The following is a 72,089-nucleotide window of genomic DNA, read 5'->3' on the forward strand; positions in this document are numbered from 1 at the left end:
TTTTTTGTTAAATTGCTTTGGACTTGATTCTGGATAAGGTTACTGATGTTAAATGACTGAATTTGTGCTCTTTGATGAATTGCAGTTCTGGAAACATTGTCAGTGCGAACAGTGAGGGAAATGGGAATGCAGGTTCTCCTGGATCAAGTGAAGTAATTGCAAAGTAAGTTTAGTTGCAGGCATGACTAAGTTAGTCATTATATCAGAATATGACAAACCATTAGGAAATAACTGGTGAGCTGGTAGTTTGTGCAATGTTATACAACGATCAATGGTAACAGATCGGACACAATGATTTAATCAGCTCTCAAAGAGGAACTTGCCTATGTTCACTCCCAAGTCCGTTTACTATGTGATACTGCAAAACCTCTCCTTATGGAAATTGTAGATTCCTTTTGAAGACCTCAGTTGAAGCTGCCTCCTCCACTATACCATTAGGCAGAACATTCCAGTTTCCGATCTATGCTGTTTTTTGTTTAAAGGTTTCCTTGTCACCATTGATTTATTTTGTTGATCATCTTAAATCAGTATCCTTTTCTTCTCAAGCCTTTTTTAAATAGAATTCCCACAGTATGGAAACAGGCCACATGACCCAATAAGTCCACACCAACCCTCCACAGAGTAACAAATCCAGATGCATTCTCCTACCCTTTTACTCTACTCTATGCAAATCCCTCTTGATTTTGAACACTTGTAAAATGTCTTATTTATCTTCAGTTCTCCAAAAAGAGCAGCCCGAGCTTCTTCAAACTATTCAAATAGTTGCCCAGTTGCTCATCTCTGGTACCAATTTTGTGTACCTTTTGTGCACCATCGCAAATCCCTTCCTGAAGCGTGCTGCATAAATACTAGACATGAGGGAAAAGCAGGACTGTTTATAACCATTTGGCATTATTTCGTTATTTTGCATGCCACGGTCCTATTTATAATGTTCATAATCCTAATGATATCTTCAATCTGCACTGCCAACTTCATAATTTGTGTGCATACACACAATATGTATAAAATGCATTAAATATTAGACTGCGATCATTTAAGGAAGCATTGATACTTGTATAGAAAGAATTTAGCTTGTGTATAAAATGAACAAGGAACAATCCAGAATAATTCTGAGCTGGAGGAGAGCTGAATTCAATGGGCCAAGAGGGCATTTGAGCACAAATCTGGGCAATGTTCAGCTTCAGCTGTACAGTACAGCTTAACATTTCCACAAGCAGGAAATGGTGGCAAAAACAATACTCTAATTCCCTGCATGATGTTGCAAAGAATATGGATTATTGTTAACCCCAGTGAGAATCATACTAAATATAGACACTTCAGAGGAGAAATAAAGAGTAAGGGAGACTGGCAGCTAACTTTAAAACGGAATCTAAAAGTCATCATTAGTCACAAACAGTGAAAGGGTGGCAAAAGAATGAGTGGGGCCAATGATCATGAATCCCCTGTTTAAAATTCACAGGTGCAGGGGCCTGGCTGTGGTATTATGAAGAGGAAGTTCATGCCCAGTTCATGGCGAAAAAAAGTAGTTGAGACTTGGATGAGATGAAGTTTGACAGAATTTTAGTAAGGCTAAAATAAAGCAAAATTGCAGATGCTGGAAATCTGAAACAAAAATGAAACTGCTGGAGTATCTCAGCAGGTTTGGCAGCATCTGTGGCGGGAAAGCAGCGTTAATGTTTTTGAGTCCTGTGACACTTGAGCATCTCCAGCTGTTTCTGCTTCATTTAGAAAGGCTGATTGTCATTGAGTGTTGGTAACTGACAACAACTGAATTGGAGCCACCTGAGGGTACAGAGAAGAGGAGCATTTAAGCTGCAGCGGTAATATCCACAACAACCTAATCCTGTCCAAATAGAGGCATGGAATCAGAGACTGGAGAATCACAACATTTAAAATATTTTTGTTCAAAATTGTCTGGATAAATCCAGCAACCAGATTCATCTTAGTGGTGGGAAAGCTTCTAATGAACTGTAATCTCAGCCTCAAGCAACAATACTGGGAGATCATATGGACTAACTTTATATGCTGACTAGAAAATCTAATGTGTAACCTGTTTACCTAAATCATCTGATGACGGCTTATAATTCTGAATCTTCAGTTTTCTTGGATATTTAAGCCGGTTTAGAAACGTAGAAAATAGGAGCAGGAGGAGACCATGCAATCTTTCGAGCTTGCTCTGCCGTTCATCATGATCATGGCTGATTGTCCAACTCAATAGCCTAATCATGCTTTCTCCCCATGACATTCGATCCCATTTGCCCCAAGTGCTATATCAAGCTGCCGCTTTAATTGTAGTTGAAAGTGCTTGCTTGAAGTGTCTTAATTTGTCCTTACGTTCAATTGAAGCTGAGAAACAAACATGGAGTCCAAACTCTGTCCAAAGTCTGAGGAAGTTGACAATTTAAGTTCACGAGAAAAGACAGTGACAGTCAAAAAGTAAGTTTGATCCAATGTACGACCATGTTATGCTTCAGCATGTGTTCAGTCTCTTTCTGAACCTGTGCCAATCTTCAAAGTTTAAGTCCGTAGGATGTTGCTTGATTGGAACAGCATTTCCTCAATCAATATTATGTGTAGTGAGATTAGCAATTCCCAGGTTATTCCCACATATCTCCCCATGTGATTATACCAACTCTGTCAGGTCATTTCGATTTTCATCTGGAAGTAACTCAGCAGTTTATCCCAGTTTTCCAGAACTTCCTCATTGTTCAATTTAATTTGAGGAATGTCTAATTCACAATCATCTTGATTAGCTTTTGAAACAAAATCCATCTCTTCAAGCCACAGAATGGTCACAGAAATAGGTGGAGCAGTAAGCCATTCAGCCCCTTAAGCATGCGCTGCTGTTCAAAATGATGATGGCTGATTATCCAACTCAGTACTCTGTTCTATCATTCTTTGATCTCTTTAGTCCGAAAAAAAATCTATTATGTTTTGGACTCAATCAATTTCTATGACACTGAATTCTAAAGTGTCACCACTGTCAGGGTGAAGAAATATTTCCTCATCTCAGTCCAAAATGCCCGAGCCAGTCTCCTTAGACCGTGAGCCCTGGTTCGGGACTCCCCAGCCATGGAGAACATCCTTCCTGGTTATCTAATTCTGGACAGAAACACTGGCTTGTGCTGCATTTTGTGATCTTCGCCTGGGTCATGTATGGGGAGGGTTGTTCTCTGTATTGCCACACTTTGACAGTGCAAGTTAACCTCTTGCTGATAGCAGGCTGGAAGCAGGGTAGCCATTTGTTGCTAAAAAAGAGATAGGACTGAGTGCTCACTGCCCATATTCAAAAAGGAAGAATGACCTACTGAGGAGAGATATTACAGAACTTTTTGTAGCTTTAACGGGTGGACACTGATAGAAATTACTGACTCCAGTAGAACACACAGGGAATCAGCAAAGGTGACCCAAAGTACTGATTCCTAATTACACATGTTGCACTTTCCAAATGACAACAGCCCATTTTCCTTTTTTAAAAATTAAAATGTTCAGCGATGTATGACACACCTCTGGAGTAGGTGGGACAGGAATCCAAATCTACTAAATCTAATTTAGGAACTTAAGCCTACTGACCAAGGGTAGGGAGACTATCATTCTATCATCAGAGGTCTGTTTTGCATCTCATACAGAATTGATGCAATTGCCCTTAATTGCTTCATTAATCCCTGGGGATGTAAATAATAAGCCACTTGTCAGAGCATTGTCTGTTGCTCAGGTGCCACTGAGTATAATGCTGATCTTTGAGTCGGAGGGTTCAAGATCTACCCTCGGGGTTAGAATACACCAACTGATACTGCCACTGAAGTGCAATCCTGAGATAATCCTGCACATCAAACATGTATGAGGCATTAAACCAAAGCAACTCTGCCCTCTAATGGGACCCTTGTTATTTTGAATTAAAGTGAGATTATATCTGGTGTCCCGGCCAATATTTATCGCTCAATCCCGATGAGCAGACCATCTGGTCATCATCTCCTTTCTTCTTTTCTCACGGTACACAAATTAGATATCACATTTCTGACATGTGACTACATGATCAAAAGTACTTCGGTTGTTGTATAGAACATCTCTGATTGAGAATTGGCTTTGTCAGAACCTGCATGTATTATTACTGAACTTGTCCGTTCATTTTTCACTCTCTTGACCCTCTGTTGTAAGAAAGCACTCCTTTCCAACTTCCACCAAAGGAGAATGAGACAAAGCTCAGTGCTGTAATATTCCACTTTATACTAACATCTGGATCAAACTGAAATACCATTCAATGCAAATATAAAACGAACTGAACCAGTTTTAAAGGATTAAAACAAATCATATTTGTCACCAAAGGAGTGTATTGAAATATTTCAATAGTTCTCATTGTGTCAAGTACAAGCAAACAGTGGAGTCTGTTGCAATCTATTTTATCTTGTCTAAAGAATAGGCTGAGGAAAAGCATTGCAAGCTCTTTAAATTCGAGAATGAGGAAAGGAATACAGTGTGGAACAGTGACTAACAACAGGAAAATTATTCTTCAGATTAGAATAGATATGTAGTAGAATATACTAAAATGATAGAATGAGAGAAGCTAAAGTGGGATATTGTCAGCGGAATGTTTTATAAGCTTGTTAATATCGGGTCAGTGAGGATCTTATTGAATGGTGGAACAGGCTCGAAGCGCCAAGTGACATATTCTCATTTACTGTTCATACCTCGAAAAAATTTTGTTAGTTACTCGAACGGATGTGTTAAACACATTTTAAACTGTTACATGGGCACATGCTGATATTTCCGTCTATGATTCCTTGGGTTTGATAGTATGTAGTTGACAGTGTCCCCAGGGGTTCTGCACTTGTTTCAGAGATCTGGAAAGAGATGTTTAGGATACTCTGAGGTGGCATTAAGATGTTATATAAATGCGCAACTTTTCTACTCTGCTAGGGTAGAGAGGATTTTGCTCTCTATCAAACCTGTGCATCATTTGACTTCAATCTGCTTTTCTTTGTTGCATTATTGTATGGAGTTTATTCTCTTAAGTCAATAGCCTGGGATTTGCCAAAGTTTAAGAGATTTTTACTCACATTGGTGAGTTTATGTATCCCATGAGGTAGATTCATTGCAATCAGTAATGGGAAATATAGCAGATCAAATATAATGTTGTTAATTATTATTACATCTTTTAACATGGATAACTATGTGCTGTTCCATGAACCTCAAGATTTAAAAGCCTTTTCAGTGGAGCCACTGCTGATTTAACCAATGCGCTATACTGGTGAACTCACTGATGCTGAAACATCTCTCATCTGGGACAATGATGAAATAGAAACTGACTGGAACTGCAACTTATCAAGAAAACTAGGGATCAGCGAGAGGTTGGGGCCGAAGCTCAGAATACAGAGGCACTGCAAACCCAAACACCCACTGACACAGTTTCTCAAGGTGAATTATGATGTGGTTCTGCACTATTCGGTTCTGATCTCTGTGGTTTGTGGAAAAAAATGATATCTGCTAGAAGACAACTACAAAGCTCTCTTGCGATAATGTGACACAGAATCAAGTCAAATTTGGAGTTCCCCTTATGGGGCTTCTTTCATTCTTTCAAGTGGCAGCTGAATTTGGTGATCAGGTATCAGTTACTATCAAATTGTATGAAATCTTGATAGTGATTCCTTTATTTACATTTCCCTATCTCTGAGGTTTGCCCCATTTCTTTATTAAAGAGACAATGGGGGTGAAATCTCTTTAGTGCTGTCCATAGGATAGCCGTGCTCCTGCCACTGTGCAACTTCATATTGATATCTGCCTTTAAAAACAATCTGAATCTATGGTCAAATACTGGTGTCGGAACTAACCAGGGTTCATAATAGAATGACTAATTATTCAACTGCTGCAAACCAATATGGGCTAGATTTTCAAACTGTCATTATCACAAAGGTGATTTTGGTGCTACATTCAGTATTCAGAATGACAATTAGGTTTTCTGTCAGTGCAGAATTTCTCGCTATTACTTTAAATAATAGTGTGCTGTGTGTATGTGCATTTATTTATTCTGTTTCTATTTATTTCTGTTCCTCAATGGCTTTGAAATTGTTGTTGTATAGTATCAAAGGCAAAGTAATGTCTCCACAAGGACATTGTTGCTGGTTTTCCTCTGAGACCAGTGCAGAACTTTACCAGTTTATTGTAGGCCTGTTACATTATAGTTAAGTTTCACCTCTGCCAGCTGGTACAACATGGAAATGTGAGTATTGATGAAAATAAAGTTTTTTTAATTTTAGTCTTTAATATTGTACTTAGCAGGACACTCTCACGAGTTCCAATGGAAAGGGAGAAAGCATTTAATCTGTCTGGGTAATGAGTGCTGATTGATAAAGGCATGGAGAGTGGACCAGGTGATGGTTGGCAGTTAACTGCCAATGCTTGTTGTGATTCGACTAAATTGGTGATGGCCATTCTCTGCCTCATTTGGCATGACATTACCGTGACCACTCAGGCAACCTGCCAATTGAAAACATAACAGAGTTCAGTTGTCAACGTCCATCACCATCTGACCAGGCCATTTTTCCATTGGGAACATCTCGATCAATTATTGTGCACTTTCCAAAGCATCAGAACTCTTTTCTTGTTCAGTTTAAAATGTTGTTTCCCTTTATGTCAAAATATTTCTGTATTTGCAAACAATTGTTTGAATTTGGGAAACTTTTGTTAATGGATATCCAACATCCAGCTGATATGATTAAAATAGAATCTAGTTTTTGAATTTGAAATGATTTAACCCCCTGACAAGCCCACTTTGTTCATGAAGATCCTCTTTGTATATTGTATCAGTCTGGTTGTTGAAAGACAGCTTTTGAAAGTTGTTTACTTCGGTCAATTTCTATTTAATGAATTGCTGAAATGGTGCAAAATGCATTCTATTGCATTTACAAAACTAAGATATCTTGTGAAAGCAGGAGATGTGCACAGTGCAAATAAAAATCCCATTTACTGCTGGCCTGGACAAGACTGATAAACTTAAACTTGTGATCATAGAGAAAGGACTGAGATCTTCACAGGCTCATTATTATCTAATGTATTGAGTTTAAACTTATGTCGATCTCTAAATTCTTCAAAGCCTTGATCCACGCTGTCTCTTGTACCCCTTATATACACAATCTGTTCTTTGGTTCTCTGATTGCTTCATATCTTTTTGTCCATGAGTATGGCCAAGCCCCCTTAATTAGCTGTACTTTACTGATAAACTTCCTCAGATGCCATCTGGTACTGATTCCCTCTTTGAAAGCTTGCTTAAAAGCCGAATTCATGTTTTTGGTCTTGGTCCTAACTCTTCTGATACATGCCAATAAACTTCTCCTGTTTGTCATTTGGTGCATCCTTTTCTAGTTTGGAAGGTCGAACTCGAATAAATATAAGGCTAAAGACAGGATTCTTGTGGAGTGACAGAGGGATTTGGGTGTGCAGTACATATATCCCTCAAAGTTACCACCAAATGGATGGGTTGTTAAGAAAGCATTTGGTGTTTTGGCTTTCATTAACAGGGGGATCGAGTTTGAGAGCCGTGAGGGTTTGCGACAGCTCTACAAGTCCCTGGTGAGACCACACTTGGAATATTGTGTCCAGTTCTGGTCGCCCCACTATAAGAAAGATGTAGAGGCTTTGGAGAGCATGCATAGAAGGTTTACCAGGATTCTGCCTGGACTGGAGGGCTTGCCTTATGAAGGAAGGCTGAATAAGCTCAGAAGTTTCTCTCTGGAGAGAAGGAGGAAAAGAGGAGACCTGATTGAGGTATACAAGATAATGAGAGGAGTAGATAAAGTCAATAGCTAGACACTTTTCCCCAGGGCAGGATTGACTGGTACAAGGGGTCATATTTTTAAGATATTAGTAGAAAGGTATAGAGGAGACGTCAGAGGTAGGTTCTTTCCGTAGAGAGTTGTGAATGCATGGAACGCATTGCCAGTGGTGGTGGTGGAAGCAGAGTCATTAGGGACTTTTAAGCGACTGCTGGACATGCACATGTTTAGCAGTGAATTGAGGGGTGTGTAGGTTGTTATTATATTTTACATTAGGATTAAACCTTGGCCAAAGGGCCTGTTCTGTGCTGTACTTTTCTATGTTCTATGTTAAAGCATCTCATAAATGTGAGTATTTAATGTCCACTTTGGCAGATTTAATTGATTCTAATTGGAATGTATCTGCCAAAGCTTTAGCAAAACTGAATCAGCAAACAGCTTCAAACTGTGCACACATCCATCATATAACATTGCTGCTCCACATTAACGTTTCAAATGCACTGCTCCATTCCAAATAGCGGACCACCCGTTCCCTTCATAGAAATGTGTTTCTGATGGATGGAAGTGGTTGTTTCGGTACTTCTGCCATTTTTATGGAACTCATCTCAATTTACACTTTAGAATTTAACACTCAGGACAAGACTGTTTGTGTTAAGCTTTATCAATTTTGACCAGTCTGCCAGCTCGTCATGTTTTTGAATATTGGAATGGGATTGGGTTCTATGAGCCCTCTAGGGACAGGCTGCAAGGTCATTAGGTGGATAATAATAAGGGAAGGAAGGAGTTTCAGTGGCTCTCATATTTCCACCTCCGTAGTATTTTATTGATCCCAAATTAGGGAAAGGATGGCCACTCAGGTGGTCAATGTAGAGTCTGTTCCCGCCAATGCCGGCAGTTTGTTAGCAGTAGGTGGGTCCTCCATTGTGTGGGAGACCTCCTCCTGCATCCTAGAGACACGCCTGCAGGATGTCCCTCCTAATGAAGTACCTTATGGCTCATAACAGGGTATCCCATCTGCATACTGGAACAGTCTCCTGTCCATGGTGGCGATCATTACGGGAACTGGAAATCAGAGTAAGTGAGTGAAAGAAGCTGTGAGGGCTAGAGTGTTCACAACATTCCCAGGACCAGGTTGGCAGGTCCTACTGAGACCATTAATAAGTCATTAAGATCCCCCAATTGGTGCATGGACACTGGGTTACTCCTACTCCTAGTAAGAGTACTGTGATTACTGCTGTTTCAGTGCTAGCAAGCAAATAGTGAAGTGTGGCCATGTGATAAAATCATTTATATTCAATGCTGAATATTTGAGACTTTTTTGTGAGAAACTTTATAATTCTTCTCGATGTTCTTAATACACTTTTTGTTTCATATAATGGTGATTTTCTACATAGGATTACAGAGGAAATATAGACCATTTGGCACAATCAGTTCATGCCAGCGCTTATGTTCCACTCAAGGTGTTTCACATCTTTTCTCATCTAAATCGCCCATTGTAATTCTCGATTCCCATCCCTTCCAAGTGCTTGCCTAGTTTCCTTGAAATACATCTCAACTATTGATTTCAACTATTCCGTCTGGTCACATATTCCCCATTCTCATCATTCTTTCAGTGAAGAGGTCTCTTCTGAATTCCCACTTGGATTTCTTGAGGTACCGTCTTATATTGACAACCTCTTGTTATGTTCTACACCATACTGAAATGTTTTCTCTGTACCTTCTCTTTTCAAAATCTTTCATAATTTTAGAACTGTCATCCTTCTTTTCAAGAGAGAAGTGAACAGCACAACAATTCTTCCTTGATATACACAGCCAGAAACTTGTGTAGCATTCTTATAAATCTTCTCTTCACTCTCTCTCATACATTCTATAATATGTCAACTCGAACTGCAGGCAATACTCTTAATTATAGTCAACCAAATTTCTATAGTGACCCTACTTTCAAATCTATCCCTTTAGAGATAAAGCTTAGAGCCTTGTTTGCAGTTTTATGGCCTTTGGAACCTGTGGTGAAATTGTTAGTGACTGATGTAATTGGCTGAAATCCCTTTGTTTGTCTCCCTCACTTAGACGTGCATCTTTGAATAAATGACCTGCATATTATTCCTACCAAGATCTAACACATTTCGTTTATCTGTATGGTTCTTCATTTGCTAATTATTTGAACATACCGTAAATTAATTAATGATCTCTTGCAACTTCTTGTAGTCCTCAGAATTGGCTACATTTCAGCATTCCTTTCCAATTTGGTGTCATTGAATTGCTAATTTTTTTTTCGTAATTAGATGCAATATTAGTTTGCAGTTTTACTTTATTTTGTTTTGAATTTTTAGAGAGGTGCAGTAATCCACACGGTAACTATAACAACTAAATGTAGAATGACAGATAGATGAAAATTATTACACACACAGGACTAATTCATAGACTCTATTAACTTCAAGGTCAAAGCAGGGAATTATTTTTTACACGAATGATATGGTGAGATTATCCGTCGTGCAATCATTTTTGTCCATTTCTTTTTTGTTGCAGTTTATTTCCCCAGGTCGTTCTGTGCTACTGATATGAAATTGAAAAGGCACCCATCCTCCATTTTAAACTAAACGATAATAAAAAAAAAACAGCGTTTATATAAAATGTAACATGATTTATGAAACCATCCCTCCAGGCTTATACATATTCACAGCCATGTAGAGTTATATAGCGAGAGGCTGAATGAGCTGGGGCTGATTTCCCTGGAGCGTTGGAGGCTGAGGGTGACTTTATAAGGGTTTATAAAATCATCAGAGGCATGGATACAGTGAATAGACAAGGTATTTTTCCCTGGGGTGGGTGGAGTCTCGTCTAAACCTATACTCGTGAGTATAGGTTTAGAGTGAGAGGGGAAAAAGTTGAAAGTACCTAAGGAGTAACTTTTTCATGCAGAGGATAGTGTGTATGGAATGAACTGTCACAGGAAGCAGTGGAGGCTGGTGCAATTTCAACATTTAAAAGGAATCTGAGTGTGTAGACGAATAGGAGGGTTCAGAGGGATATGGGCCCAGTACCAGCAAATGGGACTAGATTAGTTTAGGATATCTGGTCAGCATGGGCGAGTGAGACTGAAAGATCTGTTTCCAAGTTGTACATCTCTATGACTGTAAGATCTTCCCCTTTGCTCTTAATGTACGAGTCGAATCTCTTTGGATTATCTTTAACATTATCTCATTTTCCTTTCTTGCCCTCCTCATTTCCCTCTTTACAATGTCCCTGCACCTCTTGTACTCTTCGGGATTCACTTGATCCCATTTCTCTATATCGAATATACGATTCATTCTTAATCTGAACCAGAGCCTCAATACCTTTATTCCTCCAGTGTTCCCTCGTCTTACCAGCCTTATCTTCACACTAACGGAACATCATGCCTCCGAACTCTCGTTATCTCACTTCTGAAAGCTTCACTCTTGCCGGCCGTCCCTTGAGCTGCAAACAGTCTACTCCAATCAACCCTTGAAAATTTTTGTCTCATACTATCAAAATTTGCCCTCGTCCAATTAAGAACTTTAACTTATATATAATGCCAATCCTTTCCATAAATATTTTACAACTAATCGAATTATGACCCCGGCCCCAAAAAGCTCCCCTACTAACCATTCAGTCACTTGCCCTGCCTTATATCAGAAGAGTAGGTCAGGTTTGCTCCTTCTGTGATAGTTACATCTGCATATTAATGAAGAAAATTGACTTTAGCACTTTCCAAATTCCTCACCATCCAAGCTCTTAAGACCATGGCTGTCCCACTTTATGTTTGGAAGGTTAAAATTTGCTATTACTACAATCCTATTATTCTTACATATAAATAAGATCTTTCGACATATTTGCTACTCAATTTCACTCTGAGGGGGGACTATTACAATCGCATCAAAGTAATCATGCTTTTCTTATTCCTGAGTTCCATCCACATAGCTTCACTAGACCATCCCTCAGAAATGCCTTGTGTTAGAACAGTAGTAATGTTTCACCACAAGAAAAATTGATTCCAATCTCCTTCTAGCTCCTCCTACTTCTGCCGTACCTTTGATGATGGAAGGGGCTTTGAACATAAATTATTCAACTTACTGGTGATGGTTAGTAGCTGAAAATAAAGATACAATGGGTGACTTGGGTGATGGGAAATAAAAGGTTACATTGTGTGGAAGGAAAATTCTGGATAGAAACAAGAATTTTAAAAGAACGAACTCCATTCTGTCTGCCCAGGTTTGCCTACACCGCTATACCTCCAGAGTACTTTCCTTTTATTTTGATGAGTTCAAGTTAATCTCGGCCGCTGTTTTGTACTTGTTAACCATTTGTTAACGGGTGTTTGCCGTTTCAGAATGTAGATTGCCTTATTATGTACGTTCTCAGAGTTCAGTGTTTGGAGTCCTTGTTGGTTCAACCTGTGCTTTGGTCTATAATGCTAAATTACAGAAAAATATTAATAGCAATTTAAAATAAAATGTTAGGATATTGGAAGAACAGCTAAGAGCTTCAAAGCGTGACAGAGGGGTTGTGGGAAAGGACATGGACAGCAGCAGGGTTTCCAGAACTTCTAATCTCTGCCTTCCCTGATCGAAATCAACCTGTGATTTATAATTGTTGAGGATTGTTATTCATTAATATCGGTGTGTCAGATAGATCTCAGTCTCAGGGAGGTGTCACGTGCTTCTTTGTTTTGTGATGAACTCAGGGGAACATACAATAGTAAGGGTGTAAACCCAAAGGGGTGAAGGAGCAGAGGTTCATCCGCGTGTATGTGCACAAATCAGGAAATGTACCATGAAACATGGACAGAAGAGCAAATAAACCCAGCTTCATCACCCTACGCTGTAGAGAACAAACACAAAGCAATTATGTTAAACTGAAATAAAACAGTCTCTTGTCTCACCTGGAATGTTGCATCTAGCTTCAGGTGCCAAGTTTTTGAAAAGAAATGCAAATTTATGAGATTGGGTGCGTGACTGATTCACAACACTATTCCCGGGATGATACACCTCACCAACTCTGAGAAATTGAGAATGTTCTCCTCTGCTGATAGTTTCCAGACTCTGTGAACAGTTGCTATGATTGGTTCTCAATTCCGTCTTGCGTTATATGGATCTCAATGGCCTAATATTTCAAGTACTCATGAGCTGTGCCTTGCCTGATCACAGCCACCTCTGATTTATTATTTTTGAGGTTTGCTGTTCAGTAATATGTCTGTATCAGACGGATCTCAGTCTCATTCCCTGGGATCTGACAGGTGTGGTGTGTCAAGTAGATCCCAGGAATTGTTGTCCATGAGATTTATGTGTGAGAAAAACTCCAGTTCTGAGAATCCGCCCTTGGATTGTGCAAGTGTTGTTGTCTGAATACCTAACAGAACGTTGACATTTTTGGCTGATGAATGTTTCGTCGGGCGCTTTAGGTGGCGATTTCTGCATTACTAACCCAGGCTGCCCTGACATTGGGAGTACTTTTAGGTTAGACAGTGCAGAGTAAACTTTCAAACTCCGTTGTCTGCCTTTTTTCGGCTTCTGGTGGAGCCTATAAAATTATCATGAGTTGACCCGAGGCCGTGACCCTTGGTGCATAAGCGGAAATGTTCTCTAATCATTCTGCCTCTGGAGTGTTCCATCAGGCATATCGTGTGAAAGATGTATTTACATTAGTGGGCTGCATGGTAGCGCAGCATTAAACTAAATGACTGGATGAAACACAACCAAACAGAACAAGTGAAAGTATTTGGCTGGGAAAGGAGTAGAATGTGGGAAAATGTATTATTACTGACTGGCCTTGAAGAAAGAATTAAGCAAACTCAAGGTTAGTGCATATTCATTCGAGGTTTATTAACTATTTCATAAAACATCTTTCTCCAAAAGATTGATGTAAAAGCTAACAGAAGTGAATATAATGGCTGGATGCCACATTGAGACGAGAACACATGCGCTGTGAGCTGGAAATTTTCTGTACATCAGTAACAGTCACAAGAAAGGGAATACAAAGGCTCATCAGAAAGGGTAGGCAACCATTCTGAGTAAGGAACAAATAAAAACAAAACAAATGGGCTTCAAACAACTGGGAAGCTACAAATTCTTCCAACCACAACCATCTCAAAGATATCAAAGTAAAAAGGAAAATCCATCAATAATTGTCTCAGTTACAGGCTGATAAACTGAAGTCATCTCACTGTTAGAGTCAGCAACAGGACAGATTGGAGATTGGGAATTCAGAGACCTTGATAAGCAGATCAGGAAAATCAAAGGGGTCCACAACTCATTCACTTAATCTGGAAAAAGAGAGAGAAAGCAATGACGCAGATATTTATGCTCAGGGACTTTCAGATTTAATGTTTATTCAATGGCACACTTAGAGATTTCACAAAACATATTGGGCTGCTTGGCATGAGAAAGATGTGATTATTCTCACATTCTCCAGACTGACGGCAGCGCTGTAGAAAATACTCAGGAAGAACAAGGTGATGAACGTGGAAGCAGTTGTCCAGATGTTGCTGTTATCATCCTCATAGTCTTCAATCCAAGTGTGATCTATTGAATCTATGAATATAAAGCCGAGAGAGCGCATTTAGATTGTGTATTGATCCAGATCAATCTATCTGCATCCAAGTCATGTAATTGGAGACCATCACATCTTCATAAAGCAGTCAGGTATTTCTCAAGTGTGACTCTTATCTGTATCTATTAGTGCATTATTGACTCAGCAAGAAATTACAAATACCAACTACACATGTTCTTTCTTCATTGTCCATGTCAGAACGTTTTAAATTATTTTTCTTTTCATCTATTATTTAAGGATATTATTATTTAAGGAATGCTTATTACGAATGATGATTTTAATTATATCATTGTATTATAAATATAGGCTGTGACAGCACTTTAGTTGAAAATTGTAGCCATCACTGAATAAAAGTTCAAATGTGATTCTCATCTTTTATATTGGTGACCAATTGCTTGGCAAATCATGAATATAAGTGACTTCACAGTCAGGACATTGCTTCACATTTTAGTTTGTAGGATCTGTATATTTAGGAATAAGTTTTAGTACGTGTGTCCCTTAATTTATTTGATCTACTGCTTGGTGTGTTTGTTTTCCCTTTAATGTTTGTGTATGTGGTTATAAGAGTCTCTTACTTCACTCTAGCCCATGTTGGAGTCTGTGCATGAATAAACATATTTCTGTTCCTTTACTACTGGTGTGCTCATGTGTTTGTGCACCTAAATTTTGGTCTTTTCCCAGTGTGTAAGCATCATCATGCTAATATGCAATTTCGTTGCTGCCTATGCTTATCTTGTAATGTCTTTGTGAGTGTTCACTTTTCATTAGTGCTATCTAAAATGTGTGCTTATGTGTCTGTTTCAGATCCTACCTACACTGGGTTATTTTCATGTTTATGCTTAATAAATGTTAGCATGCAATGTTATGTTTTGATGGATGTTTGTATTTATATGATGATGATTGCTTGTGTGGCAATCTTTCCCAAACTATCTCCTGATAAGCTTGTTTGTGCTATTGTTTGTGGATACTTGCTGATCCTTGTGCCCATTACCCTTATTGAATAAACACTCCTCTATTTGTTCATCTATGCACTTGTGTGTCTGCATGTGAGACTCTGAATTTGTGTCTGCGTGTGATATTGTATACATGCTGATCAATGTGGTTTAAAAATAACTAATTAAGCTGCCTCTGACATCGTATGTTTGTGATTCTGAAAATGGGAAAATAATGATATTAATGTTTATCTCTGTGCACTTACGTGCCTGTGTGAGTTGACATGTGGGAGGACATTTTTCGGAATTTGTATCTGTGTGTTCATGTGTGTATGTCTGTACGCATTGTGCTGTATGAATGTATATGTATTCATGCCCATTTGTGTGTTACCGTGTATCGATGTTTCTCATGGTTATGTGTGAGTACTCCTGTTCATTTGTGCAAATGATTTTCTTTCGGTGTATGTGAGTTTTTGTATGAGCTTAGGTGGGTGTTCAAGTACCACTTGCATGTGTGGCTCTGTGTGAGTATGTGTGTGTGACATCTTATCTATATGCACATTTGAGTGTGCACATAAATATGTGTCTTTAGGTGAGAGCCCGTATATGTGACATTACGTGTGTATTTGCGATCATCTCTCTGTATCTGTTCTTATACCAGACTGCAATCTTTATTATTCTAATTTATTGTTCTAATTTTAATGCATTGCCCATAATTGGATTTGACCTTGGTGTTGCAGGAAACATTTCCCATCGTCGTGCAGAGATAAGCGTTTTATGAGCAACTCTTCTGTTGCAGTGAGAGAACTTCTGTCTCTGAGAGAAAAGGCGTGAGTTCAAATCCCCACTGCCCCAGAGATAACATTTCTGAATATGTTTATTAGAAAATGTCTACTTGTGTTCTGTATGTGAAACAAAATGATATCAGGTATTCGAATACCAGAATTGATCCCATGTGCTCCAGAAAACTGAGACAAAACTATGGAATTCAAACTGGGACGATGCAAACATCAGTTTTGGATTATGGGAATCAATGTTAATCATTTGTTAACAGAGCCAAGCGTGTCTAACATGCTTCAAAGGTATTGTTTTGCATGGAAATGTTAAACCTTTGGACAGTAAGCAAGAAGCTGACTGTTCCTGTTCGTAACTGGGTTACATTACAGAGGACATCCACCATGAAAACTCTGCACAGGGAGCAAGAGGACAGACCATTCATCGTTCCCCTCCCCTCTGCTCCACAACAACTTATCTGTTGATTCTTGTTGGTGTGAAAGTGAAGATACATTCTGTCAACTCATGCGCTGGCGCAAGATCCCTGGCAGTTCCCCAGAAACAAAGGTTGCATTCAAACTGTTCGGCACTATTTACGATTGGTATGTTCCAATCAAATTTAATTTTAAAGTGTCTTAAATTTACATTTCCAATTGGTGTAATTTGGCAGTTTAAAACTGGCATGAATTTTGTTAGAATGTCCAATTGGGGGAATCAAAAACACCAAGTTCAAAACTCGTGCCCTACCCTTGACATAAAATGGACATTGTCAGATTTTGTCACAGAGGGATTTAGGATGAATAAGGTACTTGGTGGAATCCTGCAATGAGTGAGCTTTACTCTGTCACTGACCCAGGGTGTATCTGAGCAGAGAACATTAACTGCACAAGACACTCATCCTAGACCTGCTAATAATCCACTTTAACTACACAGATGGAATGTAAGTCAGAGTGAGAAACAACTAATTCAGTATTTAACTCACAACTGGAGGAAAAAAAAACTTCATTACTTCTGTTAAATTAATAAATGCAACTTTGAGATTTTTATTGACATGAATTAACAGTGTCCATCAGTGCAAGTGAAATGTTTACAAAACTCGGTTTACCGCTGGATTTATCGACTGTTCTGTTGATGATCTTCAATGGAATCGCTTCATGTCCCACCACACAGGAGTAAGAAGCACCGCTGGTCCACTCCTCCACTGTAATGGATAACAGGCTGCAGATGAAGAAGGAGGTGTTGTCGCTCTCCGCCATCACCTCAGTGTTCTTGTAGTTACTGGGATTCACCGGCTTGTCATTGCTTGTCCATTTGACGAAGATCTCTCGGGGGGAGAAACCTCTCACTAAACAGGTGAGGGAGAGAAACCTCTGAGCGGAGATTTCTTCTGTTGGTGGCAGGAGGACCGACACTGACGGCTCCAGCGGATTAATCACTGCAGAATATTTGAGACAAATATAAATCAACCAAAAAAATCCTGAACCAATATCAAAATTTCACTAAATATTAAAATACGCCATGTTTAATTTGAGATTTATTCACTTTTTTTTTGTAAAGGAGCAGTATGTTACACATTCTGTTCAGTAAAAAAAGGAAAGTTTAATGTGAAAGTTGCCTCCATGTTTCCATCCCACAACGAGGACATTCTGGCAATTTGTCATTGCTGATGGTGACGTCACAACCCAGGTTTCTTCCCACTATATCTGACTTAATCAGAATACAATATCCTTTGGTCCATCTTTTCCTTAATCAACTACTTAGCTATCCTGCCTTCAGATGCATCATTAATGCTCCCAACGGTGTTGGTTCATTTCCAATCAAAGCCTGCCATTGATGTAACTGGATCTGGATTACACATGGGATCCTTTGTGCTTTAATCTCACCGCTCACCTTTCTCCTTGTGGATGGAGTCTCTCAGCGGAGTCGGTAGATTCTGATGGTACACCACACATTCAAAAGTAACGCCACTCAGCCAGGCTTCAGTAGAAATGTCTAATTTGCTGATCACACTGTCGGGATTCTGTCCAGCCTGCTCAGCAAACTCTGATTTCAGAGGCTTCTTTTCTTGTCTCCAGGTCACATTGACTCCAGAAGGAAGATTGGACACAACGCAGGTTACCGTCACCGTCGCCTCCAGTAAGACTTGTTCTACTGGCGGTGGGAGGATTTTCACGGTGTTAGGGTGGCACTCGGTATCTTCTATGAAACAAAAATCAAAGTCAATGAAAAATGCCCCTTTCTGATACAAACAGCCAATCTTCAGATTACTCCTTCACAGGGTGAAGACACCACCTTCAAAATGGCAACTCCAACTATTGCTGAAACGATGCTTACTATTGTTGATGTATTTGATCTGTGAAACATTTGTGATTACCTATAACATACCCTGTGTAATTATTCCTAAAGAACACTGGCTTTGTAACAAGTGAAACCTGTGAAAAAAGTAAAATCATCGAAGATACCATCATGTAACCCATGGAATTATCTTTCTTTCGGAGTTTGTCTCTCACTTAAGACCATCCATTGATACTTGTGACAAGAGTAATCTGAATATAATGAGTTCATTTCCATGTTCATAACCTTTAGGTGTAAGTGCTGCTGGTCACACTGACTGCCAAATCACATCCCAAATTTTGGACAGATTATAATAAATAATAATTATTCTCTTTGCAGAGTTCTAAAGTGTTACAGGAGCAGTGAACAGCCATGGGTATTCTGTTCATTATATTTAACATGATTAAAAATACTTTGCGTTATTGGTGTGATGTCATTCTCTAAGTTATGTCATTGTTCCTCGTGGGCTGTGTTTGGAATAGATCTGAAAACAAGACATTGAGTACAGCATTGGATATCGAGAAGGACACCCATCTCCTTAAGTCTTTCCCTCCATTCAGTTAGTTCATAACTGGTCTGTCCTTTCACTTTATTTACCAAGCTGCACTTTTTAATTTCTTCATAGAGCAGGGGAGGAAAAAAACAAACAAAAGAGTCTTAAATTAATCTACAAACGCGATGGAAATGTCACTAATTTTATAGACATCCACTACTCACTGTGTAAACATCGCCACCCCAAACAGGCTAAATCAGCCTGTCTCGAGTTCCGAGTTCATTCATCCCTATTGGAGCATTCCCACCAGAATTTATTCTCCTGCCTCATCCACTAATTACAGAGAGCATCTTAAAGAAGCTCAGTGAGGTCACATTTATCCCAGTTCATCAAATGTGACAGCCACTTGGTCTGTGGTCTGATCCCATAAATGAAGTTAAAGATCTCAGTACCAGATAAAAATCGATGTCATACAATGTCCAACCAACAGGTCATTCCTGAGCAGGGAATGAAGCATTGAACGCATTTTGATTTATTTTCAAGTAAGGGTCACTGCATATGTTAACCATGTCAGTTTGATAGAGCATCAGAATAAGGCTGTTCAGCCAATCCAGAGTTTAGATCAGAATGATGCTGGAAAAGCACAGCAGGTCAGGCAGAATCCGACGAGCAGGAAAATCGACATTTCAGGCTAAAGCCATTCTCCTGCCTTCTCCCCGTACTAAACAAGAGCCGATCTATCTCTGGCTTGAGTACACACAATGGCCTGGCCCCCACAGCCCCCTGCAGCAACATGTTCCACAGACTCATCACCCTCTGGCTGAAGAAACCCTCCCATCTCAGTTCTAAACGGTGCCCCTTTGACCCTGAGACTGTGCCCTTGGGTCCTAGTCTCGCCTACCAGTCAAAGCATCTATTCCACATTCACTCGACCTCAGTCTCTCAGTATTTTCTATGTTTCAATCAGATATCTCTCCAATATCCCCCTCCAACCCAAACTTATCCTTGAAGCAGCTACCAGGCAAGCATTCAGCACTCTGAATGCCTCTCCCAGCATGGTCAGGCAACAAACTATTTAACAAAGCTCACTGTCGAGATATCTATCTTCAATAGAGAGGAAACATGCTTTTCTGACTTGCCTAAAGGTTGAATTATGAGCAATGCTAATGTATCACTCAAACTGAAATGAGATACGTGGCATGTTGGGAAACGAGAAGCTGTACTGTGCTGTTTACTCCGCCTGATAAATTAGTGTGTTTGATTCACATCCGAGTTCAGAATGATTTGTAGCTCTCTCAGTCTGTGTCTCTTACCCTGGAGTGCGGTGATGTTTTTACTTTGAGTGTTCTCTCCACGAGTGACCTGGCAGGTATAGACTGCGCTGTTGAACCATTCACCATAAGGGACCATCAGCCGACTCGTCACCGAGAAGTTCCCGTTCGCCTCACACACGGGAGACGTGAAGAAGCCAGAATCCAAGGGTCGGCCATTTTTCAACCAACTCACGGAGATTGACTTCGGATGGAACTCGATGATTGAACAGACGACGGTTGCAAACTTGCTGCTTGCGATGTCTTCGCTGGAGCTCACAGTTAGGAGAAGGGTTGGTTGGAGAATATCTGGACCTTTAGGAAACACATCGCATACATTATCCGACGAATTTCATAACAAATACAATCAGTTCTCATATATCAAGGTTTCTCGTGGTTAATGTATACAAGAATCATAATTGTGCAGAGTGCTGGAGAAGCTGGGATCCACACAGAAAGATCAGGGCAATGTGAAAGGCTAAACTTAGAGGACACAGCAAGGGAGTCAAGGAGGCATAGAAACTATAGGCCGGTAACATCAGAAGGGAGATAGCAACGTTGGATGGTATTCGTTTTAATGACAGAGTCTGATGAACAAGGCAGACGAATTACTGGCATAAATGAAGAAATGATGCCGTTGCTATCACTGAGACATATTGAGAGCCGGGCAGGAGTGGCTATTCAATATTCCAGGATTTAGTGCCTTCAGGCAAGACAGGGAAAGATAGAAAATGATGGGGGTGGGGGTATGCGGTACAGAATGTTGTTTCTGTTGCAATTCTGACAAGAGTATTTTAGGCTGTAAAGAGAAATGAAATCATGGATACCTCCTTGAACAAAGGCAAATGGACAGTACTTCAAAACCAAAACACAGCAAACATAACTATTGGGAGAGCACGATAGACCTTACTATTGGTCCAAAATACCAAGTGCAAATACATGGGCAAATTTCAGAGACATGTAAATTAAATAGGGGAATGAGAAAAGAGGTTTTTAACTTCCTCAGCATAGGCTTGGATATTCATTTTATCAAAGATTTAGAGGGAGCACAATTCTGAAAATGCCTCCAGGAGAATATTTGAACAAAGTATGTGTTTAATACAGAGAATTTTAATCCAGACCTTGCAAGAGAGGGGTGAACCTGAACTTAACTTTAGGGAATGAAGTCGACCCAGTGGGTAAAACACCAATGGTGGAGCACTTTGCAGACAGTGATCGGAAATCAGTTGGATTTCAGATTGTACTGCAAAGGAATAGAAATTGGCCCAAAGTTCTGAAAAGGGGAAGGACAGTTTTAGTAAGATCAGGTAATGACTTGACCAGAGTGGACTGGAAGCTGACACTTATTGGTAAATCTGAGTTAGAGCAGTGTGACACATTTAAGAAAGTGATAGGAAAATCACAGGGAGGGCATTTCCCAGGAAGCCACTGCGTGGGACCAAGAATGCAGCGGGCTCTGGACACCAAAGGGCATGGAGGGGGAGATAAAGAGAAACAAGGGAGGCTTCCGGTCTACACTGAAATCTCAAAACAATAGAAACTAATATGGAGTACAGAACGTGCAAGGGGGAGTTTGAAAGACAAAGGAATTAGAAGAGCAAAAGAGACCATGAGAAAATAATAGCAGTCAAAATAAAGGAAAATATTTTTAAAAGTTACAGACTCATTCATAATAAAAGAATTATTCGGGAAACAGTATTGCCCATTAAGTGTTATTATTGGAGTGGAGCCGGAGGATTAGTTTGTGGTCAAAACGAATGTGTTGTGTCAGTGTTCACTAGTAAGAGTGACAATGTGGGGACAGAAATCATGGAGGGGTGTTGTGATGGACTTTCAGAAATTAGGACACATGACGTGATGTTCTGTGTTGTCTTGCTGAATGAAAAGTGGTTGTATTTCCAGGGCAGATGAAAAATATACCAAGCGGTTGAGCAATGCAAAGGATGAAATAGTTGGGTCGCTGACAATAATTTAGAATTCCTGTCTGGCCACAGCAGTTGTGCCGAGTGAGTGCAGATCAGCCAACGTTGCACTGTTATGCAGGACGAAGGAAGGGATAAATAATGAAAACACAGATCTGTCAAGCTAGTCTCAGTGGTAAGGAAACTATTGAGAAGTGAAATTAGTCTTCATTTGCAAGATAAATCAACAATTTTCAGCACGATTTTATTGAGAGGAAGTCATGTGTAACAATTTGATAGTAGTTTTCATAGAGATAACTCGATGTCCAGATGATAGCAATAATCAGAGCCAATGGGATCCGAGTTAATTTGGCAGATTGGATCTAGAACTGGCTGAGTGATGGGAGCTGGCGATAATAGTCATCGGGTGTCTGCGTGACAGGAAATCTATGTCTCCTGGTGTTCTGTAGGGATTGGTGTTGATTTCCTTGCTATTTCTCTTACATACCAATGATGGAGACTCAAATTTAGGAGGATTAACCAGGGAATTCACAGATGAAATGAAAACTGTCATGTTGGTAAGTCATGAGCACAATGGCTTTAGATTGCAGGAGGATATGAAAGAGTTGGTTGTATGTGAAGAGAAAAGTTACAAATGGAAATTATTCTGAATAAATGTAAGGTGATGTAATTCGGCAGAAGAATCTGTGAGGTATGACGTTTTGAATGGTGGAACCATGGAAAGGCCTGAGGATCTTTGGTGCATGTACCCACCGATCCCCTATAGTACTGTGTCGTCTGGATAAAGAGGCTAAGAAAGTGGGAGGATATTTGCTTTTATTAGCCTAGACATTGACAATGAAGGGTGGTGAGATGATACTGGAACTTAATAAAACACTGGTTAGGCCATACGGAAGCGTTGTGTGCATGTTATCGAAGGAATGTGATTACACTGAAGGCAGTATTGATGAGATTTGCCAGGGTCTTGCCTGGGTTGGAGGGTTTTAGTTAAGAAACTAGTTTAGATAGACAGGGGTTTTCCTTGGAGCAGAGGAGAATTAGGGAGAAGATTATCATGATATCTAGAATTATTTTAGGCATAGACAGGGTAAACTGGATGAAACCTTTCCCCTTGATGGAGAGATCAATGCCTCAGGGGCACAAGGTGAAGGTAAGGCCAAGAGGTTCCAAGTGGATCTCATGGGAAAACAAAATCAAACAGAGGGTGGTGTTAGCCTGGAGCTCAGCACCTACAAGTCATGGAGAGACTGAGCCCCTCATTATAAGTAGGAAGTATCCTTGCAAGGGCAAGTCACACAAGGCAATGGATCGTGTGCTGGCACATGAGACTGGAATAGTTAGGTGGCTGTTATTGATAGATGTGAATTGGATGGATCAAAGGGCCTATTTCCTGTGCTATATAAGGTGATTCTGTGAAAACCTTCTTCATGTTAATCACAGATGATCTGTTTATCTCAGTTCCCACAACACTTACCTGGACATGGCATTACTTTTCTCTTGTGTGTCCCGCTGTGTTGATCCTCACAGGAGATTTTGCTGGGGCAATCCACCGCTGACCCGGGCAGGGTTAACTGGCTGCTCAGGGTATAGGTTCCCTTCTTGTTTCTCACTGATGGGTAAGTCTTCAATCCAGTCGTGATTAGCTCCCCACCTTTCTTCCAGGTTACCTTGGTGACGTCAGGGGAATAGTCCATCGCCAAACAACCAAAGATCACAGAACCGGTGTTGTGCTCCTGACAGGAGGAGACCAGGCCATAAAGCGTGGGGGGAGACGGTGTCTCTACAACAGAATGACCAATTGAGCATGTTAGTTTCTGTTAATTTGACCTTACCAGTTACTCAAATGTATCCTCAGCTGTAAACGTTTGCCAGTACGCTCCCGCTGAAGTCGACAGCATAACTGGGGTTTATTTTTGTTTCCTATCAGTTGCTGATCATGATCATTGGTTCCCTCTTTAGAAACATGCCCTCGACCTTGACCATTGCCATATAATTTCGGAAGAAGAACATCCTGATGCCACCCCAGTAATTGTTTGAAGATCTCACCAACTGACACTTTCACTGGATTGCTGTGAAGAGCAGAGACATTTCACAAAATACAAACCAAGGAAATGCAGATTCATCGAATTTCTACAGTGTGTGCAAACAGGCCATTTGGCCCAACAACTCCACACCCACCCTCTGAAAAGTAACGCATCCAGACCCATTCCCCTACCCTATTATGCTACAGTTAACCCTGACTAATGCACCTAAACTCCCAATCACTGAACACAACATTTGCAATTCCCAGAACTTGCACATCTTTGGAGTGTGGGAGGAAACACACACAGACATGGGGAGAAAGTGCCAACTCCACACAGACAGTCACCCGAGGCTGGAATGGAACCTGAGTCCCTCGCACTGTGAGGCAGCAGCACAAACCACGGAATCAACTTCTGCTCCACGAGGTGCCGTGCTGCTGGAAATACCCAACAGCTGGTAGTACCCCCGGAGAGAAGTCAGAGTGAATCATAGAACATAGAACATGACAGCGCAGTACAGGCCCTTCGGCCCTCGATGTTGCGCTGCCCTGTCATACTAATCTGAAGCCCATCCCACCTACACTATCCCATGTACGTCCATATGTTAGCCCAATGACGACTTAAATGTACTTAAACTTGGCGAATCTACTACTGTTGCAGGCAAAGCATTCCATACCCTTATTACTCAATGAGTAAAGAAACTACCTCTGACATCTGTCTTATACCTATCTCCCCTCACTTTAAAATTGTGTCTCCCCGTGTTTGCCGTCCCCATACTTGGAAATCAGGTCCAGTGAGCCTTCCTCACTTATCAATGCAAGGCAGAATGTTCTCTCTGGGAGGGAGGTCACTGCAGCAGCAGCACAGGCAGGAGCTGAGCACTGGGATTAGGAGGATGGCTGTCACGGCTGAACTCATGCCAATTGGCTGGAAGTTGAAACATCTCATTTACAATTATCTGAATTCTGGAGGCCTCTGAAAATTGGAGGACCATTAAGGTTCAGCGACTTTGGAGTGTTACAGCTGAGTATTTACGTAAATATGATTTGAGAAACGAACAAGTAATCTTTAGCTTTAATAACTATCAAACTGACACGCAGTTCACCACCAAACCTCATGTCGCAGACTAACCACTGCACTTATTCTGTCTCGACCTAAATTCCCACTCACATTGACAAACCCTACCCTGCTATACACCCATTCATGCCCGGAACACACAACCCCTATCACACGAAACACATCCAAGGCAATCCATATTGGTAGTGTAGCTGAGCAGAGAGATCTCGGTGTCCATGTACATAGATCCCTAAAAGTTGCCAGCCAGTTTGATAGAGTTGTTAAGAAGGCATACTTTGTGTTGGCTTTCATCGATAGAGGGAATGAGTTTCAGAACCACGAGGTTAGGCTGCGGCTGTACAAAACTCTGGTGTGGCTGCACTTGGGAGTATTGTGTACTGTTCTGGTCACCACATTATAGGGAGAATGTGGAAGCTTTGGAAGAGTTCAGAGGAGGTTTACCAGGATGTTGCTTGGTATGGTGGGAAGGTTTAATGAGGAAAGGATGAGGGTCTTGAGGCTGTTTTTATTTGAGAGAAGAAGGTTGAGAGGTTACTTAATTGAGACATAAAAGATAAACAGAGGGTGGACAGTGAAAGTCTTTTTCCTAGAATAGTGATGGCTAGCAGGAGAGGACATAGATGACAGATGTCAGAGGTTGTTTCTTAACTCAGAGAGTAGTAGGGCCATGGAACGCACTGCCTGCAACAATAGTACACTCGCCAACTTTAAGGGCATTTAAAAGGTCATTGGATAAACATATGGATGAAAATGGAATCGTGTAGGATAGATAGGCTTCAGATTGGTTCCACAGGTCAGCGCAATATCGAGGGCTGAAGGGCCTGTACTGCACTGTAATGTTCTGTATTCTATGTTCCAGATGGACATATGATCACAATCCCTTTCACTCATTTACACTCCTGCCGCCCTGCACCTGGCCCATGGTGATTCTGGCCCTGACTGGATCTGGCACCATCATTTTCACAACCTCAGACAAAAGCCCACTACCCAAGACATGACCTCAGTCCATGATCACTGACCTCTCACCTTACCCAAGTCAACTTGTGCACATTGCATCCCAGCTCCTTTCACATCTGTCATTTACCACCCACCATTTTGCCAGACTCCGAGCTTTGCATTTTGACAACACGTCCCCCTGTCACTTCATTACAGTGACCTTCCACCCCCGAAACATCCTGGCACACTGCCCACCTCAACACTAACCAGCCTGGCACACTGCCCACCTCTACACTAACCAGCCCGGCAAATTGCCCACCTCTACACTAACCAGCCCGGCACACTGCCCACCTCTACACTAACCAGCCTGGCACTCTGCCCACCTCTACACTAACCAGCCTGGCACTCTGCCCACCTCTACACTAACCAGCCCGGCACACTGCCCACCTCTGCACTAACCAGCCAGACACTCTGCCCACCTCAACACTAATCAGCCTGGCACTCTGCCCACCTCTGCACTAACCAGTCTGGCACTCTACCCACCTCTACACTAACCAGCCCGGCACACTGCCCACCTCTACACTAATCAGCCTGGCACTCTGCCCACCTCTGCACTAACCAGCCTGGCACTCTACCCACCTCTACACTAACCAGCCCGGCACACTGCCCACCTCTACACTAACCAGCCTGGTACACTGCCCACCTCTACACTAACCAGCCCGGCACACTGCCCACCTCGACACTAACCAGCCTGGCACACTGCCCACCTCTGCACTAACCAGTCCGGCACTCTACCCACCTCTACACTAAGCAGCCTGGCACTCTGCCCACCTCTACACTAACCAGCCTGGCACACTGCCCACCTCTGCACTAACCAGCCTGGCACTCTGCCCACCTCTACAATAACCAGCCTGGCACTCTGCCCACCTCTACACTAACCAGCCTGGCATCCTGCCCACATCTCCATAGACCAGCCTGGCAAAGACAGACCTCCCGCATTTCAGCTCAAACTACCCCTCACCTACCAAGCACAATTCGACCAAATTATCCTGTGACCATTACCATTTACCTTGACGCCACCTTGCCAGACAGAGTGCATGCCAGCTTACCCAGCAGCCAGCCAACACCTCACAGCCTACCAGCCCAAACTCTCCCACATGCCCAATCTAGCCCCTCACTTGCTCACCACCTTCCAACTTTGAGCCTACTCCACCATAAAGTCAGTGACTCATAAAGTCATACAGCACAGAAACAGTTCCTTTGGTCCAGCTCATTCATGCTGACCAGAGTTCCCAAATTAAACTAATTCCACTTGCCTGCCTTTGGCCCATATCCATCCAGACCTATCCAGTTCCTGGAGCTGTTCAAATGTCTTCTAAATGTTGGACCTATCTCTGCATTTACCACTTCCTCTGGCAGTTCATTCCAATGTTTTGGACAGTTACAACATGAAGCCCTAACTCCTGCACTCAGTGCTCTGACCAATGAAGGTACATGTGCCAAACACCTTCAACACACTAGGTACTTGAGACAACGCTTTCAAGAATTTATGAGTCTGGACCCTCAGGGCCCTGTGTTCAACATCACTATCCAGTGCCCTACCATTAACTCTGTAAGTTGTGACCTGATTTGTCTTCTCAAAAAGCAACACGTCGTATTCATTTAAATTACACTCCATCTGCCACTCCTCAGCCCATTGGCCCAGCTGATCAAGATCTCATTGTACGTTTAGATAACTTTCACTGCCAATTATAACACCAATGTTGGCGTTACGTGCAAACTTACAAAACATGTCCCATTCAATGTTTTCATGGCTTTCAACCAATATTGTACCCTGTTTGCCTTTCTCCCACATATCCGGAGCATTTTTTAAGGATTGAAGGAATCTATCTCCTTATTGAAATCATTTAATGTTTTGTCCTGAATCAATTTCTGTGGTGGAGAATTCCAAAGCTTCACCATTCCTTTGCTGGAGAGCAAACAATCAGGTTCAATGTTATCGGTGTGTTGGGAAGTCTGGTGAGCAGCAAGATTCATGATGATCCCATGAATGGAATAGCATTCTCGAGGGGCCGAGGGGCCTTCTTCAGCTTCCAGTTTGCATGCTGACATGTCCCTCCAGCAGCATGTTCCAAAACCGTGATCCTTGAGGATAAGGGCGCACATGCATGTAAATACTTCACCTGAAAGCTCTCCTCCAAATTAGACTTCAACTTGACTCTCAACTATTTCTCTGCCGTTTCCTCTTCCTCAATCACAGCCATGGGACTCACTTCCTAACAGCGCTGTGAATGTGCTAATACCACACAAACTTCAGCAATTCAAATAGGCTGATGATAACTGGTTTCTCAAGTCTGACACTTCCACACCTGTCTAGAGATTCAAACAACCACTGGAAGAATTGAAAATTATTTGAGGCACTTGTGTGTCTACACAAGATGACATGGTTTCCTTTTGTGTGATTTGACTGTGTTTTCACTGAATGAACAGAGCTATTTCTTAATCATGTAATAGGAATGAAGCTTCCCTCATTTTTAGCAAGGCAATCACACATTATATTTCCTTATTCCAGGGATGTATAGTGTTAAATTAAAGAAATATGATGATTGGGATGTTTCAATTGGAAATTGTCAGAGATTTAAAGTTTACTTTCAGGAGTAATTAATTCCAGCCTCATTGTGTCACAGTACTCACAGGAATGTCTTTCTGAAATGGTGTCTCCCTTTGTTACGGGCAGTGGAATCAGTAAATCTGGGATAGTTTTTGCTTGTTAATCAAAGGTGTTGAAGAGTTTTAACCAAAGGGAGACCTGTGGATTTAGCTCACAGATGCTCCATGATCTAAGTAAGTGGTGGAAAAGCTCGAGGGGCTGAGTGCCCTCCTCTTGCTCCTACCTTCCTATCATTGTGTCATTCATTAAGCTAGCACTGGCGGCGAACACTTTTTATTAAAATATTTCAACAAATTAATTGTTTCACACATGCTTTAAAAAAAAAACCTTCTGTTGATTATTTGGAACGGGATCATTGACATTCTCTATTTGAGTGATCAAAATAACTTCCACCCACTTACAGCAGCCACTGCGCTCGGGAGTGTGTTGTTACTTCATCATAGTTTCTTGTGAAACTACAGCTCGAGATCAGGGCGCTCAAATTCAATGATTCTCTAATATTTAATATCTCTGAACATTCGCAATTTGTTCAAATGCATCTTTTCTCTGAAGAACGTGCTTCATCGAACAGAACTTTTTTCAATGAAACAACAAACTTTAAATGCTAGAAAACCAAAATAGAGACAGAAATTTCTGAAGAAACTCAGCAGGTCTAGCAGCTCCTGTGGAGAGAAGGCAAGGTTAACCTTTCGCATCCAGAGACCCCCTCCCCCCCCCCCCCCCCCTTCACCAAATTGTTTTCATGTTTTTGGCACAAGAGCTCACACCTGTTGAGATAAACAGTGATTACGTTGGCTTGACTCCTGTTGGAAAAAGAATTCTTAGCAGAGGTACTGGATGGTCTGAGATAGCAATTGAAGACCAACTGAAGAGCTATCACCATCTGATGCAAGTGTTGGATTCAGCAGAACTCCCACCGTACTGAACAATCAAATTCAGCTCCAGCACTGGTTTAATATAAAGTAACCAGCCTAAGCATAACCTCATCAAATATGCTTCGAAAATGATTCATTCTGGATTAGTTATAAATGATATTGTCATAACAGCAAGTCAAAAGCTGGGATTTCTTTGAGCACTTACTCCATTAACCCCATCTAGCGATGCCCAAAAGCTTGTGAACAAATATTGATCTGGAAAAAGCTGCTAACCACCAAACTTCTGTTTAATATCTAAGAGACACAAGTCAGGACTGCGATTGAATAGATTTCATTGGCCTCTGTGAGTGGAATTCCAACAAACACCCAGACATGTCAATCTGCTTTCTTGCACTGAAGTAACCTGATAAGAGATTGTGTTACATACCTCTCTAACAGGTTGTAAGTGAACACAGGCCACCTGGCACAGAATCAGGGACTCTACTACAACATCACAACAGACCTGAACACAATGAGCTTGACACTATCACGGAGAACACAGCCCACATGTTTTGACAGTACATAAACCATGTTAGTTATTATCACCCTCCAACAACCAGGGATTGTTCCAGAATGTTTGTACAATGAAAGTTACATTTCAACATTTATCCAAGAATGCTTTGACAGCAGCTCCAAATTGTTCAAACTCTATGGGAACTACAGAGGAATAAATCTAGGAATTGCATTGCCATCAATTCACTGTCACTGGATTCCAACCTCGAACTCCCTTCCTCTTTCCCCTGTGAATGTTGCTGCACCAGACGGTCGACTTAGTTTGGAAAAGATTAAAATGTGTTGAAGTGTACTATGACAGTTGCCAGTGACATTAAAAGCTGATAATAGGTTTTCAAATAATAAGATGCAAAAAAATTCTGATTCTACATTGTGTCACGGAACATGTCCTGCATAACTGAGGCACAAAGAAAATATGCAGCATATTTCCCTCTGCCTCGCTCAATCAAATATCTCTTGTTGCCAACAACCAATTTCAAAACTCTTGCTATCTGCCTTTTGTTCCTGAAACGTTCGTTCTGATTGGAACAACTTAGTCAGGGTTCTCAATTCTGAGGCACCTAATCGAATATTGTATTTCTGGCAGATAAAAGTGGTTTTGAAGCGCGAGCTGAAATTGAACTGTCTGAGATTCAGGTATCCGAACTGAACAATTTACAAATGGTCAGGACCATTGACAAGTTAGTCAGACATAGCACTGAAATAAACTGGTAAAAACAATGACTGCAGATGCTGGAAACCAGATTCTGGATCAGTGGTGCTGGAAGAGCACAGCAATTCAGGCAGCATCCGAGGACAGGCAAAAATCGAGGTTTCGGGCTTTTGCCCGAAACGTCGATTTTGCCTGTCCTCGGATGCTGACTGAATTGCTGTGCTCTTCCAGCACCACTGATCCAGAAACTGAAATAAACTGCACAACAGACTTAATCCTAGAGGATACATTGCTCAACTCCTCGCGTCAAATATATTCACTGTAATTGAACATTCATCAGAGGAACTAACCAGAGGATTAATGTGAACGAGAATGTGTTCACAATGAACATAAATAACCACTGAGTTAATAAACTTCATAAGTCATTGTATTTAACAAAATTATTGAGGTGGGAAATATCGCCAATTAAAGCACAGATCCTGAGGAAATGGATTATTCTCTAAATTATTTTTACATATTCAGAAAACGTTCCTTGAACTGTGGAGATTTTGCATGCACTGCATAAAGTCAATACTGCATTCCAGTGTGGAAAGCATTTCTCTGGAAGGAATTAGGGCAAGGTCATATTCTTGTTAACTGCTTTTAATGAACGAAAATGTTTAAAAAGGTATGAATTGAAAACATGCTTCTGTCTGGAGTTGCCCGCTTTAGCGGATGTCTAAGTAAATGTGGGCACTGCTGCCTCACAGATCCAGGTACCCAGGCTCGGTTCCAGCTCGGGTGACTGCCTATGTGGAGTTTACACAATCTCCCCTGTGTCTGTGTGGGTTTCCTCCCACAATCCAAAGATGTGCATGTCAGGTGAACTGGTCATGCTGTATCGTCCATCATGTTAGGTGCATTAGTCAGGGGTAAATATAGGGTAGGGGAATGGGTCTGGGTGGGTTACTCTTCAGAGGGTCGGTGTGGACTTGTTGGGCCAAAAGGCCCGATACATACTGCAGGAAATCTAATCTAAATGATTGTCACACTTAACTAATGTGAGCAGATTCCTTCCGATCACTACATTGCAATAAAATCGGTCAAGTATATTAATTAAAATAAATAGTACTCTCTTTTCAGTGTCTGAATAAACAATGTGCTCTGTTATCCTCTAGTTCATGTCTTCTGCAAATTTGTGAACTCTGCATCCGTCTGAACACATCGATGTAAAATGAATTCTCTGCGTTTGCAGCAAGCACTCCCATGGTTTTAAAAGTAGGGCTCCTACAGTATAGAAACAGGCCGTTTGGCCCAACAATTCCACACTGACCCTCTGAACAGTAAGTAGCCCACCCAGACCCATTCCCCCTAATGTATATTTACCCCTGACTAATGCACCCTAACCTACACATCCCTGAACACTGTGTGCAATTTAGCAGAGCCAATCACCTGACCTGCACATCTTTTGGACTGTGGTAGGAAACCAGAGCGCCCGAAGGAAACCCACACAGACACAGGGAGAATGTGCTAACTCCACACAGGCAGTCACCTGAGGGTGGGATCGAATTTGGGACCCTGGTACTGTGAGGCAGCAGAGCCAACCACTGAGATACCATGCTGCCCTGCGAGGTCATGAGTGGATTATTTTAATTAATTCGAAATTTGGCCTTGGTCACATAATTTACTACAGCAGTTGTTTCGAAATAATGACTCCTCAGTTGATATTTTGTTGGAAAATGTAACTATTAATTTAAAATGCACAGATTGGGAACACCTAAAGCACTGTGCAGATTAAATAATTCAGTTAATGTTTTATTTTATCCTGTAAATCCAGTTTAATCAGGGACATAACAATTAATTAACTCAAGTTACGTGTGAAACTGATCAAAGCAGTGAAACTGACCTGTTCTTCATAGAATTGAGCAGAATTTCCAAATGGTCTTTGCCAATGATCTTTTCCAGCCAGAAAAATATGTATGTAGTGTACAGCGGAATTGAAAGGTGTTTCTTGATCAATTATAACACAGTCATGGCATTTTTGCTCAAGAGCAAGAACTATTAGAACATTAGACTTTTGGAATTCTATTTATATTTCTCTATGACTTGTAAACTGTTTAAAGACAGACCTTGTGATTGAACTAGATAGTGGGGTTCTGAATTTGGATTGTAAAGCATGGATTAGATTAATCCTTAATTATTACTTTTAAGTAAAAATGGCGCCCGAAGGTATCTGTTTTCCCTTCATTTCTAAAACCTTTGCGATTTGTCTTTCACTTAATAATAGGCTTTATGAAATTTCACCTCGCATGCTGATCACAATGAATGAGGAACCTGGAGCGGTTCACTGTCACCAACCGTGTTAACATTGCAAAAACAATGTAGAAACCAAAAACAGTTTCCCAAATATAACATATTTAATGTTACCCAAGCACAGTCCCTCCTCAACAGATCAATGATCACCAGATCACAACACGGTGTGTTTGCAGCGGAACTAGCTCTGCAAACATTTTCAACAGAACCAAGAACATGATGTAACCTCACAAAAAAAACAAATTGAAGTCTAACAAAGCTGCTCAGAATCCAGCAAACTAATGATTAAATTGAAGAGAAATAACAAGTCATAACAGCAGCCTTGTTTGTGAGGGGACTTAACACTTAAAGCTGTAACGTTTCTGGCAACAGTTCAATTTATTTCCGACCTGTACACCCTTCTTGATCGCGACAATCTTGTGCAGCGCACAGTAGAGCGGTTGAAGGCATATATTGATTAATCACTTCATGGTCAAAACAAAATTACTGAATGGACAAATATTACCACATTATAATTTTAAGTTAGTTTCAATTACATAATCTGACCAATTCTGCAGTTTCAGATTTTAGTCCCAAATTTTATTTTGAATGAGGCTACTCAAAACAAAATTCAGTTAGTTTACAATTAGAACTGAGTTTTTTTTAAAAAGTCAATGCATTAAAAACTCGTTTTTTTCATTTCTCACACTTCCGGGTTTCTGCCTTAAGTTGTTTTTCAGACCGTTACAAATGGATGTAATGTTTTCAATCAAGCAGAGAAAAATGTGTCATATAAGTTTAACAAATGCAGAAATGATTCATGAAAAGCCAAAGAACTTCACAAATATTGGTAATGAAAAGTAATCCAGAGAGTCAATCTCCTCACCAGAAAGAAAACACCGATTACAGAAAGCATGAAAACGCTGATCAATTTCACAAACTGAATAAGATCCAATCAACTCAATTCAACAGAATCAAGGAAAATAAAATCAGAATCCAATCAACTCAGAACAACAGATTTGAATGAAACATAATCAGAATCCAAACAATTCAATTCAACAGAATCAAATAAACAATTTCAAAAGCCAATCAACACAATTCAACAAAACCAAGTAAAACCAAAGTCAGAATCCAATCAACACAGTTCAAACCGAATCAACTAAAACAAAGCCAAAATCCAATCAACTCAATTCAACAGAATCAAGTAAAACAAACTCAGAATCTAATCAACAGAATGCAATATAGCACCGCAAGAAAATTTTATGACAGTTTCTAACCTGCTTGTCATCAACAAAATTAACAAAATAAATGCGAAAATAAAAATAGGGTAAGAACATATATTCACGAAGTGAATAATGATATTTTAGCATATTTTAATCATGTTTAGTAATATCTCGAACATCTTTGAATTCTTAGCGTTTGTTGTTGATAATAAAACTCACAGTCAGGGTGTCACTGACATTAAACATTATTTATAGCTGACTGATTAAGAGACATTAGGTGTTTCAAGTAACCCAGCCACACAGAATGCCCATCTGATCAAAAAAAGCGATACAACGAGCAACTGACTCCATTATCCCCACTGTAACTATTTGCTGAGCCTTAACTGAAGTCCGTAATCAGTCTGAACAAAAATCAATCCGAACCAAACCAAACTCAGCACAGAATCTGAGTTTCATTTAATTCAGAAATTAGTAACATGAATAGAAAGTTTTTAAAAAGTCACTAAAAAGTTCAAGGGTCTTACCTGAAGTCACTGTCACCATGGTCCCTTGGCCCCAGTAATCAAGATAGTCACAGTGTTACATTCTCTGGACTGGGTCACACAATAACTAGCTCTGCATAAAACAAATCAAAAATCTGCCATTATTTTAAATTTTCAGAACCACAGGCAAAATAAAGTCACGATAAATCTTCATCACATAATTGCGCTAGTGAATTCTGATCATTCTTGATAAATTTTAATACTGTTTTATACTTCACAGAGTAACACATGAGCTGATTCTCAAAATCCCCAACTGGTGTATCAATAATTACCCAAACACTTTCACAAATTAAATAGTGATACTGGCATTAAACCGCACAGAACTAATACTGACTGCAAGTTAAGACGGTTTGTAGAAGTAATCACTGACTAGTTTCAAACAATGGAGGCTGAATAGGTTTTTGTATTGGTCATAATTGCAGTGTCACTCCAGCTATATCACTGTGAGACACGTTGTCTCAAATACTATGACAGACTGTAAAATGTAAAATGCAGAGAATTTCTTCACTTCCTAGAAAGCAGTGATTCAGACTCCTCTAAAAATGATTCAGTGTGTTATTCCAGCTTTTACGATCCATTGTATTTTGAAAGCTTGGAATACTTTTCCAGGTTTGGTCTGCATTGAACTTGAAAATCAACACGAAGAAGGTGGAAAATTTATACATTTGTACAAACTAGCACTACTGGATTGCGTTTAAATTGCATCTCACATTATTTCTCGCTCCTGCCATGGTAGAAATCACCAATTTGAGATAAACACTTGTCAGTGGTTTTTGTATGAGGATGTCGCTGTGCACAACACTGTGACCCACTGTAGTATCACAATGATGTAGACCAGTACACTCATTCTCTGTTCTTTACTCGAGGTCTCAATTTTCATTTGAAAGAGCCATTTAGTACTGATCATGTTTAGAATTGATGCCATAGTTGACATAACAATGAGCAGTGATTTCCTGAGCTGTCAGATATATTAAAAGGAACATTTTGTCCGAGCATTTAATTGATGGAAGTGTTAGCAGTACATATGACATGCCCAAAACATTGTCCCATTGTGTCACCAGTTTTTCTAGTTTAAATGGTACATTTCCTCTTTGATAGTTTTGTAAGAGGCAGCCTGAGGTCTACTTCAGATTGCAGTTGGTATAATTGCATTTAAAACTCGTACTGACCGTCAGTTTATGATGGAATTGACAAAATGTTCCCTCGAGCTGTTTTTGAACGGGTCCAGCCCTGGTTCCTCTCGCTGTGGTATCTTGCACAGTAATAGATGGCGGTGTCTTCGATCTTCAGGTTCCCCATGTCCAACGCGAAAATATTGTTTGAAGTGTCTTTGGACGCAGTAAATCGACCCTTAATCGCTGGCGCATAGCTATTGTCCGATGAACTATAGTACTACAGCAGCCACTCCAGACCCTGTCCGGGAACCTGTCGGACCCAGTGCATGTAGTAGCTGCCAAGATCGAACCCGCTGGTTTTACAGGTCAGTTTCAGGCTGCCTGAGGGACGGCTAGTCTCTGCCTCTGGCTGGGTCAAAACAACCTCCGACTGGACACCTTTAAAAAGAAAACAAACAAACCATGAGCATTAATGTTGGTGAAATGATATCTGAGTCTTTTACATTCCTGCCGTAGACTAACATTGAGACAGTCACAAAGAGAGACTTGAACAACAAACACTCACATGATAAGAAAGTCAGTAACAAACTGAGAAAAAGTGTCGACACAATCATTCTGATAACTTGTGGGAAGCGGTTCTGCTAAGATCTTTCTAAACAGAGCCGACCCAGGAGTGTTGAATTACGGTCCAGTGCCCAGGATTTATATGGCCATCGGAAGGGGCAGGCTTCCAGCTTCCGCAGGTTGGTTTCCTGCTGGAGGCTCAGACTGGATCCTGGTATCAGCTTGTACAGCCCGAACACATGGGATCATGTCTTTACATGAGGTTCTGCTTAAACATGGACACATACACATCTTGGGATATTGGTTTTGCTGAATAGCTTCTTTGGAAGTAAATTTGAGTAGCTTCAGGTCTGTTTCACATGATAGTTGCATGTATTTTGTTTAAAAAAAAAACAAATTCAACTGGAAGTTAGCTCAATTTATTTCTAGATTCATTCACAAGCAGATAAAACTAAAATCAAAGTTCAAACATATAACTAGCTAATAAAACAGTTGAGCTTTTCTTCTCTGGATACTGCAAGTCTCTGTCGCACTCAAAATAACATGTAATTCATACTAAACATTTCAAAATTCAATTTAGGCAACGGAATACAGAGCGTGTCCAAAGTGATTATATTAAGAATATTCAATTAGAAGTTAACTCCCTTTAATCCTACATTCCACCACAAGCAGATAAAGCTAAAAAGAACTTCAATAATATTATTAGCCAACAAAATGAATGACTTTATTTTTGCTGTCACTCAAAGTCTCTCTCACATTACCAAATAACATACCATTTCTAATCTGCGTTTCTAAATTCAGTTTCGGCAACCTAATATGGAGCATGTCTAAAGTGATTATGTTCAGAATGTGAGTGTATGTCACTAAACAGTTTGGACCCGGAGATTAGAAGCACCTCCTTACATTGCAGAATGTCTCTCCCTGCATCTATTTTTTCAAATTGCTCCGACACTAAAATGCACAGTAAAGGAAAGCTGTGTGCCTGAGAAACAAAATGTGAGTCCGCAGTGATACATAACACCGAGGTAAACTTTTGAAAGAGCATCTAATGAACTAGAACAAGACAGTCCATAAGTTTTTTTCTAAATCCTCAACGTCTAAATCATTGCATGTAACAGTCTGGGTACATCAGGAATGTTTGGTTAAATTAGAGAGTATTACAGTAATAATTACCACGAATGTAGGTTATAAACAGTACATTTCTCTGCTCACTGATAGCTCTGACAGGGCAGTTAACTCATAAAAATAAGCAAAAATTCGCTGTTACACTATGGCAGTGTTAACCATGTATAAAGGGCCCACTCAGTTTTAATGAGATGCATGAATCAGGGAATGGTGTAACAAGTGATGTGAGTTTGAACCAATTCAATTTTGTTAATTTACTTTGAGATGATAACAAATGTTACTGCAATGTGGGATTTTGGATCCATTAACTTCATTTTCAGGAGCTTTAAAGATACTCAATAAACAGACTGAACTAACCAGAACGTCACTGCATTCAATGTCCTGTTTTCTGATAGTCATACAGTGAATGCTGTATTCAGTGACTTTCCTTTTAAAGGGAGAAATACCAAGTGAAATGCATCCATTGTGAGTTAATGGGAAAATATAGTTTGTTTGGTAGGATTTTACTTTAGTTGATTCATTTTCCCTTTAATCGGCCGGATACAGTAGTTGGCAGCAATTAAGCTGACTACAGAAAAGGTCCTTGAGTTCCCAGTTTCATTTACTGGAAGCAGGTGGAGTTTCTGCAGTGGATCAAAGATATTTTGTCCCACGGTTGACCAGTTGGTGGAAAGCCAACTGCAAACTATGACCACCGCCTCCGCAGAAACAAAACAACTCAGCAACAATGCTGGAGAAAAGTTTATTTTCAGTTGTGTAACTTGGAGAACTAGTCACTCCTCTCATTGAAGGAAATATTCGCAGAGTCTCAGACACAACCGAAACATCAACAGTTCATTCAAGGATCACTACAGCACTGTTTAGTATTGAGAAAAACTGATCAATAGTCAGAGAGTCATGTAGTGATACAGCATGGAAACAGACCCCTCGGTCCACCCAGTCCATGCCAGCCCTCATCCCAAACTAAACTAATCCCACCTGTGTGTACTTGGCCCATATCCATCCAAACATTTGATATTCATTTACTTATCCAAATATCTTCTAAAGGTTGTAAGTATCCACCACCAAATCATCCCACACACAAACCATTCTCTGTGTCTCTGATATCCTTTTTAAAATTTTTCTCCTCTCATTTGAAAAACGTGTTCCCTATTGTTGAAATCCCCCACCATAGGGAAAATGCACCAATGTCTGGGTCAAAAATTGAAAACAATCCCAGCTCCAAACATTTACAAAATATCACTGTTTATATTCCTCGAATCCAAAAAAGATTGTCCCCTTTGATCAATGATTTATAAAATTTACTCGTGTATCTACTGTGATAGACGTTTTCAAATAACTTCTTAGGTGCAAATTTTTTTTCACATCAATCGGATGAAAGTAACATTTCGTGCGCTACGCCCACACACAAAAAAAACAAGTTTGTTGACATAAATTGCTCTGAGGAAGTCTACGATGGATTCTTTTATCAAACAAAATCATTTCCAATGTTGTGAGAGCTCGTCTATCTTCTGTGCAATGGTCTAAATTTTAAGTTGTGTCTGACTGCAGATGAAATTGGCTGAAGTGGGTAAAAGTACAGTTTGTGCCTTTCACATTGTGAATGTATATTGCTGACTTTAGTTGAGTAAAGTGATGCTGTTCCGGCATCGTCTGGCACCATTAATTATACCATTAATTTCCACATCACTAACCATAGGGTCAGGTGTAGTTTATTGATATGTGATATTTTTGAAACCAAAGCTTCGTACATTCCCAGTATGAATCATGTCAATTAGAGCCATTCACCTTTCCACTCATGGTTTTATAAACTTATATGAGGTCACCCCCCCCCCCCCCCCCCCCCGCCACCCCGCCGAACTCTCACCCTCCAGTGACAAAAGTTTCAGTCTATCTGGATTTCCAACATGATTCTGTTCCCTCACATTCTGCTGTGAAAGATCCTCCTGCCACCCCAGATCCACAGACAGTGTCCCTTGTTACTAGTTCAAAGAAATGAAAGGAACTTCTCCCACCATATTGTTCAATTTTAGTTGGCTTCAAACACTATCACAAATAAATGTTCATGTCATTGCTGATTTTTGGGAGAATTCCGTGTACACAGTATCTGCTGAAATACCTGTAGTACCATCCTGAATCTGGTTCTCAGATTCATCTGTTGCTCACAAACGCAACCAGACATCAGGGAATAGCGAACATCGCCCACCCCCACCCCTCCACCCTTCCCCTCTGTACTTTGCACTTTGTGAAATTCGTGTTGTCAATAATCAGTTAAAAGGAAGTTTTTTCAAAACTTTCTTAATTCATGTTGCTGATCCTGGCTGAATAAAGGTATGTTGCTGTCAGCATTTCTGGGGAACATGTCTGCATTTTTTTCATGTCAGTTTACAATGATATTAAGTCAAGAATAGTCAAAACATCCTGAGAAACAACGTTTAGAAATGGGCCTATTAGCTCCTCAGGGCTGTACCAACTGTTTGAATATTGATACAGTTCTGCCCCTACTTTTTCCCCATAAGCCAGGATTTACAGCATTGGAGATCATATCGATGTTGATAATGGGTTAGACCCTACACAATGTTCCCGAATGTTTACAGTGCTATCACCTGCAGGGTTATGGACAACATACTATAAAGTGGGTGTTGACTGGAAGGCTCTATCTTCACGTGATACAGGTGCGATGGGCGAAGTGATCTCTCTCTGTCGTGAAAAAATCCTACTACTCGAAATTCACATTTCCTACTTTGTCTCCAGGACGTTGCCTGGAATGGAGAATAGGTCGCACGAGGATAGGTTGAGAGTGCTAGGCCACTTCTCATTGGAAAGGTGAAGGAAGCGGGGTGACTTGATAGAGGTTTATAAGATGATCAGGGGAATAGATAGAGTAGACAGTCAGAGAGTTTTTCCCCGAGTACAACGGAGTGTTACAAGGGGACATAAATTATAAGGTGAAGGGTGGAAGGTATAGGGGTGATGTCAGGAGTATGTTCTTTACCCAGAGAGTGGTGGGGGCATGGAATGTGCTGCCTGTGAGAGTAGCAGAGTCAGAATCATTGGTGACCTTTAAGTGGCAATTGGATAGGTACATGGATAGGTGCTTAAGCTAGGACAAATGTTCAGCACAACATCGTGGGCCAAAGGGCCTGTTCTGTGCTGTATTGTTCTATGTTCTATGTCTCGTTCAGAGGCTCCACTTCACATGATTCATACCGGAAATATTACAAGCATTCGTTTCAATGAGATCAATACACCCCACCTGATAGTCTGGCTAGTGATGTGGAAATTAATGGTCTAATTAATGGTGCCAGACGATGCCTGGGACAACATCACGTTATTCAACTAAAGTCAGCAATATACATTAACAACGTGAAAGGCACAAACTGTACTTTTACCCAGATCAGCCAGTTTCATCTGCAGTCAGACACAAAATTCAGACCATTGCACAGAAGGTAGACGAGCCCTCACAACATTGGAAATGATTTTGTTTGATAAAACAGTCCATCATAGACTTGCTGAGAGCAACTCGTGAATATTGCTTGATTTCTTTTTGTGTGGGGTAACACATGAAATGTTACTGTAATCCGACTGATGTGAACCATTTGCACTTCAAGTTATTTGAAAACCTCCTTTACAACAGATATGTTAGTAAATTTTAGAAATCATTGATCAAAGGGACAATTTTTTTTGGATTCCAGGAAGATCCATAGTGATATTTTGTAAATGTGTGGAGCTGTGATTGCTTTAAATATTTAACTAAGACATTGGCATACAGTGCACAACTTCACAATTTGCTGTAACATGGAACTCGCAACCACTGTGAACCTGGAAGGCGATGGTTCAGAATTTAACAAGGACCTCGCAAGGTTCGTGGAATGGACCAACAAATGATTCATGAAATGATTTCTGAAATGATTAATTTAGCTAGGAAGAATGTCGAGACATAAATTCACATCTCTGTTTGCATTTCAATATACTATAAATTACCTTTCTATTATATCCTAAAATACTTGTGTCTTTGTTCATATTTAATACACTCTATCTTGTTCCGGAGCTAACACAGTTTCTTTATTTATTTCACTCAAGACTGTATGCTGTATTTTTGCCTCAGTATTGACCAAACTCGGTTTGGTGCCAGCTTATACCACTTGAGCTGCTTTTTCAGGAAGTGAATCTCTCCACCTGTTTTGTCAAAATAATCTGTTCATGCTTAGATCAAAATAAATCCTGTTAATATCATCCCAAATTCAGGCTCGGTTATTTTGTATTTATTCATTGGAAATGAACAGAATATGACCGACCTGTTCTTGGTGGAGTGGGAGAGGGAGTTAAAGTGGTCAGCCACGGGGCCGTGGGGTTGGTTGGCACGGGTGTCCCAGAGATGTTCTCTGAAATGATCCGCAAGTTAGTGTCCTGTCTCCCTGATGTAGAGGAGACCACAGCAGGTGGAACAGACACAGTGGATGACATTTGTGGAAGTATAGACAAATTGCTCCGGGATATGGTAGGATCATTTGGGGCCTTGTCGGAGGTGAGGGGGGAGGTGTGGGCTGGTGGAGGGGCATGGACCTGATGAGGGAGTCACGGAGGGAATGGTGTCTCCGGAATGCAGATAGGGGTAGGGAGGGAAATATACCCCGAGTGATGGGGTCTGTTTACAGGTGGTGGAAGCAGTGGAGGATGATATGATGCATGCAAGGTTGGTGCGATGGAAGATGAGGGCCAGGAGGGCTCCCTGTTGCGATTGGAGGGTTGGGGTTCAAGGGCATCGTCGACCACATCGGAGGGGAAATTGCAGTCTTTGAAAAAGGAGGTTATCCGGGATGTTTTATGGTGGAACTGGTCCTCCTGGGAGCAGGTGCAGTGGAGGCAGAGGTATTGACAATAAGGGATGGCATTTTTACAGGAGGTTGGGTGGGAGGAGTGTAGCCCAGGTAGCTGTGGGAGTCAGTGGGCTTGCAGTAAATGTTTAGTCGGTCACTGGAGATAGAGGTGGAGAGGTCTAGGAAAGGGAGGGAGGTGTCCAAGATGGTCCCTGTGAAGTTTAGGTCAGGGTGGAAGGCTTTAGTAAAGTTGATGAACTGTTCAATCTCCTTGTGCTAGCATGAGGTGGCGTTGATACAGTCATCAATGTAGCGGTGGTAAAGATGGGCAATGATACCGGTGCAGCTGTGGAAGATTGACTGTTCCACATATCTGACGAAGAGGCAGGCATAGCTGGGGTCCATACAGGTGTCCATGGCTACCCCTTTGGTTTGGAGGAAGTGGGAGGATTGAAAGGAAATGTAGTTGAGGTTGAGCATGTACTGCTTGGTTTGGCGTGACAGGAAGAAACGGAGGGCTTCGAGGCCGACATCATGGCGTTTGGATGTGTACGGGGCCTGGACATTCTGTTCTCTCTGGGGCTTATCAATAGCTTGCAGTTATTATGGAACTGAAAGTGCAATGGCTGGGAACTCGGAGAAACCAATGCTTAAGTCTTCTGCTTGAAGCACATTTTGACCAGAACATTTAAACACCACAAAGCTCACTGTAGGAAATGCCTGGGCTGCAACTTTTAATAATGTTTGAAACTTTGTTAAAAATAGGGATTTTTAGTCATAGTTTCTGAAATAATCAAGAAAAGAATTAACCGTTAGAACAAGCTCTTTCAAAGAGAGAGGATTTGCAAAGATTGAAACCATACAGTGCTGTGCTTTATTTGAATTCAATGTCAGTCAGATTTCGATACAGCCAAGGTGATCTCTCCATATATTGGTTCTGTTAATCTGACACACCAACATACCTGTCTGTACAAAACTGTATTATTTGTTTAGTTGATCAAAATTTAGGAAACAGATCAAACAGAATGTATTCGGCTGGGAAGGTGATGGATACAGAAGACAGAATCAAAAACTGGGAACATTAAATCTGAAAAGAGAGTAACAAGTCGTACAAGATCAAAGACATGACAAGGTGCATGTCGATATGTCCCAGACCTTAGTGAATCGAATGAGCTTGTTAGATGGTCGAGAGACTCGTCCAATGATGTCCTGGAATCAGACCGTGAAACAGAGATCAAAAGGTCAATTTGCAAATGTCACTTCAATGTAATCACTTCATACTCTGTGTCCTGATATAGGCCACATTGGCAGATGTTTCCGCTAGATTGCATCCCCCGGGTTTATTTTCTGATCAGAAGTGAGATGTGTAGCTTACTGCTGGCACATAGAAACAGGAAGTTGTGTGCCAGCTGAGAATGATACATCAGGCGCTACTTTCCGTATTATCAGCACAAAGTCTTCCTGCCTCTGAGGGGAAACACACACTGACAGTGTCAAGAACAAACGGATAGATTGCTGTTGGTTTCAACACTGTATTCAATTCCATTCCCATTTCCCAGAATGAAACAGAAGAGACACAAGATTATTTCAGCTAGAGTAAATTATCTGTCAGAGAGATAAGAAGAGTTGTCATCGGGTGAAAGGAGCTAAGTGACAATGTGTAGTTTCACTCATAAACCTATGTTTAAAAGTAGAAATCTTGAGGGAAGTTAATAAGTAAATCTAAGAGACAGCATTCACTAAAAGTTGGAATTGTAAGGTTTAAGCAATGAAATTCAGCATGGCTTTGGTGGAAGTGATATCAAATCGGAAGTGGTTGATTCTGTTTTCCGGAGAGGCAATGAGATGTAACATCGGGTGTAAAAAGTGGATGTAATGCTTCTAGACTTCAATCAGGTTTTTGACCAGATCTTGCATCTTTAATATGGTAAGGGTTCATGGGAGCTGGTGCAGTTTGGCAAATGATTCGAAGGTTTATTTGTTGGCAGAAGGTAATGGTCGAAGGTAGTCATTGTGAAGACATCTTGTGTCCAGTGGCTTACGACATGACTGGTTGCTGGATCCTTTGATGTTTGCAGCGTATATGAATGGTCTAGTCAAGAATGTAGCAATTTTCATCAGTAAGTTCAAAGATGAGGTGAAAAACGTTTGGTTTTGCAATTAGTGAGGAAGAAAGCCAGTGTGACATCGATGACCTTGTCTGTCGGAGAGAAGAATTGAAAATAGAACATTATATCCTAAAGTCTGTGAAGTAAAGCATTTTCGAGACTAACAATTTAAGCGAATATACGATGCATTGTTGGAATCTACAAAGGATAAGCAATCTTCTGTTGTGAATATCCACATTATGGAGTGGGGGTTGGAATTATAGTCTGGAGATATTGTGCCTAGACCATTCTTTCAGGAAACAGGGGTCTGAGCCCACAGTGCTGCCACATCAAGACATGAATTAAAGTTGATAATTAAACAACTCATTGAAGGAATAAGCTCCACAGATATTTCCTTGCTCTGCTTTGGAGAGCACAACACATCAGCACAAAAGTTAAGGCTGAAGCATTCACAGCAATCTTCAGCCAGAAGTGCCAATTGTGTGATCCATCTCGGCATTTTTCATAGATCACCAATATCACAGCTACCTGTCAGCAGGGAATTCGCCTCTCTCCATGTGAAATCAAGACACTGTTGGCCGGTGAGGGGGGGAGGGGGGGGGGCGGGGGGGGGGGGCAGGGGTTACTGCAAATGCTATGGAGCCTGACAAAATTCTGGCAATAATACTGATGACTTGTCCTCGCCAAGCAATCCCGGTACAGCTTAAACACTGGCATGGACAATGTGGAAAATAGGCCAGGCACGTCCTGTGCACAGAAAAGAGGTCAAACCACCCTGGCGAATTACTGCCCCATCAGTCCATGCTCAATCATGAGTTAGATGTAGGGAGGTGCTATCAAGCAGCACTAGCTCAGCAATAACCTGTGTAAATGTGGGTTACGCAAGGCCTACTCAGCTCATGTCTGAATTACAGATTTGATTTAAACATGGACAAAGAACTGAATTCCAGAAATGAGGGGAGAGTGACAGCCCTTCACATTAAGGTCACATTCGACAGAGGGTGATATTATGGAGCCTCGCAAAACTGGGTTCAATGGGTATCAGGTGACAACCTCCCTGCTGCCTGCAGTCATACCTCACACATTGAAAGATGGCTTTTCTTGTTAGAGGGCAGTCGTCTCAGCCAAAGCAAATCCCTGTTGGAGTTCCTGAAGAAAGTGTCCTTGGCACAATCATGTTCAGCTGCTTCAGCAATGACCTTCCCTCCATCAGAAGGTCAGAAGTGAAATCTGCATTAATCTCGCACTTTTTAGTGACTCCTCAGTCCACATTCAAACACAACAAAATTTGGACAATTTCCAGACTTGAGCTGACAAGTGGAACATAGCATTCACACCACAAAGCTGCGAGACAATGACCATTGACAATAAGAGACAACCTAACCAAAACCCCTTGACATTCAATAGTGTTACCATCACTGAATCCCTCACCATCGACACCCTGGGTTTTATTGTTCATTAGAAATTGAGCTGGACACTCCATATAAATACAATGGTTGTACGAGCAGGCCAGAGGCTAGGAATACTGCAGCGATTAACTCACCCTCCTGACTCGCAAAGCCAATTGACTGTCGAAGAGACAGAGGTCAGGAGGCTAATAGCACAGCTCGCCCCTTGACTGGATAGGAGCAGCTTCAACTGCACTCAAGAAGCTTGGCATTGTCCAGGACAAAGCATCCCACGTGATCAGTAGCACATCCACAAGCGTCCATTGCCTCCAAATCTGATTCTTAGTACCTGCCATATGCACTATCTAAAATCCTACACTGCAGTAACTTAGCCACTTCCTTAGACAGTACCTTCCCACTACCACTTGCATCTCGAAGGACAGGAGCAGCAGATACATGGGAACAGCACCACTGTAAGCTCCTCTCTAAAACACTCGGCATCCTGACATGGAAATATGTCACCGATCCTTTACTGTAATTGGGTCAAAATCTGGAATTCCCTTCCTCAGGCCATTTTGGAACATGTTATTTCAGAAAGGCAGCTTACTGCCATCTGCTGAAGGACAACTACGGACAACTAAAAGCAACCACCATGTTTCAGGAGTCAATAAAAAAATCATTGAAGCTAACATGACAGTTTGATAAAGTGGTTGAGGAGGCATTATGAGTATGTAATAAGCAATCAAAAGGTTTGAAGTAAAGTTCCAGAATCAGTCCCTACCATGGTAGCTTCAATTAATAAAAGAGTATGAAATGAAAATGCTGGAATAATGAACGATAATCACAGACCTACCAAAGGTTTGAAGCATGTTACATGGTTCAGTATTGTCCTGCAGAGGAGGTCGTCTGACCTCCCTACCTGGCCTGCACTACCCGTTCAACAATAAGGTGATGGTCCTTTCCTGTGCCGAACCTGACTAAGAATCCCATCAGGAGAAAGTGAGGACTGCAGGTGCTGGAGATCAGAGTTGAGAGTGTAGTGCTGGAAAAGCACAGCAGATCAGGCAGCATCCGAGGAGCAGGAAAATCAACGTTCCAGGCATAACCCCTTCATCAGGTATCCTAATGAAGGCCTCATGCCCGAAACGTCGATTCTCCTGCTCCTCGGACGCTGCCTGACCTGCTGTACTTTTCCAGCACTACAGTCTCGACTGAGAAGCCATTTGGCTGTAATAAATCTTCTTAAGAAAGATCAACCATAATTAGCCGAGCAAGATGGCAGGCCTTCAAAAAGGTACCACCTTCTTGGGATATGTGACTAACGTTTTCACAAGTCAGTGAAGAATTCAAAAAAATGCAAATTATGGTGAGTCAGGCTCTTCAGACAGAGTGCGGTACACAGTTTAGATTGATGATTGGATGCAAGGTCTCCTGTGATGTTGCTGTGAACAGCAGGAGAGTTCTTGCCAGTATTGCACTCCAATATTTGTTCATCAGGTAAAGTGTCAAATTGATTGCATTTCTGTTTGTGACCGCTTTCTGTGCATTCCCAATATTAGGATCACAGCGGTGACACCATGACACCAATATTCCCAAACTCCAGTTTGATGCTGAATGGACGGGGTTTGGAATACCATCGTTTGCCCAGGGTGAAATTTGAATTCAAAGAAAGCCTGGAATCGCAAAGAAAGCCAAATGGTGACCATGTCACCCGAGTCAATGGGAAAATACAAAAACAGCTGGTTCACGAACGACAAGGCATCTGTCACCTTTCCATGGTCTGGCCAACATGAGATTCCAGACCCACTGTGTTCTGAAGTGGCTTTAGCAAGCTATTGAATGGGCAGTTGGGGATAGGGACTCATTGCTGACCCTTACCAGAAAGTGATACGTGTAACAAAACCTCACAACAACTATATCAATTAAATGTAATTGTTGCGCAGTTCCTGATGTCATTTCAAGTATTTCATGTGAATATTCTAAAATGCACTTTGAGTGATGTTGCACCGTCTAAACGGACTACAATATAAATTAGTGGGACATTCAGAGTAGGAGAAAGTGAGGACTGCAGATGCTGGAGATCAGAGCTGAAAATGTGTTGCTGGAAAAGTGCAGCAGGTCAGGCAGCATCCAAGGAGCAGGAGAATCGACATTTCAGGCATAAGCAACACATTTTCAGCAGCGACATTCAGAGTAGATCCAGTTCAACATTGAAGTTTAATTGCAGAATTTTCAGCACTGAATATTTAACCTAAATAAAAGTTTTAAATTGTGTTTATCATTCAGAAATAAATAAAATCTGTTGCAATTCGTCTTCATAAATTGGTATTCACTTCTGAAAATGGTCACCATTCTTAAAATAAACTTGTTTCGATTTGAATCTTACCAACAAATCACTTCTTTCATCTGGCTTTGCTGTCCCCATCACTTCATTGAAACCAATTAAGCATTTATGTAAATAAACACAGAAATAGAATTCTCAGAATAAATTACAGAACAACAAAACAGCAATTTATATTTCCCCACACGCACAGCACACGAATTGTGGAAAAAATGCAAATAACTCAATGGATTCCAATACTAATTGATGTTAGGACTTTTTAATACATAATTTGTATAATTGTTGAATGACAGAGGTATCAATTGTCATGTTTGGTCAAAACAAAACAATAATTAAGTGATACATTGGCACAGCTAATATTTCTGTCTCTCTTTTTCTCTCTTCCCCTCCTGCCTCCCCCCATTTTCCTTTATATCTGATGCCTTGTTTTGCCTCTCCACAATCGGACAACGTTTTCCTTAATAACATGAAGCCAACACCTCACCAACATATGCTCTCAGCCAAATTCATCCATTTCTTTCGAGAGATTTGAGTCAGTACAACCAGATTTTCTCAAAAATCTGTCTGAGTATTGAGTGATCTGGAAATGCTTGATCGGAAAGACTTTACTGTGATAGTATTTTCATTGTAACTCAGCAGTATTATTCTTGGCTGAGGAATGTTTAATGGTTCAGTGCAATGCATATTTAGTCTATAATTAACTTTTACTGCACAACTCATGGAATGTTTAATATTGTAGAGGGTGATTTATTCTGTGTCGACTCTGTGTTGTACCTGCTCTGGGAGGGTTTTCTTTAGGGAATCCTGGATGCGGATCTATACTGTGTCTAAACCAAAGTGTATTTGACATGTTTGCATTGGACAGCACAATATAGAGGGAGATTTACCCAGCACATTACATGAGCTGTACAATCACAGAAAACATTTGATGTAGCCGTGTAAAGGGGCTTGAACTCCTACCCACTGTCATTCTGATTTTGAAATGCTTGATACCAGAATAAAAAGGGAACAACACGATGCATCGAAACTTTGTTATACAAGTAGATTATCATCTACAGGCACAGACATACATACACACATAAGCAAATCATCTATGAACAACCCTTGCAGTGTTTAATGGATAAGTGCAGAGAGACCTTTAATATGCAATGTGTGTATTCCATGCAATGCATACCGACAATGCGTTTGATATGGTAGTTTAAATGTAGTTTTGATCTGTCTTTAACCTTTTCTGTGATAGCTGTGGTTGTGTTTGACAAATATTCAACAGAACTGGAGGACTATAAATGCAGTCACTGCATTCGAGGCAGAATGCAATGCCATCAAACAGGGAGAAAGGCGATCCCTGTCTTTTTTCATGATGAGGAGGCATTGAAGCAGCCGGGCTTCAAACATGAAATGGAGGTTAATTTAAATGAGGCCGAGATAATTCTGAAAAGACTAACTTAGAGCAAAGGTGAATGATAGGGAACCAGAAGCAGCCTGTTCAGCCAATGGGGTTTGGTCTTCCAAACAATGACATCATGGCTGAACTGATAACCCTCACCTCCACTTTCCAGCGTTTTAACTGTCAGCATTGATTCAATTACCAATCAAAATCTGTCCATTTCCGCCTTCAAAATACTGAATGACCCAACCTCGACAGTTTTCTGTGGTAAAGAATTCCACAAATTCTCTACATTCTGGGAGACAAAGTTCTCTTCTGCCCGAAATTTGTGACCTCTAATTCAGAGATTCTACTCCCTGGTCTGAAACTCTCCCACAAGGGGAAACAACATTTCTGCATTTACACCATCAAGTTTCCTGAAAATAATAGATGTTTCAGAATGTCAGTACTGAATCTTCTATGTTCTAATGAGTATAGGCCCAAACGACTCAATCTCTACTCTCAAGACAGTCCCTCCATCTTTAGGATCAGTCGACTGAACCTCATGTAGATTGTTTCTCTGTCCAGTGTACCTTTTCTTTGTGATACGAGTCCCAAGAACAGGTCACAGTATTCCAGCTGTGGTAAGAATACAGCTTCTTTTCAGTTTTAACAAACATTATAGTCATACAGATATCCAGCACAGAAACAAACCCTTCGGTCCAACTGCACTGACTAGATATCCCAATCTGACTGAGTACCATTTGCCAAACATTTGGCCAATCTTCCTCTAAATGTGACCTGTTCATACACCCATCCAGGTACCTTTTAAATGCAGTAATTGAACGCGCCTCCACCACTACCGCTGGCAGCTTTTCCCACATACACGTGAAAAGGTTACCCCTCAGGTTCTTTTCAAACGTATCTCCTCTCACGTTAAACCGCTGTCCTCTAGTTTTGGACTCTCCCGCTCGAGGAAAAAGGCCTTGGCTATTCACCATATCAATGCCCTGCATGATTTTATAAGTCTTGTTCAGGCTACTCCTTAGCCTCCTTTTCTCTCACTGCAGGGAAAAGAGAAGCCCCAGCCTATTCAGCCTCAGCTTATACCTTAAACACTCCAGTTCCAGCATCATTCTTGGAAATCTTTTCTACACCCTCTTAAGTTTCACAAAATTCTTCATAGAAACGGTCAGCCAGATTTGTCTATAATAATTCTAAATGTGGCCTCACAAATGTTCTGTACAGCTGAGCCATCACATCTCGACTCCTACACTTAACATTATGACCAATGAACGAAAGCGTGCCAAACACCTTTTTCCCCACCCTGTCTCCCTGCAACTCCACTTTCAAGGAATGATGCATCTGCACCCTTTGGTTTCTTTGCTCAGCAACACCCCCCAAGGCCCAGCCATTAATTATATAAGTCCTGTCCTGGTTTGCCTTTCAAAAATGCAACACCTACATTTATTTAATGAATCATGGGTTCATGAAAGGCAAGTCATCTTTAACTGATTTATTGGAATTCTTTGAGGTTATAATGAGCGTGGTAGACAATGGGGAACTGGTGAACGTGGTGTATCTGGATTTCCAAAAGGCATTCAGCAAGGTGCTGCACAAAAGGCTGCTGCATAAGATAAAGATGCACAGTATTACGGGCAATGCATTAGCATGGACAGAAGAATGGTTAACTAACAGAACCCAAAAATTGGGGATAAATGGGTGTTTTTCTGGTTGACACTCAGTGGCTAGTGATGTGTCTCAGGGATCAGTGTTGAGAATGCAACTGTTTACAATTGTTGGGACTGCAATTGTTTACAATTCAGGGAGATTGCTTCGAGTTAGAGGCCAAGTGTAATGTGTTGTAGTGCACAGAAGCCACTTAAATGAGTGATGGAACAAAGTGTGCAGAAGGATATAGACAGGTAAAGGGAGTGGGCAAGGGTCTGGCAGATGGAGTACAATGTTAGTAAACATGAGGTCATCCATTTTGGTAGGATTAATAACAAAGTGGACTACTTTAAAATGGTGAAAAATTACAGAATGCTGCTGTGCAGGGGGACCTGGGTGTTCCTGTGCAAGAAACACAAAAGTCTGGTTTGTAAGTCCAGTAGCTAATTAGGAAGACAAATGGAATAATGTCCTTCATTGCCAGTGGATAGAGTTTAAAATTAGGGCTTTCTGCTGCAGCTGTATAGGGCGCTGGTGTGGCCACGCCTGGAGTACTCTGTACATTTTCCATCGCCTTACATGAGATGGCACTGGGGTGGGGTTTGCTGAGGAGTTTGACTACGTTGATTCTGGAAATGAGGGGGTTGGCTTATGAGCAGACTGGGATTATACTCATTGGAATTCAGAAGAATGGGGGAGGGGATTGTAAAATTATAAATGCGATAGATAAGACAGAAGCAGGGAGGCTCAAAGTTTGTAAGAAGATTTGTAGCTCGGGTGCTCGTTGTTGTGGTTCTGTTCGCCGAGCTGGGAATTTGTGTTGCAGACGTTTCGTCCCCTGTCTAGGAGACATCCTCAGAGCTTGGGAGACTCCTGTGAAGCGCTTCTGTGATGTTTCCTCCGGCATTTATAGTGGTTTGTATCTGCCGCTTCCGGTTGTCAGTTCCAGCTGTCCACTGCAGTGGCCGGTGTATTGGGTCCAGGTCGATGTGCTTATTGATTGAATCTGTGGATGAATGCCATGCCTCTAGGAATTCCCTGGCTGTTCTCTGTTTGGCTTGTCCCAATAGTAGTGTTGTCCCAGTCGAACTCATGTTGCTTGTCATCTGCGTGTGTGGCTACTAAGGATAGCTGGTCAAGCCAACGTCTTCACTCAAAGGGTTGTGAATCTCTGGAATCCCTGCCTAGTGAAGCAGCTGAGGCTAACCTGTTGAATGATTTAAAGGTGAAGATAGATTTGTGAAGAGTAAAGGAATGAAGGGTTATAGTGAGCAGTGGGTAAGTGGAGTCTCAGTCCATTGAAAGATGATCCATGATGTTATTGAAAGGCAGAGCTGACTCATGGAGTCAGATGGCCTACTCCTGATTGTATTTCTTATGTTCGGATGTTGTTATGTTTTAACAGGCCTCCAATTCAAAAAGTAATGTTCTCTAACTACTAAATAAAAACGGAAAGAACTGTGGATGCTGTGTATCAGAAACAAAAGCAGAAACTGCTGGAAATGCTCAGAAGCTCTGGCAGCATCTCTGGTGTGAAAGGCTCACCAGTTTATGGTTCCCTTGCTTTTCCATACAACTTTCTTCAATAATGCTGCCACATTAGTCACTCTCCAGTCTTCTTGCATCTCATCTATGATTATCAACGATACAAATATCTCAGCAAGGGGACCAGGAATCTCTTCCCTAGCTTCCCACAAAGTTCTGGGAAATACCTAATCAGGTCTCCAGGATTTATTTCCATTTTTCTACTTTAAGACCTCCAACACCTCCTTTTCTGTAAAATAAACTCATTTTAAGATCACATTATTTATTTCCCAACTTTCTTAGCTTCCATGCTCCTGTCTACTGTAAATATTGATGCGAAATATTTCCTTAGTGTTTCTGCCATCTCCTGTGGTGACATGCAGGAAAGCCATGTTGATCTTTCAGGCCTGTATTCTCTCCTTAGTTATTCTTTTAAACTTAAAATAATTTTAGAATCTTTTCGGATTCTTCTTAATTCTATTTGTCAAAGCAATTTTATGTCCCCTTTTTTCCCCTCATGATTTCCTGTTTAAGTATACTCCTACTGCCCTTATACCCTTCTCAGGATCACTCAATCCCAGCTGTCTATATCTGATGAATGCTCCCTTCTTTTTCTTGACAGGAGTTGCAATTTCCTTCATCATTGAGCTTTTCCCATGCCTTGCCCTTCATACAATCGGAAACATACCATCACTGAACTCTCATTGTCTCATTCTTAAAGGCCTCCCACTTGTCAGCCATCCCTTTACCTGTGAATAACCTCCCCCAATCAACTTCTCAAAGTCTAATACCATCGAAACTGGCCACACTCTAATTTGAAACTTTCATTTTTAAATCAATGTTATCCTTTCTCATCATTATTATTAAACCAATAGAATTATGATCACTTTCCCTGAAGCCTGCCCCGATGGACACCTCAGTCACTTGCCCTGCCTTGGTTCCCAACAGAAGGTCAAGTATTGCGAACTGTCTAGTAGGTGCATCCACATATTGAATAACAACTTTTTCTTGGACACACTTAACCAATTTCTCCACATTCCAAGATCTTAACACCGTGTGGGCGGCATGGTGGCATAGTGGTTAGCACTGCTGCCTCACAGCGCCAAAGACCCGGGTTCAATTCCCGCCTCAGGCGACTGACTGTGTGGAGTTTGCACGTTCTCCACGTGTCTGCGTGGGCTTCCTCCAGGTGCTCCGGTTTTCTCCCACAGTCCATAAGATGTGAAGATTCTGGTGAATTGGCCGTGCTAAATTGCCCATAGTGTTAGGTAAGGGTTAATGAAGAGGCCTGGGTGGGATACGCTTCGGCGGGTCGGTGTGGACTTGTTGGGCCGAAGGGCCTGTTTCCACACTGTAATGTAATCTAATCGACCCCAAACTCTGTTTGGAAAGTTAAAATTGCCTACCATTATCCTTTTTTGTTACAGATAGCATAATCGCTTGTAAATTTCCCACTGACTATTAGGAGGCCCATTTTACAATCCCAGCAAGGTCATCACCTCTTTCTTATTTTTAATTTTCATCCATATAACTTCACTGGGCAGTCTCCAAGAAATATCCTCTCTACATCCAGCTGTAATGTACTTTCTAACCAAAAACACCACTCCATCTCCTCTCTTGCTCCTCTGTCTATACATTCGATAGCATCTATATCCTGGAACATTAAGCTGCCAGTCCTGTACATCCCTGAGCCACATTTCTGTAATGGTAATGATATCCTTGTCACACATTCCCATCTATGCCCCATGTCCATCTGTCTCACATGTCAGGCCTCTAGCATCGAAGTAAATGCAGTTTCGCAGTCTTACCTCGCTCTTGCCAAACTGTTGTCTGCCTTGACCCCTAGAATTGCTCACCGCATCTCAGCTCAAACATTTCTCTTTTCTCACTACCTTGTTGGTTCCCACCATCCCCCTTACTAGTTTAAAACCTTCAGCATACTGCTAGCAAATTTCCCCACAAGAATATCGGTCCCCTTCCAATTCAGCTCCCTCTTATACAGGTCATTTCTATCCCTGAAGAGATCCCAGTGATTGAAAAATGGGAATCCTAACCCCTGCAGCAGCTCCTCAGCCACCCATTAGCTGCTCTATCTGACTGTTCCTAATCTCAATATTCCATTAGTTTTTAAACAAACCCCAACATGACATTTGCCATCCTTATTGACAGTTGAAATTAAAAGCTAACTTTTTGTGGTTCGGAGATGCGGACTCCCTGTAGATTTCTGAATTCAATCTCTATCTTGCCCGTTAAAATGCATAACTTCACTGTTTATGTCTGTTCTCATTTATTTCATCCACATTACATTATTATGCAAAGCTCCTTGTTCACTCTCTTGTCCTATCTGTATCCCTCCGCAAACTTCTTTTTGTGTCATACTCATCACTTGTCTCTGCTCCAATTTTTGAGTCATTCGCAAACTTGCCGACAATATACTCACTTTCCTCATCTAAGTATTCAAAATACTTTGTAATTTTTTTTGTCCCCAGAACAGATTTATGTGGTACTCCACAGATTGACATTCTGTAAAATAAAATTCTTAATCAAACTTTTCTGATTGGGATTTCAAAGATCCTCTCTCCATGTTAATACAGTACCTCCAAAGCCAAGGCTCCTATCTTATTCAGTAATCTTATGCATGGGTGCTATCAAACACCTTCGGAAAATCAAAACATATTACAATCACGGTTTCCTCCATTTTCTCCAAGAATTCCGATACTTTTATCAGGCAAGATTTCCATTTTAGAAAGCCATTCTCAGTTTTCTGCTGTAACATCCTTTTTTAAACACTCGACCATATTTTTCAATAAATGATGTTACACTAAGTAGCCTCAGTCAATCTTTTGTGTGCCTTAACGTTTTATGAGTGAAGGTGTTGGGTGAAGGATCTACTATCAGCCCTCACTTCCAACTGCTGGAGAAGCACTGTCATCTACTGTGAAAAACTCAACAAAATGTATCTGTGTTCATTTACTGAGAAAGCAATTCCACAAATGTTCCAGCTCATCACCTTCTGTTGGCGGCCCCAGATTTTACGAAGCAACTCATTGAAAGTCGACAAGGCTAATTAGCATCAAACCAAGATCAATATTTGAGCAGAAGTATCTCAATTCCTGGTCACGTATTTTTGCTCATCTCTTTTTAGGACATTAGCTTCGACAATGTGGAGTCTGTGTGGGTGGAGCTGTGAAATACCAAGGGACAAAAACATTAGTGGGTGTCATACAGAGATCCCCAGACTGCAGTGGTCATGTTGGAATAGAATTAAACAGGAAATTCGACGATGCCCTCCACCGCATCTCCTCCACTTCCCGCTCCTCCGCCCGTGAGCCCCGCCGCTCCAATCGCCACCAGGACAGAACCCCACTGGCCCTCACCTACCACCCCACCAACCTCCATATACATCATATCATCCGTCGTCATTTCCGCCACCTCCAAACGGACCCCACCACCAGGGATATATTTCCCTCCTCTCCCCTATCAGCGTTCCGAAAAGACCACTCCATCCGAGACTCCCTTGTCAGGTCCACGCCCCCCACCAACCCAACCTCCACTCCCGGCACCTTCCCTGCAACCGCAAGAAATGCAAAACTTGCGCCCACACCTCCCCCCTTACTTCCCTCCAAGGCCCCAAGGGATACTTCCATATCCGCCACAAATTCACCTGCACCTCCACACACATCATTTATTGCATCCGTTGCACCCGATGTGGCCTCCTCTACATTGGGGAGACAAGCTGCCTACTTGCGGAACGTTTCAGAGAACACCTCTGGGACACCCGGACCAACCAACCCAACCACCCTGTGGCTCAACACTTCAACTCCCCCTCCCACTCCACCAAGGACATGCAGGTCCATGGACTCCTCCATCGCCAGACCATAGCAACACGACAGCTGGAGGAAGAACGCCTCATCTTCCGCATAGGAACCCTCCAACCACAAGGGATGAACTCAGATTTCTCCAGTTTCCTCATTTCCCCTCCCCCCACCTTGTCTCAGTCCCAACCCTCGAAATCAACACCACCTTCCTAACCTGCAATCTTCTTCCTGACCTCTCCGCCCCCACCCCCACTCCGGACTATCACCCTCACCTTGACCTCCTTCCACCTATCGCATTTCCAACGACCCTCCCCAAGTCCCTCCTCCCTACCTTTTATCTTAGCCTGCTGGACACACTTTCCTCATTCCTGAAGAAGGGCTCATGCCCGAAACGTCGATTCTCCTACTCCTTGGATGCTGCCTGACCTGCTGCGCTTTTCCAGCAACACATTTTCAGCTCTGATCTCCAGCATCTGCAGTCCTCACTTTCTCCTTAAACAGGAAATTAGCCAAGCTAATGATATGGAGACATCTGTGATCATGGGTGATTTTAATCTGCATCCAGATTGGACAAATCAAATTAGCCACAATGTCTACTTGGGGGAATTCCTGGCCTACATATGGGATGGTTTTCTTAACCAACATATGGATGGAACGAACTAGAGAGCAGGCCATCTGAGACTGGGTACTGTGTAATGAGAAGGGAATCATTGCCAATCTAGCTGCGTGTGACTCCTTGGGGAAGAGCGACCATGACATGATACAGCTTTTTTATCAGGATGGAGAGTGAGCCAGCTGATTTGGAGACGAGGGGGCTGAATTTTAATAAAGGAAACTATGAAGGTATATAAGGCATGAGTTGGCGTTGATAGATTAGTGGAAGTTGCTTAAAGGTGCGACAGTAGATAGGCATTGGCAAATATTCAACGAAATCATGAGGGAACTGCAACAACTATTTATTCCTGTCTGGTACAAAAGCAAAATGGGAAACAGGGCCAATCCATGGCTTATAAAGGAAATTAGATAGTATCCAATTGAAGGAAGAAGCATAGAGATTGGCCAAGAAGAATAATAGGTCTGATGTTTGAAAGCAGTTTCGAATTCAGCAAAGAAGGACCAAGGGATTGATTAAGATGGGGAAAACACAGTAAAAAGGAAAGTAAGCTGCAGGGAACATGAAGACTGACACTACAAGGTTCTACAGTACGTGAAGAGAAAGAGATTGGTGAAGACAAATGTAGGTCCCTACAGATAGAAATGGGGAAATGTATAACGAAGGACAAAGGAACAGTTGAGCAACTGAATACATACTTTAGTTTTGTCTTCACAAAAAAGGACAGTTGTACAGGAGGTTGGTGAGGATGCAGTTGGAGCATGTGTTCAGTATTGGTCACCTTGCTCGAGGAAGGACGTTATTAAACTGGAAAGAGTGCAGAAGAAATTTATAAGGATGTTGCTCGCACTCAGTGGTCTGAGTAATAAGGAGAGGCTGAACAAGCTAGAACTTCTTTTCTTGGCAGTCTAGGAGACTGAGAGGGGACCTTACAGAACTGTACAAAATTATGAAAGGCTTTTTTGCCAGAGTTGGGGAATCGAGGATTAGATGGTATTAGTTTAAGGTTAGCGGGGAAAAGTACAAAAGGGAACCTGAGGGGCAATTTGTTTACACAGAGGCTGGCACGTGTATGCAATGAGCTGCCAGCGGAAGTGGTTGAGGTGGGTACGTTAACAACATTTAAAGGCATTTTGACAAATACATGGATAGGATGTGGACCAAATGCAGGGAAATGGGGTTAGCATGGGTGGACAATTTGGTCAGTATGGACCACTTTGGGCCAAACGACATGTCTCTGTGCTTTAGGACTCTCTGACTCGAAGATACAAATCAAGTACCAGAAATTCTGGAGAATGCAAGATTTAGTGAGAGGGAAGAACTGAGGGAGGTCAATATTAGTAGAGAAATGGTGCTGGAAAATTGAGGGGATTAAATCTAATAAATCCTCAGCGCCTGATAAATCTGCATCCCAGAGCACTTAAGGAAGTGGTTCCAGAAATAGTGGATGCTTTGGTTGTCAGGAATCTTTAGATTTTGGTACAGTCCCTGCAGATTGGAGGGCAGCTACTGCCACTCCAACACTCAGAAAGAGAGATACAGAGAAAGGGAATTCTAGACCAGTAAGCTTCAGATCAGTAATGGGGAAAATTCTCAAATTCTTTATCTTTTATGACAGAGCATTGAGAAAGCCGTGGCAAAATCAAACAGAGTCAGCATGGAGTTATGGAGGGGAAATTGACAAATCTATTGGAATTCTGTGAAGATGTAACTATCAGAGTTGACAAAGGGGAACTGGTCAATATGGCATATTTGTACTTGCAGAAAGCGTTTGACAATGCCCCATTTAAGAGGTCACTGTACAGGATTAAAGCACATGGGATTGTGGTAAGTGTACTGAGATAAATAGAAAACTGGTTGGCAGAGAAGGAACAGAGGAGGGCTGAAGGGGCCCGTGTCAAATAGGCAGACAGTAACTAGTGGGGTGCCACAGGAACTCCAGCTATTAACAATATATATTAATGATTTGGATGAAGGAATAAAATGTAACATCTCAAGGTTTGCAGATGATACCAAGTTGGGTGGAAGGGTGATCTGTGATGAGGATTCAGAGACCCTATGGCATGATCTGGACAGATTGGGTGAGCGGGCCAATCAATGGCAGATGCAGTTTATTTTAGATAAATGTCAGGTTATTCACTTTGGAAACAACAGGAAGGTGGTGGATTACTACCTGACTGGCTGCAAATTGGGAGAGGGGAGTGTGCTTCAGGGCCCACATGTCCTTGTGCACCAGTCGCTGAAGTTACGCATGCAGGTGCAGCAGGCAGTAGAGAAGGCAAATGTTATATTGACCTTCATTGAGAAATGTTTCGAGTACAGGAGCAGGGATGCGTTGTTATAGTTGTACAGGGCCTTGGTGAGGCCACACCTCAAACACTGTGTGCAGTTTTGGTCTCCTTTTCTGAGGAAGGATGCTCTTGCTCTGGAGGGAGTACAGCGAAGGTCTACCTGACTGATTCCGAGGATGGTGGAACGAACATATGAGGACAGGCTGTCTAGCTTAGGATTGTTTTCGCTGGAGTTTAAACGAATGGGAGGGGATCTCATTCTAACAGGACGAGACAGGGTAGATACAGGGAGGATGCTCCTGATGGTGGGTGTTTCCAGAATCAGGGGACACAGACTGAGGATTCGGGGTGGATCATGTAGGATGGAGATGAGGAGACATTTCTTCACCTAAAGAGTGATGAGCCTGTGGAATTCATTACCACAGGAACTTGTTAATGCCAAAGCATTGAATGTATTGAAGACGTGGCTACATGTAGCATTTAGAGCAAATAGGACCAAAGGTCATGGGGAGTAAACAGGACGAGGCTATTGAGCTGGATGATGATGAATGGCAGAGCAGGCGCAAAGGGCTGAGTGGCCTTCTCCTGCTCCTATCTTCAATGTTCATGAGGATATTGCCCTGAGAAAACCGTGGACATTATTAGTGCTTTCCCATTTACCTCAAAGTATCACTCATCACTCCACCCGAAAAATAATGTGGAGACATAACCTCTCAAATTTCAATGACACAGCTCCTCCCAAGATTCAAGGTGTGATGGTTGAGGTGCAGCTTTGTTCATTCTTAACACAAGATGTCATTTTGTTCTGTGAGTGCTTGTGTGTGTCTGTATTTGTGTGTCTTTATTTGTGTGTGTGTGTGTGCATGTGTATTTGTGTGTGTGTCTGTGTGTAGGTGTGTGTGTGCGACAGAGTGTGAATGTGAGTATGAGTGTGTGTTGTGCGCGCGCGCGGATGTACATTCCTGTGTCCGTGGCATTTTGAAACACATCATATTTCCTTGAAACTACTTTCTTTGTCAGAGGCCACCAGCATGCTCCAGTTGCTGGAAGGTGCTCTGATGTATTTCAGATTGCGTGCCTCTATGCAATGTAACTTTGCTGCTTGACGAAGATACTAATTCATAACAGATAGGTTTTATCACCAATTTCTCACTAACACTTACAGAGTGTCAATTTATGCCTTTAGTTTTAGCGTCTAAGGTGATGTCTGGTCACCCTGATAGCTCATGTCAAACCAATGGAAATCTTTCCATTCATTTCTCTCAGCCAATAGGGACTCTCTCCATGTATAGTTGATGTTCAGGGCTGTCATACCTTTCTTCAGCATTCCTGGTACGGACCTTTTGGTCCATCACTAGCTGCCTGGCTGTAGGAGTCTCACCATGCAGGAAGTAAATTCACACGTCACATGCTTCCATTCTGTTGACATGTCCAAGACACACTTGTTGGATGTTTTAGGAACTCTCCATTTGAGAGGACACAGAATTCAAGAATTTGTCAAGTCACCTCCAAATCTCAGCATTCCAACTGGGATACCCTCGCCCACATCACAATTAAAACCAACAATCCCTGCAAGTCTCCATACAACAGCCTTTTCACTCCTCCCTCTGCATGTTTCAGGACCACAAAACTCCTTGCAAGTGCATCTGTACCTCTCAGCTTACTTCAGACCAGACCAGACATCCGAGGGAAAAGGAGAAGGTGAGGACTCCAGATCAGAGTCAAAAAGTGTGGTGCTGGAAAAGCACAGCAGGTCAGGCAGTATATCCAAGGAGTAGGAGAGTCAACATTTCATGCATAAGACTTTCATGGAGTTTCCTGCCCAAAACACCGACGTCTCGGTCAGGAGTGAAGATTATTATTGGGACAAGGTCGGCTGTTGGAATTGGGCAGTGAAAATCAATAACTTCGTCATCATTCTAATAGAGGGCAATAATTCAACATCCTTGTGGATGGATTATCTCATGTTCTAAATAAAATACAATGATCATCACTGCTATGTGAATCATGAAAGGATTGGAAAACATTAACGGAGAGATAACAAGGTCATAAAGTCACCAATTGAAACAGGAGAAGAAATCAAAGAGGATAGAAAAGCAAGTTGAAGCAGAATGATCAGAGCCCACATTTGATTGAATGGCTGAGACAAAACAAGAACAGATGGAGAACTAATGGATATTTTTAGTTCAGAGAAATGAACTCAGCTACAACAGAAAGATGAAAAACTGAAGCAATTGCATTGAAAAGCAAACACAGAAGAAGAATCTGAGTGCATTCCCAAATGTTACTAACTTAAACATGATGTCTTGATGAGACATTCAGGCAGATGGGAAAGTGGGAGAAATTCATTACCAGGGACTTATAGAAAGGAGGTGTGGCAGGCAGTACATCAGTCACCTGTGGGTTATTGTGGGAGTGAGAAGAACTCCCGGCAAAATACAAAACATTTTTACTGGCCTGGACTTCATTTAGGTGGAGATGAAAATTGCCAGAAATGTCACACATGTCATGTAACCGGAAAACTTCAGGCAATAATAAAACCGGCAACTTTAATGCCCATCCCTGCATTTGAGGAATCTTTTACAAGGGTCTTACTTGATTGAGTAGGACCCCTACACAAAACAAAAAGTGGTTATCAGTATTTGTTAACAATGATAGATGCGTCCATTTGATATCCACAGGCCATTCTATTTGTGGAATACCACTGCTAGAAAGATTGTAGAAGAGGTACACCAATGTTTAACTCGATACAGACCACCCACAGAGATACAATCAGGTCAAGGGTCAAATTTTACATCAAATGTATGCATGGAAGGTATGGGTAGCTTATCGGAGGAGAAAGTGAGGACTGCAGATGCTGGAGATCAGAGCTGAAAACGTGTGGCTGGAAAAGCGCAGCAGGTCAGGCAGCATCCAAGGAACAGGGGAATCGACGTTTCGGGCATAAGCCCTTCTTCAGGAAGAAGGAAGATTCCTGAAGAAGGGCTTATGCCTGAAACGTCGATTCTCCTGTTCTTTGGATGCTGCCTAACCTACTGCGCTTTTCCAGCACCACATTTTCAGCATGGGGAGCTTATCCACTGCTTACCAACAAGCATGGTAAGGGAGTGTTCGAAAGGTGGCGTTAAACTTTAAAGACCATTAGTGAGCTTAGAGAAGACCATATCGAGGGCTTATTGTCAAGACAATCCAAACGACTGGATAAAGGAATTCCATTTGTACATCAATGAGTTTTTGGGGCATGAGCTGAGAGGACCACTGAAAATAAATAAGGAGCAATTAGTGAGTCAGAGTTCAACGACCACATATTTGAACTGTGAATGATTAAATTGAGAGGGGGATTTGGCTCCAATTATGCAATATCCTTACACACTTACGCCAAAGAAAGTTGGCATATGTTCAAAGACAGACTGAACGGATGTTCCAAAAACAACAGCATCAAAGTGAGTTGCAGCAACTGGAGCTCAGCCATAGTAATGGTGCCAAAGCCAGATGGTACCCATGGTTGTGTGCAGACTGTTGCAAACTTAATGCAGTTGCAGAGTCTGATTCATATCCGAGCCCACATTGGGAGACTGTATTGGAAAAGGTAGGACAAGCAACATAGATTTGTCATTTATACTTGCTCCGAGGATACTGGCAGGTACCTTTATCCGAAGGAGTGAAGACTATTTCGGCTTTTGTAACACTGAACGGAATTTACTAACTTAAAGTCATGCGAGTTGGTATGGAAAATGTGCCAGCCACATTTCAAAGGGTAACTAATCAAGTCATTTCTGGGATATCCAATTGTATAATGTACATCAACAAACTTGTGATCTTTTAGTCACACTGGGAAGGAACATTTGCAGCCTTTATTGGAACTATTTAATTGACTTTGGGAGGCAGGCAGGTGATAAACATGGCTAAGTGTGAATTCACCAAAGTCCGAGTCATGTGCCTGGGCCATGTTGTCAGGCATGGACATATGGTCCCAACCATAACATTGACAAAGAGAGCAGGACTATGATTCATGGCAGTGAACAAGTTTACCAGAAGTTTGTACAAAATTGTAGTAGTGTGGTTGCTCCACTGACTGACTCATTGAAGAAGTGCTGGATATTTTAGCGGACAGTAGAATGTCAGAGGGCATTTGCCAGCCTGAAAGCTGTGTTAACCACTGCCCCTGTGTTAGCTACACCTAATTGCACAAACTACTCGAGATTGCCATTGAAGTGGGTGTTGGTGCTGTAATCTTACAAGATGACGATGAGAAGATAGGAAGCCCCATTGGTTATTTCATCAGGAAACTGAATATTTATCAGGAATATTCCATGATTGAGGAGACCATGAGCTTGGTGTTCCAACATTTATATTGTTAGTAATGAGTCTTGTACAATTGTCTGTACTGATCATAACCCATTAAAGCTTTTGGAGAAATGTAAGGACTGCACTTCCAGATGGTTTACATGGAGCTTATTACTGCAGCCATTCAATTTGAAACTTATACACGTGGCAGGATGAGAAAGTGTAATTGCTAATGTGTTGTCACAACTTGGATGATGTAAGATGGAGGGATTTGGTTGCAGGAGTAAATGGACAGAAACAGAATGCAGTAATGCATGGTTACAGTTGATGCAATTTGCGTGTATTGTCGCGTAATAATCGATTAAGACTAAGGGTTTTAAAATGAAATAATCTTTGTCTCTTATTAATGTTGCAGTAAAAGTACAACACTGGTACCTAACCAACAATGCTGAAACTTGCCCAGGGATGTCCTGTACACACAAAGAAAACAGGACAAATTCCACCCAGCCAATTAACGCCCCATCAGTCTGTTCTCGATCATTAGTAAAGTGATGGCAAGTATCATGAACAGTGCTATAAAGCAGCACTTGCTAAGCAATAAGCTGCTCAGTGATGCCCAGTTTGGGTTCTGCCAGGGCCAGTCAGCTCCTGACCTCATTACAGCCTTGACTCAAATATGACAAAACAGCTGGATGCTTGAGGGAAGGTGAGAGTGACAGTCCTTGACATCAAGGCTGTTCTCGATTGAATGTGGCTTCAAGGAACCATAGGAAATCGGGACTCAATGGGTGCAAACTCTCTGATGGTTGGAGTCATACCTGACACATAGGAAGATGGTCGTGGTTGTTGGAGGTCATTCACCCCAGGGCCAGTACGTCTCTGCAGGAGACCCTCAGGGGAGTGTCCTCGGCCTGGCCATCTTCAGCTGCTTCATCAATGACCTTCCCCTCCATCACAAGGTCAGAAGTGGGGATGTTCGCCGATGATTGCACTATGTTCACCATTCACGACTCCTCAGATTCGGATGTCCATGTTCAAATGCTACAAGATCTGGACAATAACAAGGCGTGGGCTGACAAGTGGCAAGTAACGTTTCCATCAAAAATAAAAGACAATCCAACCACTGCCTCTTGGCTTTTAATGGTATTACCATCACTGAATCCCATAATGTCAACATCCTGCGGGTTATCATTGACCACAAACTCAACTGCACTTACCACAAACACAGTAGCTACAACAGCAGGTCAGAAGCTAGGAATACTGCAGCAAGGAATACTGCAGCCTGTCTACCATCTACAATCTACAAGTTGGAAGTGTGATGGAATACTCCCAACTTGCCTGGATGGGTTCAACCCCATCAACACTCAAGAAGTTTGACACCATTAGGAAAAGCAGCGCAAATCCACAAGTGTATACTCCCTCCACCACACATGCTCAGTACACACTGATACTATCTACATGATGCACTGCATAAATTCATCGAGGATCCTCAGACAGCACCTTCCAAACCCACAACCACTTCCACGTAGAAGAACTAGGGCAGCGGATGTGTGGGAACTGCAGTACCTTCAAGTTCCCCTCCAAGTCATGCACCATCCTGACTTGAAAATATAATGCCGTTCCATCACTGTCACTGGGTCAAAGGCATGGAATTCCCTCCCTAATGGCATTGGGGGTTAACCCACCGCAGGTGGACCACAGTAGTTCAAGGCGGCAGCTCACCTCCACCTTCTCAAGGACAACTAGGGAGAGGCATAAAATGCTGGCCAGCCAGTGACACCCACAACCCATAAAATGAATAAAAGATAATAGTTCATTGTGTGTGTGAGAGAGATCGAGAGAGAGAGAGAGATCGAGAGAGAGAGAGACAGAGACATAAAAGACCATATATCTGTGTGTGTGTGTGAGTGAGTGTGTGTGTAAGAGAGAGAGAAAAACACTATGCCTAAGAGTGTGTGTGTGTGAGAGTAAGTGAGTGAGAAAGAGAGAGAGAAAAAGACCATGCCTGTGTGTGTGTGTGAGAGAGAGAGAGAGACAGACAGAGAAAGACCTATTGTGTGTGTGTAAGAGAGAAACACGATGCCTGAGAGTGTGCGTGTGAGTAAGTGAGTGAGAAAGAGAGAGAGAAAAAGACCATGCCTGTGTGTGTGTGAGAGAGAGAGAGAGAGAGACAGACAGAGAAAGACCTATTGTGTGTGTGTATACGAGAGAAACACGATGCCTGAGAGTGTGTGTGTGAGTGAGTGAGTGAGAAAGAGAGAAACACATGCCTGTGTGTGTGTGCGAGTACGTGTGTGTGTGAGAGAGAGAAATTATGCCTGTGTGTGAGAGAGAAAGAGAGACAGACAGACACACAAACAAAGACCATGTCTGTGCATGACAGAGGGGAAGACTGTGTGTGTGTGTGTGTGTGTGTGTGTGTGTGTGTGTGTGTGTGTGTGTGTGTGTGTGTGTGTGTGTGTGAGAGAGAGAGAGAGAGAGAGACTGTGTGTGTGTGTCAGGGGGGCAGGGGGAGTGGGGGGTGTGGTGGTGTGAGGATGCTGTCACTTTAAAAAGGTTACTTTGGCCTGTGTTTTTTTGAAGAGGGATTGTAAAGGCAGAGGTGCCAAAGAGTCTCGAGTGCCTGTAGGTTTTTCTTAAAAACAGTTTAACAATGGAAAAGGAGTGGCCAGTTAAGATTCTTATAGTTTTGGTCTAGCTGCAGCAATCCCAAGATGTTTTGAGTATCAGAAGGTTCCAAGCTTCAGTAAATGATTCCTAACTGAGCACTCGGACATTTCTCTGGATGTTGTTCCCTCCGGCTGTCAGAATACGAGTTTGAATTTACATTTTTGCCAAGGGGTGTGTTCATGAGATGTTACAACATTGGATCAGGAAATGAGTAAGTTACTGTATCAAGTAGTCGGTTATGTTTTCCAATTGTTTACTTGTTCTTAATGCCACTTTCTTTTGTTTGTGTTTCAACCGTAGTGTTTAAATAAATTCTGTTTGGCTTAATGCAGAGTGGTTTAACCAACTGAATCACACTTGGAACGTCAATGTCTCATTTGCTTTAAACAAAGAAAACCTTATTTACCCTAACTATACCCCTCATGATTTTACAAACCTCTGGAAGGTCACCCCTCAGACACCAATGCTCCAGGAAAAACAGCTGCAGCTTCTTCAGCCTTTCCTTGTCGCTCAAACCCTCCAACCCTGGCAACATCCTTGTATATCTTTTCTGAACCCTTTCAAGTTTCCCAGCGCCCTTCCTTTTGGAGGGAAACCAGAATTGCACGCAATATTCTAACAGTGGCCTAACCATTGCCCTGTATAGCTACAACATGACCTCCCAACTCCTATACTCAATGCTCTGACCAACAAAGGGAAGCATACGCAATGCCTTCTTCACTATACTGCCTTCCTGGGCCTACACTTCCACGGAACTATGAACTCCAAGGTTTCTTTGATCAACAACACTCCCCAGGACATGACCATGAAGTGTGTAAGCCCAGCCCTGATTCGCCTTTCCAAAATGCAGCACCTTGCATTTATCTAAATTAAACTCCATCTACCAACCTTTGGCCCATTGGCCCATCTGATCAAGATTAGATTAGATTACTTACAGTGTGGAAACAGGCCCTTCGGCCCAACAAGTCCACACCGCCCCGCCGAAGCGCAACCCACCCACACCCTACATGTACCCCTTACCTAACACTACGGGCAATTTAGCATGGCCAATTCACCTGATCTGCACATCTTTGGACTGTGGGAGGAAACCGAAGCACCCGGAGGAAACCCACGCAGACACGGGGAGAACGTGCAAACTCCACATAGTCAGTCGCCTGAGGCGGGAATTGAACCGGGTCTCTGGCCCTGGGAGGCAGCAGTGCTAACCACTGTGCCACCGTGCCGCCCAAGATCCCGTTATATTCTGAGGTCACCTTCTTCGCTGTCCATTACACCGACAATGTTGGTGTCATCTGCAAACTTACTACATATACCTCTATGTTCACATCCAAATCTTATAGCAGTGGATCCAGCACTGATCCTTGTGGCACTTCACTGGTCACAGGCCTCCAGTCCGATGATTAAACATCCAGCACCACCCTCTGTCTTCTACCTTCAAGCCAGTTCTGTATCCAAGTGGCTCGTTCTTCCTTTATTCCATGAGATCAAACCTTGCTAACCAGTCTCCCATGAGGAACTTTGTCGAATGCCTTACTTAGGTTCATATAAATCACGTCCATCGCTCTGCCTCACTAATTCTCTTTGTTACTTATTCAAGAAACTCAATCAAGTTTGTAAGACATAATTTCTCAAGCACAAAGCCATGTTGACTATCCCGAATCAGTCCTTGCCTTTCCAAATACATGTACATCCTGTCCTTCAGGATTCCCTCCAACAACTTGCCCACCGCCGAGGTCAGGGTCACTGGGCTGTAGTTCCCTGGCTTGTCCTTACCACCCTTCTTAAACAGTGGCACCATGTTTGCCAACCTCCAGTTGTCCAGCACCACACCTGTGACTATCGATGATACAAATATCTCAGCAAGAGGATTTACCCACCTTTATGTATTTTAAGACATCCAGCACCTCCTGCTCTGTAGTCTGGACATTTTGCAAGATGTTACTACCTATTTCCCCGCATTCTATATCTTCCATGTCCTTCTCCACAGTAAACATTGATGCAAATACTCCTTTAGTATCTCCCCCATCTCTTGCGATTCGACACATTGGCTGCCTTGCTGATCCTTGAAGGGTCCTACTGTCTCCCTAGTTACCCCTTTATCATTAATGTATTTGTAGAATCATTTTGAATTCTCCTTAACCCCATTTGCCAAAGCTATCTCATGCCCCCTTTTTGCCCTCATGATTTCCCTCTTAAGTATACTCCTACTGCCTTTATACTCTAAGGATTCACTCGACCTATTCTGTCTATACCTAACATATGCTTCCTTCTTTTTCTTGACCAAACCCTCAATTTTTATAGTCACCCAGCATTCCCCACACCTACCAGCCTTCGGCCTTTCACCCCAACAGGAACACTCTGTCTCAGTATCTCATTTTTGAAAACTTCATCATTTTCCAGCCATTCCTTTACCTGCAAAACTCCCCACCCAATCACCTTTTCAATGTTCTTACCTAATACTGCCAAAATTGTCCTTTATCCAATGTAGAATTTTAACAGTTAGATCCTGTCTATCCTTTTCCATCACTATTTTGAAACTAATAGAATTCTGGTCGCTGGCCCCAAAGTGCTCCCCCACTGACACCTCACTCACCTGCCCTTCCTTATTTCCCAAAGGTCGGTCAAGTTTTGCACGTTCTCTTTTAGGTTCATCCACATACTGAATCAGAAAATCTTCTTGTATACACTTAACAAATTCCTCTCTATCTAAACCCTTAACACTACGGCAGTCCCAGTCTACAGTTAGAAAGTTAAAATCCCCGACCATAACCACCCTATTAATCTTACAGATAACTGAGATCTCCATACAAATTTGTTTCCAAATTTCCCGCTGACTTTGTGGAGCTCCATAGTACAGTCCCGAAAAGGTAATAATCTCTTTCTTATTTCTCACTTCCACCCAAATGACTTCCCGGATGTATTCCCAGAAATATCTTCCTCAGTAAAGCTATAATGCTATCCCTTCTGAAAAACGCCACTCCCCCCCCCCCCCCCCCCCCCTGGCTTGCCTCCTTTTCTATCCTTCCTGTAACATTTGTATCCTCAAACATTAAGCTGCCAGTTCTGTCCATCCCTGAGCCATGTTTCTGTAAATGCTCTCATATCCCAGTCCCATGTTCCTAACCATGCCCTGAGTTCATCTGCCTTCCCTGTTAGGCCCCTTGCATTAATGTAAATGCAGTTTGATGCATCGGTCCTACATTGTTCTCTGCTTTGTCCCTGCCTGCCCTGACTGTTTGACTTGCTCTTCTTCCCAACTGTACCAGTCTCAGATTGATCTCTTTCCTCACTATCTCCCTGGGCCCCACACCCCCACCTTATTACTTTAAATCCTCCCAAGCAACTGCAGCAATCTCCCTCTAATTCCCTTCCAATTCAGGTGCAATCCACCCTTCTTGTATAGGTCACTGCTCCCCGAGAAGGGCTTCTAGTGATCTAAAATGTGATCCCTTCTCCCATACACCAGCTCCACAGCTATACATTCATTTGGACACTGCCCTCCCTCCCCTTCCTGGGGCTCTCCATCTCCATCAACAGTGACCGACTCAACACAGACATCTTCTACAAACCCACAGGACAGAATTCCCCTGATCTTCACCTTCCATCTCACCAACCTCCGGAAACATTTCATCATCCTCTGCCATTTCCACCACCTACAAATGGACCCCAACACCAGAGATATATTTCCCTCCACACCCTTATTTGCTTTCTGTAAAAACCATTCCCTCCGCAACTCCCTTGTCAGGTCCATACTCCATACCCCACCAACCCACCTTCCCATCCTGGCACCTTCCTGTCACCATAGGAATTGCAAAACCTGTGCCCCGAACTCCCTCTCACTTCCCAAATTCCCCAAAGGAGCCTTCCACATCCAGAGCTTTCACTGCACTTCCACACATGTCATTTACTGTATCCGTTGCTCCCGATGCAGTCTCCTTTACATCGGGGATACAGGTCACCTACTTGCTGAGCTCTTCAGAGAAAATCTTCGGGACACCCGCACCAACCAACCCCACCACCCTGTGGCTGAAAACCTCTCAACTCCTCCTCCCACTCTGCCGAGGACATGCAGGTCCTGGGCCTCTATCACTAAACCCTAACCACCCGACACCTGGAGAAAGAATGCCTCACATTCTGCCTTGGGACATTGCAACCACACACTATCAATGTGGGTTTCACCAGTTTCCTCATTTCTCCTCCCCCTCAACATCCCCCCCCAATCCCAGCCCCAACCTTCCAATTGGCACCGCCCTCATGACCTGTCCTACCTGTCAATCTTCCTTCCCACCTATCCACTCCACCCTCCCCTCCAACCTTTCACCTTTACCCCCAACTCCATCCAGCTAATGAACTTTCAGCTACCTTACCCCAGGCCCACCCCCCTTCCATTTATCTCTCCACCTCCTTGGCTCACAGCCTCATTCCTGATGAAGGATTTTTTCCCAAAATGTCGATTCTCCTGCTGCTCAAATGCTGCCTGACCTCTTGTGCTTTTCCAGCACCACGTTCTCGACTCTGATCTCCAACATCTGCAGACTTCACTTTTTCCTAGACGTTCATCTGCTCGATCCTCCTATTCCTAGCCTCACTAACTCACAGCATCGGGAGTAATCCAGATATTACTACCCTCGAGGACCTCCTTTTAAAATTCCTGCCTAACTTTCTATCTCCTCTCTTCAGCATCTCATCCTTTTTCCTTCCTGTGTCATTGGTTCCAGTGTGCACAGTGACCTGCTGCTGGTCCCACTGCCCTTTGAGAATATTCTGCCTTGATCCTGGAAACAGGGAGACAACACACCATTCTGATTTATCGCTGTCGGCCGCAGAAACATCTGTCTGTACTTCTGACTAGAGAGTCCCCTCTCACAATCGATCGCTTGGTACCTGACATACCCCTTGTTACATTACATCCTGGCTCGGTCCCAGAAACTTGGCTGTTCATGCTGCGTTCTCCTGAAAGGCAATCACCCCCTACATTTTCCAAAACAACATACTTGTTTGAGATGGGGTAGCCACAGGAGACTCCTGCACTACCTGCCTCCCTCTACTACTTTTCCTGGTTTTTCTCCCTTCCTTAAAACTACCATCCGTCAGATGCCCCTAGCTCCTGTAAATTCCTCATTGCCTCAAACTGCCGCTTCAACTGATCGATGCGATCTGATAGGATTCAGAACCAAACACACTTACTGCTGACATCATCATCAGTATTAAGGGAACTCTCCCTAATCTCCAACAGCTGACAGGAAGAGCACAACACTCCACTCAAGGCCATCTTTGTACCTTAACAACCTCCAGAAAATAGCATAGTCTTATGCACTAAAAATAAACACTAATCCAGTCTAACTTAGTATCTATGTTTCATATTTTTAAATTTTAATCAAAGGACAGATCTCAAAAAAAAAACAAAAAAATAACCAACTCCATTCACTATTAAAAATGACTGCAATATTACACTTAAAATCCA

The 72,089-nt window shown here is 42.0% G+C and overlaps 1 gene segment (V, D, J or C); it reads right to left on the minus strand.

The window, feature by feature from the left end:
• Positions 1–13,605: 13,605 nt before the first annotated feature.
• LOC148138600 (Ig heavy chain C region, membrane-bound form-like) lies at positions 13,606–36,730 on the minus strand. The segment is given in 9 exon segments: positions 13,606–14,052; positions 14,193–14,320; positions 17,151–17,480; positions 17,936–18,244; positions 20,186–20,497; positions 23,579–23,884; positions 34,907–34,997; positions 36,094–36,477; positions 36,605–36,730. Coding segments are annotated over 7 exon segments (1,413 nt in total).
• Between the last annotated feature and the right edge of the window lie 35,359 nt (positions 36,731–72,089).

The sequence above is a fragment of the Chiloscyllium plagiosum genome, unplaced genomic scaffold (assembly GCF_037043375.1).
Source record: "Chiloscyllium plagiosum isolate Xiang-an unplaced genomic scaffold, Cpla_swu_hap1 HiC_scaffold_40, whole genome shotgun sequence".
In the NCBI taxonomy this organism is placed as follows: Eukaryota; Metazoa; Chordata; class Chondrichthyes; order Orectolobiformes; family Hemiscylliidae; genus Chiloscyllium; species Chiloscyllium plagiosum.